We start from the raw sequence: 71,937 nt of genomic DNA on the forward strand, positions 1-71,937 counted from the left end.
AAGCCACTAAAAATAAAAATTCTGACAAGTTTTCCACTCTAAAGATTTTGGGAACATACAGAGTAACAGAGGAGAATGACAGGGAGGATTTTGCAGAATTCAGAAATAGGTCACTCTTTTTGTAAACCTGCAGAAAGTAAATGAGTTGCATGTGGATTGTCCTGACATAGAGAAAAAAAAAAAAAAAAATGGCATTGGCTCTTCAGCAAGCAGGAGAAGATAATGCACTGAGTCTGCTCCTGAGTAAATTTGGTTAAAAATTACCTCTACATTCCCCCAATATGCATTTTGCACCTTTGTCTTCTCCCCTAAACTGTTGTTATGGTTTGTTAACTGCTGTTACATTTGGTTGAAGTGCAATATGTCAAAGTAAGATCACTCTTTGACAAAGGCCTAACCAGCCCCCAGACTAGGCAGTGTTTGCATCGCTTTATTAATTTAACTTTTATTTTGCCACAAGTGCTGAACTCCCAGAGAGTTAATTAAAAATTTATGGTTTTTATGCTAATTTAAAACATGGCTACTATATGGAAAAGGTATTACCATAGTGACATATGTCAGAAAGGCTTAAATAAGGAATGAAATAGGTACATTTGCTCTCTTATCTCAACAGACCAACAGCAGTATTTTCTAAGGATCTGCATGGAAATTGAGAGAATAGGACATAATTTTAACTGGTAACTGCCTGTACTTATTTACTCTCACCTGCTGCTCCCTAACTTGTTCCTTCCTCTATCCTAGTATCTCTTTTTATTCAGAAGGGCAAATGCTGCTTCCTTCTTGCTTATTTTGAAATAATTAGACTATAGTGGTGGCTTCAATCAACTCTTTCAAGTCCATCTTTTGTCATTTTAAAATTTTGGTTTATACACTTTACCAACCTTTTGTCTGCTGAAACCCAAAGCAGCATGAAGAAACAAGTGATACCAGACTGAGATGCACTAATGCTTAAGTGCATCATTTGGGTTTGATAGATTTCAGATACTCAGGAAATTTCAAAGTCCAATATTTTGCATACTTACAGGGTTTAAGGATTGTTTTATTCAAATGTATCCATCATTTAAAAACATTACAGTTGTTTGGTGATAATTCTGTTCTGTAAGAGACCTACAGCTATCCGAAATGAGGTCATAATGAGGTGTGTGTCAGTCTTTTCTCCTGGGTAACAAGTGGCAGGATGAGAGGAAATGCCCTCAGGTTGCACCAGAGGAGGTTTAGATTAATTTTTTTATTTTCTTTTCCACAGAAAGGGCTGTAAAGCATGCTGGAGTGACTATCCCTGGAGGTGTTCAAAAAAACTGTGAATATGGTGCTTGAGGATGTGGTTTAATGGTGAACACGGCTGTGGTGCTGGGTTGACTGTTGGACTTAAAAAATCTTAAAGGTCTTTTCCAGCCTTAATTTTTCTGTGGGCTTATGATCTAGTGCTTTTGCAGGTCAAAGGTATTTGTGATCTGCCTGAGACTGAAAAGAATCTATTATGTGGGTTGTCTAAAATACACACACATGTGCACTCCTACACATACCTAATACAATATATTTCGTTTCAGATTATTTAAGTATGTAGAAATGTTTTGCTATATGTCCCTGTACTGGAAAAAATATCTGCGCTTGGGTATCACTGAAATGACCTTTTTTCCCAAGCTTCTGGCTGAGAATGTTGATCAGCAGTCTGTATTTCTTCTTTCTTTAGACAAATATATAAAAAAGTAAATAAATACTTTCTGTTACTGGACTAATATCTTTCTAGAAGATAAGCAGTGCTTGCCTTCAATTTAATTTCAGCAAAGTATTTGGCAAATGCAAGTATTCAGTTTGCATGTTTGTTGAAAAGAGGCAAAGTTTTATAATTACATGTGTTAGAATGATTGCGCTCCTGGGCTAACAAAGAAAGAAGTAGAGACACACCGTCAAAGCCAAGATGAAATTGTCTTATTTATATGCCTGAGGGCTTTCCTCTCTGCGGTTTAGTGACAAAGGCAAGTTAGGAACTGTCTCAACCCCTTTTGTGTCTATAAGGCATATCTCTGTCTTGAGTCAATTATTGCTGTAAATCTCAGGCCTGAAGCTCTAGCTATGCAGCGAAACTGCAGTCACAGACCCCTCCTGAGCTAGTGCCGCTGTTTGTTCCACCGTGCTCCCTGCCCACAGACAGCTGCTATTCAGTGGCTTTGCAGTGAAACCACTCGGCACCCTGCGGTCCTGGGGTGAAATATTGCAAGCGATGGATCCGGCTGTGATCTCCGAGATTTCAGATTAATGAGATAGACTGATTTGCAGTCTATTATTCAGGCGCTAGATGTCCCCATGAGCTATAAGCACACCACTCTGGCTGTGCTTACTATGCTTTAAACAAAGAGAAATCGCTGGAGGCAGAGTTAGTAGGTCAGTGTTCATAGACATACAAGTGAGTTATCACTTTGACTTCATCTGTTTGGAATATTCCCAAGAAAATAACTATATTGGGAAATGCTTGTATTTCCTGAAGCATTTCTTTCAAGTATCTTGAATCCGATCAGGGTGCGGTTTTGTGGTTCTTTTTTTGGTGATTTTTTTTTTTTTTCTGGCTCATTAGTAATGAGTGTGGCCCAACCTTGCTGCACGGAAATGGTGGGAGGTCCCAAACTTAAGAGAAGCCCGTTGTCAGATTTACATCAAAGCTGGCAGCCTGCGGCTAAGGTGCCCTGAGGCTTCACAGTCCTTCTTGGATATCAATATCAATATATCAATTGATGCTCTTTGCTGTGTAACATCTACTGGCAGGGGCTCCCTGACATTCAAAACGTTTTGGGGTTTAGTTTGATTTTACTTAAAAGACATTAGAACTCGAAACAAAATTAAAACAAAGAAAAACAAATCAGAAAGCGGAATCGGGTTCTCCAGTCAGCTCTTTCTCCTGGTGAGGCTGCCCGGACTACAGCTGCCGTAAGTAACTTTGTTCAGCCTGTGCGGGCAGGCACCGCGCGTCTCTTCTCTCCGCTACAGTCGCCTGCCGAGCGCTCCGGGTGTCCCCGCGTCCCTCCGGAGACAGCGCGCCGTGTCTCCGCGCTGCCGCCTGGCTCTCGTACCTCGCCCGCCTGCCACATCGCCCAGGCAGCACCTGCTCGGTTATACCGTGGAATTATTATTAGTAGTATTAACATAAATATTGACATTAATATCAACATTAATAGTAACATTATTGTTACTATTATTATTACCATTATTATTATTACTACAACTACTGTTGTTTTTATTACTTCAACAAGGACATCGGCATCTAACTCTCTGTCCAGTATCTGAGCTGCAAATCAGCTCTTCACGCTGCCCAGAAGAGAGCCGTAGGTTAGGGCACGGATACCAAGTACCCCCCTGCTTCCTCTTTGCCCCGAGGCCCGGGTGGTGCAGGAGGCGGCACCTGGTTCCCGGCAGCGGCGGGAGGGCCGCAGGAATGCAGTCCCGCGGGGGAGCGCCAGGGCCGGGCCGGGGCGGGCAGCGCGGCGCCCGGCGGAGCGCAGAGCGGAGGCGCGGCCGGGCGGGCGAGGGGCGGGCGGGCGGCCCCGCTCCTCCCCCGGCGCGGGGGCGGCGGGAGCGCGGGAGGCGGGGCCGCGGCGGCGGGGCGCAGCCGCCTCCGCTCGGGGCCCGCGATCTGGGTCGCCCCGCGGGGGTTGCGGCCGCTGCCAATTGCGTAAGGGCGGCAGCCGAGGCGGGGAGCGGCGGAGTTGGCGAGCAGCCGGCGGCCTCCCGCCGTGTCCGGGGCGGGGAGCGCTATGCCGCCGCCCTGAGCGCGCCGCCGCGCCGGGCCCAGGTGAGAGCGCGCCCGGCCCGGCCGGGGCCAGCGCGGGGTCGGGCCGCGCCGGGGCGGCTGGGGCGCGGGCCGGGCCGCCGGGCTCCGCCGCGCCGGTCCTTTTGTTCCCGGGGCCGGCGGGAGGCGAGGGAAGGAGGGAGCGGGGGCGGCAGCAGCCGGGGCGGCAGCAGCCGGCGGCGGGGCGGGAGGGCCGGCGGCGGGCGCGGCCGCCCTGAGGAGCCGCCCGGCGGCCGCGTGTCCCCGGCAGGTGTGGGCCTCGCGCCGCTCCCGCGGCCGCGGCAGGTGCGGCGGCGGGGCCGCGCTCACGGGGCCGCGCCTTTGTTGGCGCGCCCGGTCGGTGCTGCCGGGATCGCGGCGGGGAGCGACCCGCTCGGGTCCGCAGCGCGGCGCTGGGACTTGTCACAGGCATCCCCGAGTGCTCGGGCTGCGTGGAGTGGCATTGCAGCCCTAGTGATTGATAGCCAACAGCTGCTCTACTTGCCCAGAGGCGCGGAAGACACTGTGAGAGCTGTAGATCATCGCAGCCCCTCTAAGAAAGGAGCATGTGCTGCATTTGTGATACATCACAGCCTAGATGAAGGCTATATTCTGAAGATGCTAGCCTTGTTTGTAACTGACACAGTTTTCTCAAAAGGGAAGATATTTTATAATTCGGGATAGTTCTAAAAAACAAAACAGCAGCTGTGGCTCGACAAAGACAATGTAATAAGGGGGATAAAGTAGTACATCATATTTTTGTGTGGCATTTGTCTTGCTATCATGAATCTCAGGAAAAGATTTGCAGCAGCTTAGCTACTGATGTGAAATAGCCCAGGGGTAGCAGTGAGGAGGAGGGAGGTTCATCTTTGTTCTTAGGAGTGAACAGCTCTTCGAAGTGCTTTGTCTGCACGGATCCTGCGCACTGCCTGCACAATGTGAAGTCTTCTGCCAGATCAAGTTTGTTGGGCATGCTCCTCCTGCACACTGTCTACTACGACAGCATCCAGCAGACTGTATGCCAGGGAATTGAGCTAGGCAAAGGGGCCAGAGAAATAAGTTACATGTAAAGCACAAGAAATGCCCCCAGATACAAAGGGATTCAGGAAGAAGAAAATGAGTGTGAAGGGGGAGAGGACAAAGACAATGGGGTCTTGTGAGACCCTGTGGTAAAATGAGAGTGTGTTCTGAAGTTCAGCCTATGATCTCAACAGGAGCTGTGGTATGTGCTGTTTTGAGATGGGGATATATGTTTTCCAACGGCACACTGTGGGTTTTTTAATTACAAATATTAGCACGTTAACCTGCACAGTGTTTTGTGGGTAAAGTGGTGTTGAGAATTAGATGGGAGCTTACAGCCAGTTCATCTGACTTGTTGCTAGTTGTTAGAGACACTAACTAGTAGAAGGCAGTGGCCCCTGCGTGTCAAAACTACTGCTTTCAGAAATCCACTAAAGGTTTCCTAGCTGTAACAGGTCCTGTGACTGGACTTACCATTTGGTGGTACAGTTACTTTTCTTCCAAGTTGACAAACCAGGGGACCAGAAAAGGTTATTTTTCCTCTAAGGCATGAATGTAAAAATAGGAAGAACACAAGCTGTGGGAGTACCTTGGTTATTTTGCAGCTTTTTTTTTTTTTTTTTTTTTTTTTTTGTGTTTATACATATTTGAGTAGCTTGTACTTCAAGGGAAGTAAGGGGGTTTTATTTCCTTAAGTAGTGACAGGGTGCAGTAGGACAGGTGCTTTTCAGTCTTATTTAAATACTTCCAAACAGCATTCTTATCACCAAGGCTGTGGAGAAATTTCTGCATGGCTTGGACAGTTGAGACTAAAATGCTTTTTAATTATGGATAACTTTTAATGTGCTTCAATACAAAGCACAATCATTAACTGCCTTTATTGTATGTCCAGTGTGTTTCAGGAAAGTTTCATTAAACAGTTTTAGTGTACTGTTTTTGTGTTTTGAGGTAAGTCAGTTCAGCTTCTTGCTGTGGAAGTCTCATTTGCAGAAAATGAGCAGTGACTCAGTTTTGTTTATGTTATGTGTTGAATAGGAGGGAGCTGTTTGCTTCTTTACCTGTGGGAAGACTCTGACTGCTCTCTGTGCTAGGACTGGAGCTCCATCTGTGCAGAGCTGGGGGAAGGGCAGGGAGGAGAGGGAGCCTGGTTCCCACTGTCTGCTGGAGGCTGATGCCTCTCCTGCCTCTGCCCTGCAGCTGGAGGAGCTGCGAGTGTCTGATGGCTCACATCATGCATCACTTCAAGGAAACTTGTCCCACAGTGCTTTTGATGAACTGTTCTTCACCTTCTAGTGCCTACACCAGTGATTTAAAAGCTTCAGATGGAAATCAGTGGGAAAATTGTCACCTAGTAAATCTTTCTTTTTGTATATTAAAAAATTAAATCACAGGAGTGTAATCTGATGTGTATAGGTAAGGTTCATGCTTTGCATTAATTTGGCTGTTCTGTAGAATCACCTATGGTATGCATCAAAACATGATTAAAATCTGTGTTGTAAATTGCTGCTTCTTGTTTGGAGTCAAATTGTGATTAGACTTGATATATTCTCAGCTTATTTTTACCAAAAGGGATTTCACTATTGATTTAATGGAGGTATTATTGGCAATAGAAATGGGAAGGAGTTATTTGTAGATGTGGGTGTAGAAATCCACAGAAATATTTTCTTGGAATAGTAATATCGAGAAAGAAAGTGGAAAAAGAGTTGGAAAGTTGAGCAAAGATGTGAAGGGGAAAAGTGATGCATTTGCCAATATGGAAAGAAAATACTAAAGGCATTAAAGAATGCATACTTTAGAACTTGTAAGTGATTTTATTGCTTTGTTGTGAAGTAGGTCAACAGAAGGGCAAGTGCTAGTAGCTCTTCTATCTTTTTTGACACATGGGATTAAGAAAAACATGTCAAAAAGAGTAGTGCAGTCATGTAAGATGACTAGCTGTACCTGGCAGGATGTTGCAGTACTTGGAGTAGGGTGCAGAGTTCTTGGAGTTTCCTAGAATGGAATTCACTGTAGTAAGCCAAAATATGAGTGTAGCCACCAGCTCAGCAGAATGCATACTTAATGGTGGATTACATAGCTTTGTTTTGCTGTTTGGAGATTGAGAATTTGCCATTTTGAGATCCCAAATGTGGGCTTGTACTTCGATGCATCACTAAGCTGAGGCCAAAATATTCTCTAAACTAGCCCTCACAATGTTCCTGTGAGGCTAGTGACCACTTTTTTTCCTCATGTTACAGCCTTGGGGCTCAAATAATCTGTGACTCATGCAGCAAGCTAATGGCAAATGCTAATGGCAAATGGTGACTAAAATGCATGTTTCCACTCTTGATCTCTTATACAAATTATTAAACATTTAATTTCTGAAAGTGGGGCAGTAAAACAATTCCATTCATTTTGCCTCTATTTCCTAGTGTGTTCTTGGATGTGCTGTATTTAAGTTGTTGATAATTCACTTGTTTCTGCATGGCTTCCTCCAGCAGAATGTGCTGTTTTTTAAACAGTGAATGAAAAACAGAACAGACCTCGCCCATTTATAAGTAATTTATAAAGATAAACTGTAAAAAAGAAGCAAAGGACAGGAAAATAAAATTCACTGGAAATGTCAGATAGCATTTTTGATACATTGACTACAGTTTGCTGTGGCTACTGGCTTATGTTTCTTTGTGTAAATGGGCAAAATCTGAAGCTACTGCAGTTCTATTTGAGCAGACTGAAAATTGCAGTATCTTAATTTAGAATTATTGAAAGCTTACAGGATGTTTGGCATCTAGGAATTGAGAAAAAGCATGTCCCTGTGTTTTCTGCAGTCAGATGTATCTCTGCAGTGCTACAAAAATCCCTCCCTAAGTTTTATATGTAAATTTTCTGTAAGATCAGATACTTCGTCTGGTACATCAAATGTACTGTAGGTTAAATGAGGTGAGTGCTGCAGAACTTATTTACACAAACTGTATGTGAAGAACAGAAGCCCAGTTGTCATTGGGGCATGGAACCATTTTTCTTGTACAAATACCCTCTGGTTTTTGTCTCATCCTTAATGGTGATCTGCAGAAAACCTGCACAAGAGGGTAGAAATTAAATTCATGGCTCTCCTGTGTGCTGTCAGCTATGGACATGAGAGTTGGTTTTACTTGCCCATAATTTTGTACTTATTCCCACAGAAATTCTATTCCAGAGTGTGTATTTACCTCTTTACTGTGGATTGCAATCTTTTCACCATCCTCTCCCCCTCACCTCATCACACTTTCTAATCCACAGATAATAGCTTAATTGTTTTGCATATCACCTAAACATATGTAGTCCAACTTTCCCTACTTTTATATAAGTTTGAAATTTCTTCTGAACTGGAGAGAGGCTTGTGTTCTCCAAGATTTCATTAGACCAATTGATGAAGATTATTTTTATCTATAGGCCTTCTCTTATACTGTAAATATTATGCATGCTTTCACGTCTGCATCCTGATGTGTGATACTGGAATGGTTCTGTGATTCTATGCTTTGAGAGATTTGGTTTAAGAAATATGGACCTTGGCTCAGGGAGTTTCCAGTGGTTTTGTATCATGCAATTTTGCATGTTTTTTACGTGCCAAGAAATTCACTAAAAACTAGTTGCTACACAGGAAATTAAAAAAATCTACTGCAATAGAGCTTATCTTTTAAGTTTTGTAACTTCTACCATTCTTATACCTCTGTTTCTTGCCAATTTTTGCTCTAATTTTCTTCTGAAAGTGCTGAGCATGGTAAAAGCTTGGAGGCATGCAGTAAACAGTGTATGTGTCTACATGTCAGTTTTTTTTCACTCATCTGAGATTTTTTAAGCTGTTCTAAATATTGTCATTTCTAAGAGTTACATAACTGTAGCAATGCATTTTACTGTGCATATATTCTTCCCAACTTTTGTACATGACTGGAAAGGTAGGTTTCTTCCAACATGCTGTCTGTTGTCTTAGTGAATAGGTGTAATTTTGGAATGAGGCAGGAGGAAAATATGTGGAACCAGAAAGGAAAGCATGTCGGTACCCTGACTGGAATTGTTCTTACTGGTGAGGTTGAGATTTGTTGCCCTGGGGACTTCCAAGGCACTTGAAGTATTGAAATTTGTATTTCTGTTGTAGTTGACCAGCTCGGAGGTCTGTAAGGGCGTGCACATGATGCTTTAGGAGCTTGCCTGACATCACATTCTGCTAAGTAATTGTTTTTACTTAGGACCTTTTAATACTGAGCTCTTATCCTTTTTCCTTTTCATGGATTTCTCACTCTCTTTGGTTTTATACCAGACAAGTGCAGGAAAGCAGTAATAACTTTTGTGGCACAGAGTCACTAGGTTGCAAGAAACCTTCCAAGATCATTGAAGGGCCCTACCACCTCCCCTAAATCATGGTACCTAGTCCCACATCCAGTCTTTTTTTAAACACATCAAGGGATGGTGACTCCACCACCTTCCTGGGCAGACAATTACAATACTTACCACTCTTTCCTTAAAAAACTTTTTCCTAATATTCAACCTAATTTTCCCTTGATGCAGCTTGAGACTGTGTCCTCTGGTTCTGTCAGTGCTGCCTGGAGAAAGATACCAACCCCCACCTGACCACAACCATCTTTCAGGAAGTTGTAGAGAGTGATAAGGTCACCCTTGAGTCTCCTTTTCCCCAAGCTGAACAACCCCAGCTCCCTCAGCTGCTCCTCACAGGGTTTGTGTTCCAAGCCCCTCACCAGCCTCGTTGCCTCCTCTGAATGCACTCAAGTGTCTCAACATCCTCCCTGAACTGAGGTGCCAGAACTGTGTACAGCACTAAAGGTGTGGCCTCACCAGTGCCAAATACAGGGAAAGAATGACCTCCCTGCTCCTGCTGGCCACACTATTCCTGAGACAGGCCAGGGGCCATCAGCCTTCTTGGCCACCAGGGCACACTGCTGGCTCATGTTCAGTCGGCTGTCGACCAGCACCCCCATGTCCCTTTCTGCCTGGGCACTGTCCAGCCACACCATCCCCAGCCTCTAACATTGTAGGGGATCATTGCAGCCAAAATGCAGGACTCAGTGCTTGGATTTCTTCAACTTCATCTTTTTGGACTCTGCCCATCCATCCAAGTGTTCCAGGTCTCTCTGCAGAGCCCTCCTACCTTCCAACAGTTTGACACATGTTCCCAGCTTAGTGTCATCTGCAGTTTTACTCCTCTGTTGCATGGGGAAATCATTCTTTGTGTATGTGTTGTTTTCCTCCACCCTTTGCTCCATCTTTTCCTTAGCAGGAAATACATACTCTGAGACTAGACAGTGTAGTAATAGGTCAGCACTAGAGCTGGTGGTGTTTGATGGCCTAAATCAACAGAAGTATGTCATTTCTTCTGGTGATCCTTAAAATATGCCTGAAGAGAAGCATTAATTTCTTTGCACTGCATGAAGTCAGCAGACTTTCTTTACAATGTTTTCAGATGGTGCAGGTGTGGGAGTTTTTTAGCGTGTTTGACACTTAGCATTTGACAACACAGAAGTGTAAAACATCTTGTTATTTTTCTCACTTTTTGGGTGGCGTCTTGTGACGTTTAAAATATCTGGTAAAATAAGTCTATTTCTTTCCAGTAAATCAGCCCCCAAATGAGTAATGGATAAGCATGCTGCTTGCTCCTGAGCAGACAGTCATGTCTCAGGAGGTTCTTATGTTATCCCCTATTTGTACAGTGCATATGTTTCCAGTTTCTGACTGTGTGGAACAACGTGGGCTTGTGTGGGAGTGTGGTAGTGGCACAAGTTAAAAGTAGTGAAGAAGTACTTGAGGAGATGGGAGATGTTGCAGCCTGTTCAGCGTCTCACTGCTGTCTGCCTGCTGGGGTTTGCTGTCCACATCTGTTTGCACAGTTACTCTGTAGACATATCCAGGCTTGCAGGCATTCACTGTTTTCACTTGGAAGCTGAGCAAAATAAACCTTTTAATTTTTTTTTTTTTTTTTTTTTTTTTTTTTAATTTAAGGTGGTTTAAGCTGGGTTCGCTGATGTGACCAGTATAAGTACTTGTTTGCTTGCTCATCCTATGGGAAGGGGTGCCTGAGCAGAGACCGGGATTGCATGGAGCTGTGCTACTCTTGCAAAAGAGCAATATGCAAATAGTGCAGTCATCCAGCAGATGGATGGCAATGAATTATCTGAGATACTCCAGATACTTCGTAGGCTGAAGCATCTGAGATACTCCAGCTGAGTCTGTGCCATTGGAAGCTTCCCTCTTACTCATGGGCTGGAAGCACATGCTTGAGTGTGGCTCTGACTAAAAGCTGTGTTGAATAATGGATTTTAAATCTTGCATAATACTCTGTTGAAAGCTGATGTGCAAGAAGTTTGGGAATAGTGAGACAGCAGTATTCGTAAATGTCATGACAAATAACACATTTGTACACACAGATCTGTGTATAAATGTTAGGTAATTCGTTGTATATGGTGTGAAAACTTTTGAAAGCACTCCGAAGAGGCTGCAAAGTAAAATATGGCACCATTCTGCATACCACAATACAATTGCAAAAGTGGGAGGTGTTCCTTCTGGGGCTGACCATCAGGAAGAGATGACCAGATCATGAGTTCCTTTACCACAGCATAGGCACAGGTCAAAGGGAAACATGTGAAAAAATTCAGATGCATAGAAACTTTCAAGCAAATGTGGTATTTAAATAGTTCAACAGTTTGGGTATTTTGTTCTGTATTTTACTCTGTAAATGCATTTGCAGAGTAAAACTTGTGCTGTATTTGTGACACACAAACTGTATTTGTGCAGCCAGTATTCTCTGGGGCAAACTGATCATACAGATAATTACTATACATGCTTTTATGTGCTGCTTCCTGAAGGCTTCCACAGAGTGGAAATAAACAAGCCAATAATTTGAATCAGATTATCAGTCTGTCTTTCAAAAAAAGATAGTAGCTGCTCTACAGGATAGAAGAGATCCCTTTTCAGCTGGCGAATTTCAGATAACAGATGAAGAGGGAAGGAAGTATTGCAGTGGTTACTCCTGTTGTAATGGGAAACTATATGGTGAGTCTTTAAAATGTGCCGAGTATCTCCTTATTGACTTAGTTTAATTATTTTTATTTTGTAATGGGTAAGACAGCAGTTCTACTGTCTCTTTCCCACCCATCCTTGGGGTGACCTGTGTTTTTACTTAAATGGGATAGTTGGAAACTTTTTGCAGTTGCCAAAAGGAGGTTTGCAAACAAAGCAGAATGCTTTGTGTAACACAAAATATGCTTGAAATATGACACAAGTGTTTCCAATGGCTGCTGTAATGAGTGCTTTTAGTTTGGTTTTTTTATTATTTCTTTAGAGGTCTGGCAGTACTTTAGGAGGCCTTGGTGGAAAGAATAGTGGGAAAATTATTTTGTAACACTTTTTCAAGTCTTCCATAGCCAATCTGGATTCAGTTGATATAGCTGAGTAGTTAAAAGACTTCTTAACTGTTGCTATTACTCTATAATGAACACTGTAGTTATTTCCTCAGTGTCACAGAAAAATGTCCTAACTGAAAAATAAACCAAGTTTAAGAAATCAGGGTTTCAAACCATTGAAAAAAGTCATCTCAATCCTGGATCAGAATTCATCTTTTAATACCACATCTAAAACAGAGAAATTAATTTCACCACTGAGAGGTGATAAGCTGAGTGTAAAAGCACATGAGGTTAAAGCAAAGTGTTCCATAGTGCACGTAACAGGTTGGGCAGTTAAGTTTGAGAGGAGAGAACAAAAAGGATAATGCTGAAAATTAATTGGTTATAATGAACAGGTGCAAGAAGCGCTTCTGGAGGACTTGGAATAATTTTTACACTCTGAAATAGCTCCTCCACTTAATGTTTCAGTGCCTTCATTGTCATTGTGCGTACATCTGGAGATGTATTGTCTCCCATGAAAGGGTAATCCAGCCTCTTCAATAGTAACAGCTCTTTTTCCTTGAAACAGTGAAGTATCAGATTTTGCAGCATGTGGAACAAAAGGCTTCTTTACTTATTTTCAGAATAAGATTAGTTGACTCATTTGTCACATTTCTCCTTCGTCGGCATGCTTGACACTTCAGAGTATAGCTCAGACTTCCTTTGTTAATGGAAGAGAAAGAGAATCTTTATTCTCTTCCATTATTTGTACTTCTTATTTTTCCTACCCTTTGCTGTTCAATGCACATGACTTATGCCTAAATCCCTTTCAGGATTTAGTTTCAAAAGTTAGGTTTTGGTTAACTGAGACTTCAGCATCCTTCTCAAAAAATTTCATCTGTGTGAAATGTCAACCATGGTTAGGGAAAAAAATTATGACAGCCTTGTGAATACTCTGTACCACACTGCTGACTGGAAAACCAGAGAAAACAGTCAAATGCAGGTTTGTCTCTTAAGTTAGACTACTGTGATGAGTTAGAACTGCTGCTGAGGATGGGCCAGGAAGTGATGGCACTGATACACTTTCCTCTTGGTGTGCTTCAGAAGAAAGATGGAAACAATGCTTGTAAGTGAAATAAAAGCAGCACTCACTTCCAGACAGTAGGTACAGAGATCTGGAGCAGTCATGTTGCTTCCAGGCTTTTGTCCAAATCCAGGCATCTCAGCAGAGAAAATCAGAAAAAAGGTTTGCTAAACAAGAGGTATGGTTTCTTAAAGAACCATTTATGATGCACCTTTACTAGCATTTGAATCATGCTGTGAGTAAATTAAGAATTTACTGGCACTATGCACCTCAGCTTGTTAAAAGTGTTGACTGAGCTGCACCAGCGTAACTGGAAATAAAGTAGAATTTGGTGTTTTAATTGAAAGCTTTTAAGACTTTCAGTGTAGAAGACAGGCTTGTCTTTTTCAGCTTCTTTTCCGTAAGGGAAAGTGAGGAGTTTGTTCAGCTTCTGTGTACAGAAAAAATACGTTTATTCTTTGCATAACTGTGGGGAAGCAGGGGTTGCTAGCTTTCTCATTGTTCTTCTGATTTCTTAATGTCATAATTCAAATTAACTGTGAAAATACTCTGAAAAATACCCACTGGAACTGTGAAGAAATGGTCTGTGCTCTACTGGGTTCCCACACCACATGCTTTTGAGTTTAATTTTGTTGAAGACACATATGCTATTGTTCCATGCAGTTATAGCATGACAATTGACCAGTGAAACTGAGTAACAGATACTTTGTGCACAGTCGCAGCTTCAGTGGCTGCTCTTGACACACGTGGCTTAAAATTGCCTTTTGTTGTTTCTTTTTTTTGCCTTATGCATTTTGACCTGTATTCTGAAATCCCGTCTCTTACCTTTTCCCTCTGTGTGTGTGTGTGTTCCAGTGACTTTATAACATGCAAGGCACTGATACCAGGGGGAGCTCCCCTGCGTTCCTCCGTCCTCAGAACGGGAGCAGTCACAGGTCTTCGGGATACGTCCCGGGGAGGATTGCCCCTCTCCGTCCCCCGCCGCCGTCGCAGAGCCATGCTGCAGCAGAATTCACCTCGGCGAGGCAGGAAGCCCAGACCAGACTCCCCTCCTTGCCCGTGGAGCAGCACCGCCGGCAGGCAGAAGCCAACAGGCATAAAAATACTCTTATTTGCTCTGCCGTTTCTAGCCTTTCACTTTTTGTTGCACTGGGACTTTTTTTGGGAATAGCTTCAAAATATGCTCCAGATGGTAAGTTCGTTAAGGAAATGATCCTAGAAGTTATGCTACCTGTGAACATAACTCAGTAATTCAGCATCAGGATTAATGTTGAAAGCTAATAGGACACTCACTGTGATTTTAAGGTCAAAGGAGGCAGAGACTGGGGGCAAAGATCAGGTCGTTTTTTTCTATGAATGTTGTTTTTATTACGCATGGTTTGATTTACTTATATGAAACAGAAAAGAATAGCAGTAAGGTGTAACACTAAATAAAGATAATAATCTTTACTATTGATTTACTATTGCAAGGGGAGAAAGAGGCATGAATGTTTCTTAAGCATAATTATTTTTATCTGCAGAAGCTGTCTCATAGGTTCACAAATTGTAGACGAAACTAAATCCTATCTGTTTCTGCAGTAACTGAGGAAAATAGTAAAAAACTGTTAAATTAAAATAATTTAAAAATCTCTGTGAACCTGTGCTAATAGTATGTGTTTGTTTTATTTATGTCCAAATGGTGCAGGGGACTTTTTTGATCTATAAGCTTTGATATTTTTGTTTTCAGCTCATTTTAGAAAACTGGGCAACTTGTTTTGAATTTGGAGAATCTCTGAAGTTTGTCTTTGGTTTTAAAGCCTCAACAGGTGATGTGATCACAAAGTGTGCATCCCTCTAGCAAATTGCTCCTAGAAGATGCTATGAGGTGCAGTTGCTAAATATTGGTAGTGAAGTTTGGAATGTGGGTTGTTTTGGTGAGTTTGGAGGTTTTGACTGTTTTTAAGGCAGTAGTCAGGTTTCTAAAAGCTAAACAGGAATTTGAATTGAAACTGTTGGCTACTGTAATAACAGACTTTCAGTGGCTTTGGACATAGTAATTAAAAAGAAGCTGTTTCCAAAGTCAGTGCAACACAGGCTGAACATCAGATAACCAACTGAGGATTTCAGATAGCAGTACAAAATAAATGCAGACATCCAGCTGAAGTGCTCTTGATGATGGCTTGCTGAGATACCTCCTTGGGTGAAGTTACTGAGCTTTCCTAATGAAGGAAAATAACTAAACCTTAGGGACTAATAAATGGAAGATTATTCCTCTGTTGTACATTGCTTGTACACACATTGCTGGTAACAGGTACATAAGCAGTAAGCACTTCCGTTACAGACAAATTCCAGAAGAGACTGGAGGGTGACTTGCCCAGTTAACACTCTGAAATAATTTGAAGTGCAGCCAGGCTCTTCTTGGTGCTGTTGTGCAATAAGATGAGTTCATAAGAAGCTTCACCTTAATATGAGGAAGAATTTCTTTACTGCATGTGTGACTGTGCACTGGAGCAGATTGCCCAGAGAGGCTGTGGAGTATCCCTCCCTGGAGGGTCTCCACAACTGTCTGGACACAATTCTGTGCTGTGTACTCTGGGATGACCCTGCTTGAGTGGAGAGTCTGGACCAGATGACCACTGTGGTCCCTTCCAGCGTATTTATTCTGTGAAACCCTGACACAACAGAAACTCCTACTGGCACTAAGGAAAGCCTGGCTGATGGTTTAATCTTGCAGTATGGTTGTTGCAGAAACTCCCCAGAAGTTTCCCAGCAGGTTGAAATGTTAATGTGCACTAACATGTGCATAATAGCTCCGACCCAAGCATGTGTAGTACTGCAGCAGACAACACCAGCTCCAGTTAGGTGTGCTTTTTTTCAGGGCTGGTTGGAAATCCATATTGTCAGAACTCTTAATGGCTGTTTAAAAAGAAGTGGAAGGAGTGTGACACTTGGTAGTAAATGTGCGTGAATTCTGAACTGCCACCATAGTTTCCCTGAAGGGAAGGGGCTGCTTGTCAGCATTTCTGTTCCTGCTTGTCAGCTGGTTTCTTTTTCCTCCTTGCTTCTATATTCCTGACATCTACTCCTGACTCATCTAAGGAGTCCTGAGCATTGGAGATCAGGGAGAGCAGTGGAAATGCAATTTCCTTCCCCATTTCCCCATGTTTCTGATGTGGGGTCAGAGTGACAACTGGGGACATAGAGAAAAGTTCCTTGCTCTTGCTGGACCTTGCCCAGGGGATAAACAGGACGCTCAGAAAATTTAGCTGCTGAGCATAATATAACACTGATAACTTTCCTGGAGGCCTTAAAAATTCCAGACATGATGCCTGAACAAGTAGAAAATAACTATTTAGTTGTATCTTGAGAATTTTTCCCTGCCTGTCTTTTTCTCCTTTCAAATTTCATGTGCTTGCTCTGTGAGAGGTTCTAGCATTGGTTTTTTTTTGGTCAGGCTGCTTTCTTGTGGGTGGCCCACTACTTGCAGAAATTTTACTTCTCTCCCCGAGCTCTAATAGAGACCACTAAACCTGCAGAAATGCTGACCCATTTTTGAAGAAATATTTTGAGGCAGAGGCTTGACTTGAAAAATTTTCAACACGAGTGGCTAAATTTGGCAAGGTCAGCACGTAATGATTTCTGGTCTGTGCTTCTGTTTTTATTTAACTTTAAAGGCAGTAACTGTTATCTGTAAAATCTACTTGGTAATTTTGGAGATAACATATGGTGAAGTTAAGTATTTGGTGTTTTCAGGCAGCCCACTGCAATTGCTAAGGGAGAATTTCAAAATACTTTTGCTAAACACATCTGATTTGCTTGCCAAAAAAGTTGATCCATTATGCCCCAGAAGCATGTTTATGCTACGAGAGTGCCTGTTTCTGATTCTGATGGCTTTCTTGGTGGATTGTAATGTACAATAGACTTTAAAATGGTAATATTTTTTAGTTACTGCTTTATATGTCTTCTTTCTGATTCAATAGAAAAATATATGGTCACTGGATCTGCTCTTCTGTGAATCACACTAAGCAGAAGTCATCAGGTTGCTGACTCATGGTTTCCTCACACTGCCCTTTCCTACCAGCCAGGAAATAAGTGTTTCTTCACACTGCTTGTGTGTGTGGTGTCTGGGGAAAAGGGATTAGGAACTCTGCATGAGTCAGGCAGTAGACTTGCCTTTCTCTGCTGAGTGCTTAGCAGTCTTGCTGATAGCAGTTCTTGCTTTTCGGCTTTCTTTCGTGTTGAATTACATCTTCTAAAAGCTGATCTTTATAGGATCATCCCAAAAAATTTATTTTGTTTTTATTTGCATAATACTACTTGTATGCCCTCTGCTCTTTCTGCAGCTTGCTAATTTTTCCCCACTGGTAGTCAAATTTGGTTTATGTGGCTTTCCTGAGTTGGGAGAGATTTGAAATGTGGAGAGTTAGTACCAAAGGAAAAAAAACATTTCTGTCAGCAAAAATAAGGCTGACTTGTATTAAACTTGTGGATAGGTTTTGGTTTCTTTAGATGTTGCAAGAATGGACTATTTCTGATAGATTCTTGCCTCCGAAGTAGCAGTTCAGAAGTGTGGGTGTTTCATCAGAAGGCAGGATATTAAAAGACTACTTTGGCAGTTAACCTCAGCTGGCCCACTAACATGTTTATTTTGTCAATTTTTTGATTGTGTTTTGAATAGGAAAAATATTTTTAATATTTAAATTTTTTAATATTTAATTTTTGTAAGATAATCCAAGGAATACACTTTGCACTTTTTGTAGTGTGTCTGTGCTTCCACATTACCCAGATGCTCAATTTGCTTAAGAGATGTGTGGTATAAATACTACATTGCTTTAACTTTGTCTGAAGTCTGTCGCTTCTTGCTATTGTCTCTCTTCCTCTGGCCTTGCAGCTCAGTTTCTAGCTTGGGTAGTGCTGCAGCTTTCACCAAGGACTGTGTGTGTCTCTGCTCTCATGTAGTTTGTAGCCTGATATTTAAGCTGACTTCCCAAGGGATACAAATGTTTAAGTTAGACCCAAATGTCTCATCTCCTGGAAAACTACTCCAGCTGGTCAGGTTTCAGACCATGTTAAGGGTGTTCAGACTATGTTAAGGGTGTCTTGTGCCTCTTGCAGACTTTCACTGAAAGAAATTATTTGAGTGCTTACAAGTAGGAAGGGGCAGGGTTGAGACCTTGAGGATGTCAGATACTTGGATGATTTACAACTATATTAACCTAGTTAGCTGGCCTAAGGCCTCCAGTGCTCAGTGTGATTGCTTTCTATCTGACTGCTTTCCACTTATCTCTTCTCATCTACTCCTGGTAGCCTAATAAATAAAGAGAAAAATCAGATGGTGTTCCAAGGTATCTATGGTCAACAGTAGTTTAATTCAGTAAAAGAATGCCTTCCTCCCCTGAGACTTTAGCTATTTCCCAGTGTGTTTTTAGCTATTCAGGTACAATGACTGCAGTATTGAAAACACAGGAGGATGTGGGCATCCTTTTTGGGTGACTGACCCTTTCTTACTGTGTTCATCCTAATGCTGCCTTGATTGGTGTGGTGATATTAATTATTTTAAAGTTGGATTTCACATTGTATTGCAGAGAATTGTCCTGATCAGAACCCTCGCCTTAAAAACTGGAGCCCTGGAAAAGATCCTGAAAAACGAGTTATTATCAAAAAAGGGGATTTGTTTCGTTTGAACTCAGATGCTACAGTACACTCTATAGTTATACAGGATGGAGGTATGAAATAGCAAGATGAATACCTTGCTTCAATTTCCTGCACATTTTTTACTTCTGTGATTGCATAAAAATATGTTGAAACTTCATCTTGCAGCTGATTGACCAGTTCCCATGCTTTTCTACTTTTCACCCTGCTGCCAGGTCAGGTATATCATTCAAAAGGTGAATTCTCTGTGATGATACTCTAGTATCTTTTCAGTGCAGCATTGATGTAGTTTTCTGTGCAATATAGGAAAACAAGGTTGTTTAGTAGCATTTGTGATACTCAATCTGTTGGTCCTCCAATGGTAACTCTTGTATATTACTAATCCTACCAAACAGGCAGGAAAAGAATTGGAAGAAACCAGCAAATTCTTAGAAAGATAAGTCACAATTGGTAGCAGTTACTTTCCCATATGTGTAATACTTGTAAGAATTATGTATAAGAACACAACAGCTTAATTGATGGATGTGAAAAATAAATCTGTAATTTTTCTGTTGTTCTTACTGCAGAATTTAGTTATTTGAGTCTCTGAATTTTGCTTTGATGTACAGAAATACTTTTTTTTTTCCCTTTAGGTTTACTTGTTTTTGGTGATGATAAAGAAGGTTCTAAAAATATTACCTTGAGAACTCGATTTATCCTGATAAAGGATGGTGGAATGCTTCATGTTGGAGCAGAGAAATGCCGCTATAAATCCAAAGCAACTATTATTTTGTATGGGAAGTCAAATGAAGGTGCTGATGTGCCAGAATTTGGCAAAAAATTTATTGGTGTGGGCCCTGAAGGAGTGCTGGAGTTGCACGGGCGCCAGAAGGTATCATGGACTCTTCTGTCAAAGACTATATATTTCTCAGGGCTGGCCTATGGTCATTATACATTTAAAAAGAATTTTTACCGAGGACTAAATGTTAGAGTGATCGATCAGGATACAGCAGAGGTTTTGGAAGTGCTGAAGTTTGATACTCACGAATTTGCAGAGGAAAGCATAAAGCTCCAGAACTTACTGAAAAATGGGCATCCTGGTCGCATTATTGCTATTGCTGTAGGAGATTCAGCTGCTAAAAATCTTTTGGAGGAAACCAGAGTGACTATTCAAAATCTTCTGGGAAGTAAGTTTGTCAGAGGATTAAGCTACAGGTAAGTAATTTATTTTCCCTTTTGTGCTGAGTAAAGATAATATGCAGATTCTGCTGTGGGGAATTTGTTAAATTTTGACAGTTCATAGAGCTTTTAGAGAATTTTTGTACGTGGTGCTGCCATAATAGTATCCAGTTAGCAGTACAGTTAGCAGACTGGTATCTGTGTGACAAGCTTTTTTGCTTTCTCCTAATTGTTTGCTTTCACTGTTCTTTGTAGAAATTAAAACTGGGTGCAGCAAGGATATTTTCCTCATTCTAAGAGACAGATAACAGTTGCTAGGTGAAGCCTTTAATTTGTATGACTTTGGAAGGACAGGGAGTAGAGTTAAATGCTCTATAAGGTTTCTTCCAACCCAAAGCTTTGTTTATAAGGGATACTAAACCCAGGTATCAAACATCTTATTTATACTTCTGCACTGTTGAAATAAAAGTACAGTATCTCTCCATTGAGTTCTCAAAGGACACAACCTGTAAAGTTATTTTGTGATTGAAATGCAGTTACAAGATGTTTGTCTTTTGGCCATTCTTCTCAGTTGGTCAGGATTTGGTGAGACATTAGAAGAGGTATAACAGGAGTTACCAAAGCAGGAAACTTACACTGCTCTTCATGGCTCTTCATTTAATTGTTGTAAATGGCTTTTTGCAGTGCATGTTCTGAACTTGGCTTTGTGCTGCAGACAGTTGTCCACACTGCTCTGGGCAACGTAAATCAATGTGCCCAGGTGGCCAAGAAGGTCCTGGCTACTATCAGCACTGGGCACTGGTGAAACCACACCTGTGTCCAGTTCTGGCCCCTTAGACTGATGTGCTGGAGTGTGTCCAGAGAAGGGCAGCAGAGCTGATGAAGGATGTAAGCCAAGTCATATGGGGAGCTGCTGAAGGAGCTGGGAATGTTTAGCCTAAATTAAAGGAGGTTCAGAGGGACCTTATTATACTTCCTACAAGACAGGTGGGGGTCAGCCTCTTCCCCTAAGCAGCCAATGCCAGAACAAGAGGACGTAACCTCACGCTGCATCAGGGGAAGTTTACAGTGGAACATAGGAGGAATTTCTTAGTGGAAAGGGATATTAAGCATTGGAACTCTGTCCAGGGAGGTGATGGAGTCACCATCTGTGTAGGTGTTCAAGAAATGACTGGATATGGTACTTGGTACCATAGTCTAGTTGACAAGGTGGCCATTGGTCAAAGGGTAGATGTGATGATCTTAGAGGTATTTTCCAGCCTAAATGGTTCTGTGATTCTGTGCTGGCAGTACAATTGAAAAGTATACCCAGTCTCCTAACTGCCTGTCAGTCTGTTCTTCTTCTGTTGGGATGGTGTTGTATAACCTCTTTGTATTGTCCAGTGTTTTCCAGGAAATTGGTCATTTGGTTTTTCCATTCTATTCTTATCCCTCACTATCCCCTGACATCTGGATTCCAGTTAGTTTCCTCCCTCTGCTTTGGCAGAGGCGAGCTGGCGTGTCAGTCAGGATGGCATGTTCTGACCTCAGTTCCCGTCAGCAGTACATTTGTGTCACTGGCTATTTAAGCACAGGGGTGTGGGATGGAATGCTCTTGCTTCTGAAGCAGTTTGGCCAAAAGTGCCAAGACCTGGATGTCCTATAGCAGAAAACCACTTCCTGAAAGCAGCAAAGCCTGCGTGGCTTCAGATTGCTTGGGTTGTGGTGCAGCTAGCCCAGCCTGTCCTGAGAGGTGTAGGTTTGTGGGGTTTGTCTCTGCCCATGACATCCACACCAGTTTGTCTGAAATGAGGAACTTCTTTAGCCTGTAACTGGGGAGAAGCAGCCTTTTACTCCCTTTTTGCTGAACTGATTCTTGTAGGGTTGCCATAGTCAATAAAGGCTCAGTAAGCACATAACCATCTCTGTGGTGGAAGGTGGGCAAGAAGCTCTCCCTGATGGCTTGCTCAGGAAAAGCAGGGTCATTTTATTAAACCTCTTTGGAGTGAAAAATATGTCAGGATGGAGGTGAATACTCCATTACAGCCCTCACCCCTTCTACTTCTTCCTGCAACACCTGAAATGCAAAGCATGCATCAAAGTAACTGTTTTAGATGTTGATATGTGAAATGCTCAGCTTGTTTGCTGCTGCTACTAAAATGCAGTATATACTATTCCTGTGAACATGTTAATGCTAAAGTATTGTTTGACTTTTTGATCCCAATCAACAAAATCATCAAGAAGGGTTAAAATAAAGACAACTAGATTGAAGGTGGGTTTAATATCTGGCTTTGAATCAATCATTATCAACAGACTGCAGTCCAGCTAGCTGACACTGTTCTCACTTGGGGAGAATGATTCAACTTTAATGATGCAAAATTGTCTGGCTTTTTAATAGATGATCTCGACTGCTTCCTTTGCACACATGGTTATGTCATTACAGAGCAGTAAAGGACAGCAAAATAAACTTGTTATTTAACTTGGTGGCAGCTATCTGTGGCATGTTGTTTGCTTTTGGTTTCCAAACACTCACACATCAGTGGTATATTGCACAAAGGTTGTGTAACAGCATGCATTTCCTTTTTCTGGGTCTGAGCATCCTGAAAGATTCAACAGCTATTGCCTGTCCAGCACAGGGGCCAGCACCAGTGGCTGTTGCTGGCTGTGTCCATCCCTCCTGGCCTGAGGAATGTGCAGTCCCCTGGAGCCCCGAGTGTTCCTTTGGGGTGTTGCTGGCAAATGTCAGGAACGTTGGCAGTGACACTTGCTCCTCCTAGGCCCTGCTAAAGCTGTTTGGGAGTAGGATGCTGTGTGACTTTTGTCACACATCTCTAGCAATTCGCTTTTGGAAAAATGTGTATCTTGTTGGATGTTTACTAAAAATGTATATGGAAGTTTTCTGCAGTAAGAGCTCTCATATTTGCCAATTGTGTATAGGACACCCAGTTATGTTAAAATATTTTTCTCTGCTGTTACATCTGCCCATTTCCTTCTGCATTTTGAAGTTGCATTTTAAAATTAATTTGGAAGAGCAACCAAAAGGTTTTTTATTACTTCTATGTTCCTTGTATTTTCCTGGTTTTGTAAATAATTTTTGAAGGGCCATTATATTTAAACATTTACTTTTGATTTTCACAGGCAAGCCTGGGCTTTAGTTGGTGTTATAGGTGGTGGAAATTCTTCCTGTAATGAATCAGTGAGAAACTATGAAAACCACAGCACTGGTGGGAAAGCTCTTGCTCAAAAAGAGTTTTTCACAGTGGATGGTCAGAAGTTTGTTGTGAGAGCTTACAGCGAATGGAATGATGGTAGGAAAGTGTTTTGTGAAATCCTACAGTTGGGGGAAAAGAAAAAATACTTTATATGCTTTTTTTCACTAGAACTTCTGGTTGCAATTTAAATTTTTGAATGCTGCTATAAGTTATTTTTTCTTGCTATGGATGAAATAGGAACACACAGTTATTCAGTACGACCTATTTTCTCACTCTGTATACAGTATGTGAGCAGCATAGTATTGAGTCTTAAATTCTAGTATATTTAGATGAAATTCTAGTATATTTAGATAGGAGTCTTGTAAGTTCTGATACTTTTAAAATTTTTTTGTAATTTGGCAGTTCATATATATTTTATTTCTAAGCTTCTGAGATGTTGATTATGATAAAAAAAAATGAACTACAGAAGGTGAATGAAATGTTTTATTCTTGTTACAATTTTCTGTTGCTGTTAGGAGTGTTGAACTTTAGGCAGCTGTTCTGATACAAAGTTTAATCTGTGATATAAAAAGCTGGAAGACCTGCCACTTGCTTGCTTTTCCCCATTATTAATTTTTTAAATTTAAGATATCTTTGATCTGAGTTTTTGTGGTAATTACCTCTTTCTGTTTTTAGAATTATTGAATGATATTGTGTTTTTCTCAAAAATTGTTTATAGTAGTCATAAGTTTATTTGTTAGGCAGTTGAAATATTTGGTACTACCCCTTTACTGTTCATTACAGCCCCATGAAAACACATAGATTTATATTAAAAAAAAAAATCCACCAAAATACATCTTTTACCTGCTGGTGCTGTAGAGTTAGGTTCAAGGGTTTGCAAAAGCTAACTTATGCAAATTCATAAGCCAATAAAATTCTGTGTGTGTGCCATTTAGTCTGCCAAACTGTTCTGTTAGTTGTTCTTAAAAAAGAAAGTCCTCTGCTTTGTTTTCCACATCCTTGATTGCATCTGTACAGTTTAAAATGGCAAAACAATGTCACTTGGAGGTAGCTGGACCTACAAATTACTGCCATATAAAACTAGGTTTTTATGAAGAAAAAAAAATCATAGATTGTTTCAGTCACCATTTGTTCTGTGTTTTCCCTTTGTTTTGTGATCCCATAAGCAAACAGGCTGTAAAGGCATCTCACACTGGCATGTGTGAGGTCAGAGTTGTACTTCAGAGGGCTTTGGGGCCTGCGAAATCTCGTATGTATTTTATTAGCATCTTCTTGGGAATTGTTTCACATAAAGATGATTATAATCTTTATTTCCCCTTCTTTTTCTTTTTTTTTTTTTTTTTCAATTAGGTGTCCCAATATCAGGCTTCCAGGTGGAAGCAGTGGGTGGAGTAATACTGAATCTTCTGGATGATGTTAGTAGTTGGGAACCAGGAGACAGGATTGTGGTTGCAAGCACAGACTATTCCATGTATCAGACAGAGGAATTCACCCTCCTTCCCTGCCCGGAGTGTACCAAGCATCAGGTTAAAGTCAAAGGTATGAGAGCAGAGTCACCATGTGAAGATCTGTGTGGAATATGTATTTGCAGTGCAAACAGTAAAGAGCAGCCTTTTCTTGAATCACTGTATGGCTTTGTTGCCACACACACAGATGTGTAATTCTCCTTGCTATAAAATGACTTGGTGTGTCAGGTCTCCCTTACAGCTCACCATGCTAACTTTTCTTCCTTATTTCTTCCCAGGCTCTTTGAATGCCTTATTTTTTTTTTTTTTCCCAGTAGGGTTAGGCTTGTTTTCCTTCCTTGGCTCCTTTCTGTCTTTTCACAAGTTTTCTTTACAGATGCTTGAATAGCTGCTGTGGTCATTACTTGTTTCCCTTGCCTTTAGTGTCATTCTCATATCATGAAAATTTTTTTGTTTCTTTTATTATTAAAAAAGTAGAAATGCAAACAGGAAGGGAAAAAGAAAGTTGTGGTCTTTGAACCTGTACCTTTTTTCTTTTTTTCTCCTTTCCCTCAGTCTCCTTTTTGCCACCTCCCCAGCAAAATGGTTATACAATAAGTAGCCCTTCCAAGATTCTGCTCTCACAGGATATCCCTGAGTCGTTGCAATCTGTTTTTCCTTTGGGTGGGATGCACAAGTAAATGGTCATGCATGTTGTTGACCATTTCCTTTTTATTATCTGAATCATTCAGCTTGACATCACAAGAGCCTCCCAGGGGACTGGCTTGCCAGCTATGCTGGCGTCTCTATTTCCTTCTGCTCCACACCTGCTCCATGGTGCTGCTGCCCTCCCCTGTGGTGTCCTCTAGCTCCTGGTGTGGAGCTTCCCCTCACTCCTGGTGTGCTGCAGCATCAGTCCATAGCACAAACTAACGACCTGCAGTGTTAGTTTGCAGCAGCTTGTGGGTGTTCTTCTCAGTCTGGTTTTGTCCCGTTAATTTCTGCACAGTGCAACTTCCTTTTCTTCAAACTGCTTTTCTCCTTCTTCATTCTTGGAAGTTTTCTGCCAACAGCCTCAGATTTCCCTGTCCACCTGTTCATTAGGAGACAGGTCTGTCTGTCCCTCTGGTGGTGAAATTTGCTTCTCACACATTTGTTAGCATGGGTCACGTGTGTTCTCCTGCATTGAGAAATCTCAAGTATGAAGAAAGCATAATCCATTTACCTTATTATACTGTCAGAGAATACCTGTTTGAGTGAAGCTGTAGAGCTAACTTAGAGCTATTGAACGTGACTTTTTTTTTTTTTTTTTTTTTGTTCTTGAGTGTCATGTGTTTCACTGGGCACGGTGTTTTAAAGAGCAAACTTAACTGGAAGGCTGCAGTATGAAGTTTAAGAAGTTAATTGTCTTCACTGAATGGTGTGTGTATAGACTCTATTTCATTTTGGAAATCAGGTGCTATGAAAAAGCAGCTGCTTCTAAAGGTTAAAAAACCCTGTATTTTCACAAGATGTACAATGTGGCATAAAATACAAAATCTTGGCTTTTTTTTTTTTTGTTTAAAGTAAATCCCAGCTAAACTATTAAAAACCTGTTAAAGGAGGTGAACTTAGTCAGCTTTCCCAATTGGGGTGCTTTGCCACCTTCAATATAGTTTTCCTTGTCATAGTAATGTATGCAGTTTTAAAAAGTCCCCATGTCACACTGCATATTTGTTTCACAAAGAAGGAATTTTCTGTATAATAGTAAACTTGACATGCTGAAGAACATACCATCTTTTGAAATTATTTCTTGCATTGTTTTGCTAGGTTTTTTGCTGGTTTCACCTTTTTGTAGTAGGAAAACTAAAAAGTATTGTTTTGTAGGAGCCTTGGTTGATCTTTCTGCACTTGATTTCTTGAGCTGCTAGTCAAATACAGGGGAAAACAATAGGCAAGCCTTTAGAGAGAGGAGTGCAGTCCCATTTACAGACACCTCTTGTCTTTTTAAATCCTCAGAAGCAGATACAGTGTTGGGATCGCTCTTAGTTCTGCTTCATGGTCTGGTAGTTTAGGCTTATATATTTTTTTTAAGGCTTGGAAGGGATAATAATAGTCTGTATTCAGGATATCAATAAATGCATGAATGTATTTTTTAAGGTTTACAGAACCAGATAATTTTCTCAGTTTCAATGAGAAATTGGTTGCGTTTTTGAAGAAGGATGTAAAACCAGACTATCTTCTTTTCCCTAATTTTGAGTTATATACATCTTCAGAATAACTGCCTAAGAAAGAGGAAATTTAGTTAGGAAAGCAAGTTGTTTTTTTCTTTTAGGAGGAGGTCAATATAGTTTCAAACAGTATTTAGACTTCATTTTCAGTTCTTAATTTGTCTTTGAAACAGATTAAGCAGCCAGAATCTTTTTTCTTTTATAACCAGTCTGCATCTGTGTTTCACTAAAAGCTTCATACATTGGGTTAATTTAAGCTCTTCTTTGTTTTTTTCCCCCCCCTTGTGTTCATAAACTATTGGATCAAAACTATAAGGTGCACTTGCAAATAAAATGTTGATATTTTTGGGGGATTGGTTTCTTATTAAAATGATAAATGCATCTACCATAAGAAAAGCTAAGAAAGACCAGCAGGTTAAGGAGGAGGAGTGCACAGGTTTTGTTGCTGCAGTTGTCTTGCTTATTTATACAAGCTGATTCTGGTTTTAATCAGTGGTGACCTTTTTTCTTTTTTTTTTTTTCTGCTTCAAAACTTGCTGTTGGACAGAAAACCCTCAGTTTCCTCATGTAGGAGAAGTAATTGATGGAGTGGACATGAGAGCAGAAGTTGGAGTTCTTACAAGAAACATCCTAATAAGGGGGGAGACAGAAAATACCTGCTATCTTGAAAAGGACTGTCAGTTCTTCAATTATGATACATTTGGTGGACATATCAAGGTTTGTAAAACATCTCCAATTAACTTTCTGTCATGTAAAGGCATATGTTAAGGGAAAAAGATCAATGTGTGGAAATGGCTTCTTTCTCAGCTTTACCCAGATTAGATTTAACTCCTCAAGACTTAGTCTGTAGAATTGAAAGAAGGGATATAATGCACAGACTGTTCTAGAAACATCCAGCAGGTATTGTAATGTTGTGTGGTAGGGATTAAATGAGTGATATCCATGCATGTGCATCCTATAACATTACAGAATAAAGCTAGATCTCCCTTGTGTTTCTCTTCCTTCCTTTCACTGCCTTTGTATCTCCCCAGATGATGAGCATTGAATCCCAATTCAGACTGCCCATCTGAACCTGATCACTACAGAGGCATGGAGGGGGGAGAAACTGACTTGTACTATGGGGTTTTGTATTTAGTTTCTTAAAAATCTGAAAGTACTAATGTTATATAAAGGAAGCTGCTTCAAATTTCTTGTATTATGAACATAAAGCTGAGAGGAAGGAGTGTTCTAGAAACTAGTATTTAAACTTGTGTTCATTTACATCTTTAGATGAAAGATTTGAGCAGCAGTGCTCCAGTGATGCTAGAGAAGTTTGAGGCCTCAAATTTTAATTTCAAATATAATTGTGCTCATTAGGTGGTTATCACAGTTTAAATCCCTTTCTAATTTATTTGGATGCAGATTTTAATTTCATAGTGGTGGCCATAATAGCGGGAAAGAAAATTAGCCCCTTCCTAATATGTGGCAGCTTTTGTTTTGTGGAAGAAGGTAGATGTACTCAAGATATCAAGGGTTCAAGATAATGTAATGAAAGAAGATAATGACAAGCTGTGTGTCTTGATGAATCCTGTTAAGTGTGACCTTGATTGCCACAAAAGTGTAAATAAGCAGACCTTCAGTTGTCTGGAAGGTAGAAGAGAAAACAAACATTTTGACTCATCAGAGTTAAATTGTTCCCAGGAGACTGAGTAGTGAGTATCTGTTGCCAAACCTAGACTTCAGCACTGAAAGTATTTTTGTTTTATGCTAGTCTTACATTCTCAAGCAGAGGGATCCTAAACATTAAGAAATGTAATAGCTTTTGAACATCCTGAACTCCTACTGGACAGTAGTTCTGTAGCCTAAAGTGGACTCAGTGGCAGTGAGGAGAGGCATTAGTTTGCAGTTTTGGTGCTTTTCAGTAGTAAAAGCTAGAGATTAGGGATGCCTAAAAGATTGGATTTGGATCATCCCTTTCTAAATGTTAGGCATGCAAACCCTAAGAGTTCAATTAAAGGAGGAGGAAAAAAATATATTACTGATTTCCCTATGAAAATTGGTAATTTTGATAAATACTCAGTGCAGGTAAGTTAATGAAATGGAGTTACCCAAAAAAAAAAAAAAAAAAAAAAAAAAAAAGTAGGGCTTGTTTTGGTTGTTGTAATTCAGTTTTTAACTCAGGTCATTGCAGTTTAGCTGTTGCACTTGGTTTATGCTTTCCTAGCAGTTTAGGTGGGAGAAAACATTTTCTCCTGCATTACTGGTACAACCTCATTATGACTTTAATTCATACACAGTAACTTTACTGTGAAGTCCTGTGATTGTGAGGGTAATTTCACATATTTCTTAGTAACATTTCTCTGGAATGCAGTGTCCAGTTTTGGGCTCTCCTTGCAATGAGAGTGTAGATGCACTGGGGTGTGCAGGATAGGTTGTGTGGCAGTGTGTGGTGATGAGTGACAGGGAGCTGAGAGGAGGGATCTTGTTGCTGTCTTCAGGTGCTGGTGAGGGTTCAGAGTGGCCACAGCAGTTCTTGGAGGTGCATAGCAGTAGGACAAGAGGCAGTGGGACCGGGCTTAAAGAAGGCAAATAATGCTACTGTACTGGGAAACTGAAAGGGTAGAACCAATTAACACCACGAGTGTCTCTGTGACTGGAGGTATTCTCTGAGCAATGTGCTGAGCAGTTGTTTTATGAAGCTGACCCAGCACCAAGCTCTCAACTGGACTAGGTTTTTCAATGGGTTCCTTTGAGACTCCATTATTCTGGGGTTTTTTTTTATTCAGCTAAGGCTGCACTCATGCTGGTGCAGCTTCATTAAAGACAGCCAGATTCGGGTGACTTCTGTTTGGTTGGACAGTATGTGTGAAACTATTTAATGTGCCACCTGGTAAAGACCTGACAATAAAGAGTGGCAGTATGTGTGGTAAAAATTCCTCTCTTGTAGCCACACGGAGATTCAAATTTGAAACTTATTTATGAAGGATACAGTTTTGTAAGGCATTTTGTAAAGTTTGTTCTAACTTTTATTGTGTTGGCTGGCGTGTGCCAACTGTGCACAGATTCTAGCTTCTGGACATCTGGGGTAGATGATGTATTAACTTAAAATTTCCATTGGTTAAAAAGCAAATAATTGGTCATTCACTCTGGACTTCTTTTTTTTTTTTTTTTTTTTTTTTTTTTAGGTTTTAAAGAATTTTACATCTGTTCACCTTTCCTATGTGGAACTGAAGCAAATGGGCCAGCAGCAGATTGGAAGTTACCCTGTTCACTTTCACCTTTGTGGGGATGTGGATGAAAAAGGAGGATATACTTTTAAAACTTATCTGGAAGGTCTTTCCATTCATCACTGTTTTTCCAGATGTGTGACTGTTCATGCAACTAATGGTTTGCTGGTAGGTGCATGGAGAGTAAAACATATTATGTTAGAATAAATATTATAAAGAACATTTAGATGATAAAAGGATCCTATCTCTTCTGCAAATTTGATTCTTAGCAATGATTTTCTTATTTCAGTGGATAAATAAATTACTGCAAAGAGTAATTTAACAGTTCTCAGCATTCTGTTTTTTCAGATTCTAACAGCAGCTCGCTGTAACACAGCTGTAAGGCAGCTAAGCTTTCCAGACATAGCAGTGTGTTTGTAAGGGGTGAATAAATCTATGTGCTTGAATCATCTGAGCTGCTGATACTGACACTTCACTCTGCAGCTGTGCCAAGATAGTAAAACTAGATGGTATTTGTCAAATAAATCTCAGTAAATGCTACTACTGCTGACATAATGAACTTGTATTCCAACAGATAAAGGACACCATTGGCTACGACACACTAGGTCACTGTTTCTTTATAGAAGATGGCATTGAGCAGAGGAATACTTTGTTCCACAACCTTGGGCTAGTCACAAAACCAGGCACTCTTCTGCCTACAGACAGAAACAGCAGCATGTGTACTGGGATTAGGGATAAAGTGTATGGAAGTTATGTGCCAGTGCCAGCCACAGACTGCATGTGAGTATATCATGATGGAAAAGTAAAACCCAAACAGCTGTAACAGTTAAACTGCTGATAATCTCTTGATTATCATACAACACAGATGGAAAACACTTTTATCTATAATTTAATGAATGTAATTCACAGAGTACTGGTATTTTTAAAATAGCAATAAAAATAAACATTTAGTCTTCTATTAAAGATAAAAATGGTTTCTAGGAATATTGTTGTTTCTTGTGATACTTGGAACCTTAAAATCTGTTGGACATCTTCACTACTGCATAAATGTATGCATATTCTCAAGTTGTCACCACTATTTTTATGGATACTATTTCTTTCTTGTGAAAGCTTCTTAGAACATTTTATCATTGCATGGAATATCTGCACAACATTAAATACAATACTATGCATACAAATAATAAAAATTAAAAGAAGGTATTTTTGACTTCTAGGTATGGAAGGTTTTGTGATGTGTATTTTGAATGTGAAGCAGTTTCTTCATCAGTTTAGCTTTTTCTGATGTGTATGTTAAAAAGGAAAGATACTTCTGTTTGAGCTAGAGGTATTGTGTAGTAACTTGTTTCTGAATAATATTGCAGGGCCGTTTCAACATTCTGGATTTCTCATCCCAATAATCATCTTATAAATAATGCAGCAGCAGGCTCACAGGTAAGGCTTAAGATAATTCATAACAATCTGCTTATGTCACTGGCATTTGTAAAATCTGTAACATTTACAGTGCCAGATACACATATATTTTTCTTTTTTATATATAAATATTTTTATGTTTGGCAGCATATTGGCATTGAAAGTGCAGGGTATGTCTAGGTGTGCATTTAAATGATGCCAAAAGTCTTTGTTGTGGCTGCAACAGAGGAGATATCTTCTTTGTATTTAATAGACCTGACAGTATTGTCAATGTAGAAATGTAGTAGTGTCTATGTAGAAATCCTTTTATTTTCACAGAATTGATGTATTTCACAATGAATCTTCTATATTTCCTGTAGATTGTCATGAGTTTAGTGACAGCTCTGCAAGAGCTGTAGTCACTGGAATGAAAAATGACTGCAAAAAAGCATTCATTGTGTAAGAAACAGTTAAAACACTTCTGTTGCTGGTTAGTCAATTGTTTCCAGCCAGTGACTGCTGGTGTGGTTTTGCTTGTTCTGAACCTTGTATTAGTGCAAATATCTTGTCATAGCTTCCTGTGATACAAAGATGTGTACATACTATGTAGGAGGCAGCTGGAGTCTGTTCTGTATTGGATGAGAGGCTGAGATATGTAAGGTTTTTTAAGTTGGATTATTCTGAAGAAATCAGTGGGAATGCAAAACAGGAAGGGTTGTTGATTGTTGTTGCAAAGGCTCCAGTGTTGGAAGAATATGGGCCCATATACTTTTACAGATAACATTTATCTGTAACTGATAGCACATGTTATTAATAAATAGAATAGGATTCAGAATACTTACCTGAGTTGAAATATCTGGAGTATTAAAAAAATAAGAAAATTTCTTTCTGTTTTTTGTGTGGTCTCATTCTCGTTGCTTTCATTGTAGTGGATTTGCTTCTATTTGTTTGTTTTCTACTTGACTGTCTACAGCTAGGAGGGATCTGGACTCGCTTCCCAAATTAAAATGGGTCTTTTCTGTCCAACACAATGTCTTTCCATTTTGCTTGCTTTATGTAATGTAACTAGTTTAGGTATTAAGTTAAGTTAAACAACTTCTTTGCTTCTGTGATCTGGTGCTTAAGTCCTGCCAGGTCTTTTTCTGCCTGTGTAGCTCATCCCAGTAGATGTTACTTCCTTTTATTAGCAGGATCTGCCTGACTGGAGCAAGCATGTGTCTCTGGCACAAAGTTTCGCCACTTTGATGTGTCCTTGCATGGATGTAAACACGTCAGTATAAAGGGACCACAGCTTAATGTTTTGGAAATAGAATAATTCAACTGTTCTCATACAGACTCTGCACTATAGAGTTTTTGCTGGTATGAGCTAGTGCAATTCACAGCCAAATAATTCCATTCTTCTTGAGGTCCTTGGTTGCGCAGTGGGGCCTGTGATAAGGCTGTATAGGCAGTACATGTTTCTTTTGTTTTGGTGTGTATGAGAGAAAAGAGGAAAAAGCCCCCAACCTTTTTCATATTTCTCAATGCTTGCAGATGCTTAACAAGCTTTTAAGTTTATCTAAGTCTATTTTCCAAGCATCAGGGGGTGTTTTGGATGAAATTTGAGTCTGCCAAGCACAAAGCTGTACTTAATTATATGTGAGGCAAGATTTTGGTATTTTTATTAATGGAACATCCATATTTGCTTTGTAATGGTTAATCACCAGAAATGTCAGTGTGTCATCATTACACACTGGGATGGGAGCGTTACTGGAAAGTAGAATTTCCAGCACTCATTGGAAAATTAGTATATTCTTGGAGTGAAATGCATTAAATCTTTTAAGCCAGGATGAATTCACTTTATCCATGTTTCTTAAAAAGGTTGATGATCATTTTTCATGAGATGGAGCACTCAGTGTATCTTTAGCTATCATTTAATCCTTTAATGTGGCTTATGGGGTGATTATTTTTTAAGGGCACACAGCCTATGGTCAGGTAAAGGTTTTGATGTCTATAGGTGCCTGCAGTGCAAATGTCATGATGCCACGAGTTGCGAACCCAAATGTAGTTGAAAGGGAATTTTGTGGGTTTCATTTAGCAGAAAAATCCAACTTCAAGAGCAGAGATCTTAAAGAAGTACAGAAAATGAACAGATACTAAAATTATTTCTGCATATCGTTGGCACAGTGCCTTGAACCAACCAGATTGTTTGATGTGCTTTTTTTCCTTGTCTTCTGAAAACTATTGAGGGCGTTTTTGGCTGTGCCATTTAAATTTTGATGGGAACAGAGATGTCCCAACCTTAACAGACTGGAACAGTAAGGACAGGAGGAATGATTTTGAGTATCTTACTGTGAATACTATTATCTATTAGTGAATAAAAATCTAGTTTGTGGGATGTCACAACTGAATGCAGAAGGTACATTAACTTGGACATGGTCCTATTTGAAATATTAGAACATCTTAAATATATGGTGTTGAATGGCTTCACTGAGAAGCAAAATACATTTTAGTTTATATTATCCACTAGGATATAGCCTTATTTGCAAAATCCCACTTTTCCCTGATTAAATTGTTGTTTGGAGACTTTTTATTTTAAAATATATATCAGCACCAATAATAGTATCAGAATCACTTACAAGTAATATTATTCTCCCATTATTTGCAGGACGCTGGAATATGGTATTTGTTCCACAGGGTTGCTACAGGAGATTCTCACAGTTTAGGCATCGAAACCAAATCAGAGCTTACACCCCTAGGAATCTTCTATAACAACAGGGTTCATTCTAATTTTAAGGTAAGTGTGTTATTTTAAAAAAAGCAAAGTTATTTCTCAGTGTTCCATATTAGAACTTGACTGTTCACATTTTAAACTGGATAGGAGGTATATTTTGTGCTGTGTTTGAACTGTGCTGTAGAACAATGTGTAATCAGCATGGGTGTATTTTCTTGTTGCATTTTGAGTATTCACTATTTCAGATCCTAGTAAGGCACAAACAACTAAAATCAATTAATACTTCTAATAAAATATTTTTTTCAGAAGTAGCATATCAGATGCTACTCTTTACAACTTTGTTTCCAACTCCAAAGAATGATGACCCTTGAAAAATCAAAGTTTATTGCAGCACTGATTCATCTGATAGCTTGCTGCAGTAGCTGCAACTTATTTTTCTGGGTCTCATGGTGATGCTGTCTCTGGCTAGAAATTAAGTTTTAATGTTGCCTTCAGGAGCTCACTTATTTAGAAGTTTTGTTTTGGACTTTTGTGCCTACAGTCATTGAGGAGTGTTTTGTTAGTATCACTTTAAAACCATTTCCACATTTCTGCTAAAGTTTCACTTCACCTGAAGTCCTTTAAGTATTTCATTTGGAATCTAGTTGCTGTATCTATGTAGAAATATAATGAAATTTACAAAGCCACCAAACTCTAAATAAGTACTTATTTCTATTTGGTTGCTGCAGGAGATTCTCACAGTTTAACCAGTGAGACCTCATAGAATTGTTACTGAATCTTTTTTTGAAAAGTGAAACCCATGCCTGACAGTTGGTTGCCTGGGGTACCAAGAAATGGTGCAGTGTTTGATGGAAGTTGTGTTTGGGACTGTAGGGCATTTTGTTCAGATTTGAATTAGAATATACTGAATAAAGTGCCTTGTGAAGAAAACAGTTTCACCTGTATAGCTGTTACCATCTTTAAACAAGGGTAACAATTTGTGTGCAAATTTCCATGTTGAAGGAGAACTCCACTAGCAGGTCTGACAATCTGCTTGTGTGTAAGACTCAGTTGTAATCATAATTTGGATCAGAGGTGAAAGTAGTCACGGGTATTTGTATGCAGGTAAAAGAGCACAAATACTTCCATATTCTTTTATTTTCTCAAGTAATTTGTTTCATACTGGATTATTGAGTTTCAAGTTTATTGCTGCTTGGACCAAAATAATCTTTATTGGTAAAGGTAGTTTAGTTTTAAAGTGCAATACACAAAGGATTTTTCATAGAGAGTTTTGGATTTCCTTCCTGTTCCCTTCCGTTTTTCCTTTTTCCTTTTTTTTCCTTTCTCCCTATTCCCTTTTCCCCTTTCCCTTCTCTTGAATAATTTGAACTCACCACAAGATTGGCTTCCAGATTTTCCAGAACAGCATCTGGTAATAAATGGAAAACCTCAAATAAATGTTGTGAAAGAAATCTGAAATGAGCCTTTGATCATTTTCCATTACTTTTTTTTAATCACAGATAATTCATTTCATTTTAGCACAGACTGGTTTATTATATTAATTAGCTAGTTTTCCCCTAGAAAATAGGCCAATTGAAGCCAAACTGAAACTTTCTAATATGTGTATGGAATGCAATGCTTAAATTTTTAAGATTTAATTTTTAGTCTGTCTTTAATTTTGGATAGGATGAATTTTCTTTCCTTGCTTATTTCAGGCTGGTTTGTTCATTGATAAGGGTGTTAAAACAACTAATGCTAGTGCTGATGATCCCAGAGAATATCTTTGTTTGGACAACAATGCAAGGTAAAGGATATTTGCTTTCAAGTGAATGAAAAACGGCAAAGTTTTGAGACTGCTCTTATATTTACATGGGGAAAAACCCTTTTAATACAATAAAAAAATTATAAATTATAACCAAATTGTAAATTTGTATGTATGTCTTTTTCCCTAATTTATTTGTCTGTTTTGGGAACAAGAGAGATGGCGTCTCTTACAGGATTTGGACTTCTTGTGAGTTTTTGCTCAGGATAGTTTCCATCCTCTTAGAAGACATTGTTCTAAATATGATCTACTGTCATGCTTATAATGTTTTCTGGAATTGCCGCTAATAGGAAAATATTCCTTTAAAATCTGATCTTCGGATTTATAACTGAGCTTTAACTAATTATTAGAAAAAGGCTTCAATAGTGCATCCATTTACCTTTCCTACTGCTGAATGTTTCTGCTGTTCCTTCTAGACTTGGAAGTCATAGCTCAGTAGTACAGTTCTACTGAAGGCTCTTTGCAGAGGTGGTACAATCAACCACATTTTCTTCAGTTTACAAAGTGAGAGAAAGTAAGAAAAGTCTAAGAAAGTTCCAGGTTATAGTGTGTCTGGTTAGTCTTGTTCAGAGCTTCAAATAAAATAGTCTGGGATAGTGGTTAAATGAATATTCAATATTGTCCAATATTGTCAGTATTTTTGTGTTAACTAAGCATTAACTGAAAATGCAGTTCATAGATTATTGTCAATTGGCCTGTCCTTAAGACAAGGACAGTTAAGTGACTGCTGCTCCTATATAACCCTTGTGGTTTACCTCAGTCTTAACAGGTAATCAGGAGGAATTTGAGAGGAGCAAGATGGCCTCTCAGAGCCTCTAAGTGTTGAGGATGCAAGAAACTCAGTGCATGAAATGGGGTCATGTTTCACAGCAGGAAAAAAAAAAAAAGAAATGACGCACTGCATAACTATGTGAGGTCCCTAATCATTGTACATGGGACTGAACTGGAGGGATTTAAATGTTAATTGAGAAGACTGAGAGTATCAAACATTTACCTGTCTTCCCCTTTCCTCCTTGGATGGGGAGGGCGCAGTGCAGGTCCAAATCTGAACAAAAGAGTCTTATGTGATTGAGGTAACAGACATGGGTATCTTCACACACTCAAAATATATGTTGGCAGTTTTTTAAAATGTATTACTTTTTGTCTGGATAATCAAGTGAAAATGTCAACAGTTCTTAACCAGACTGTTTTTTCCTACTCTTTAAACTAGATTCCAGTCATAATTTACTGTACAAGACCATCCTGGTAGCAATGCAATAAAAAAATCTCAGGCATGCCCAAAGGAGCAGCACTGCTGTATGTCAGAAGAGTTTGAAACATCTGAAGGACCAGTTAGACAAATCTCTACACTGTTCTTGCATAACTAATGTCAGCCCTTTGTGTCCTTCCAAGGAACTTATAATTCCCTTCATCAAACTTTCACATTAGTGCTTCACTCCAAGTGGAGAGGGCAGAAAGGAAAATGGGATAAAGGGACGCTAAAGGCAGCTAAAGAGACTTAGAGAGACTCAGCAAGAGCCTGTGAGACTTACTGGAAAAAAGACATTTCACATTCCTGCTTCATTATACCCCCAGGATGCTTTGCTAGTACTAGAAAGCCAGAGACGTACCTGCTTTTAGCTTCTTTCATTTCAAACATGAAACAGAGTGGAATTTGCCATCAGATGAGTGTTTATCTTTCAGGTTTACTCAGTGCAGCATGGCACATGTAAAATAAAAAGTTTTCTTGTACTGTACTTTTTATCTCTCCCAGGTTCCGACCTCATCAAGATGCAGACCCTGAAAAGCCCCGAGTTGCTGCCTTGATTGACAGATTAATCTCTTTCAAAAACAATGATCATGGAGCCTGGGTCAGGGGAGGGGATATCCTCATTCAGAACTCTGGGTAGGTGTTTGGAGGCAAACAGGTGCATGCTGTTAAGAAGTTTTCCCTGGAGCTTTGTTTATGAAAGTGCATTACAACACAGTTATAGGAGAGGAGTGATGGTTAACTTTAGGAACTTCTGAGTATGACCAGTTTTCATACCATCCCACAACTTCAAATATGCAAGTTTATATGTCATCAGATGAGAACCTGCATTAAAGAGCAAAAAGAAGCTGTAGTAAGAAGAAGCCTACGAGTTGTTAGAGACGGAGTCAACAATGCTTTTAGAAAAGTTAACTGTATGGTAGTTCTCAGTTCCATTAATAGCAAAATTCAAGATTTTTTTCAGTGCATAGTAGGATATGCTCTTACATTAGCCAATTGTAATTCAGGAAAAAAACAACTGATATTTTGGACTTTCTTGTAGGTTTGCAGACAATGGAATAGGTTTGACATTTGCTAGGTGAGTACTTTGTTAATAATTCCCATGTTACCTTGCATAGAAGCTTAGAAAATCTGTATGCATCTATTAAAAATTAATAGGTAAGGCTACAGTTTTGGTTAGGGGCCTGGCTGTATTTCCAGTCATGCAGATGATGTTATAGAGGCTGTTTCCAAGGTTTCCACTTTAGTTCAGCCTGTGCTTGGTTTACACCACAGTTTTCTGCCTCTTTACCAGTAAGGTTATATTTATTCAAGTATTCTTGGTAGTGTATGATTCCATAGGCAGTATTTGATTTTCCTCCTGAACAGCTGAAAGTGAGTAATAGAAAACAAAGAGGGTGGGCATTTAGCAGGGTTAGAGTCTTTTTCTAATGAAAAATATCAAGTAACTTAGGTTGTAAGCTGAAATTACTGCTATTTAGATTATGACAAGCTGGTTCTAGGGTTGGAAAAGTGGTCTGTAAATAGAGGTGCTGCACTACCAAGGGAGTTAGAAATTTTAGTGTTTAGCTCTGCTGAACATTTCAGTGAGTTAGCCTCTGTTAAAGTTAATGATTAAATCTATTGTTTTCTATATGGTACATGAAGTCTATACTTGAGGAGGACTGTGAAAGAAGTAAAAGTAGTGTTATGCCTTGGTATAATCATATGCTGGAGAATCTTGGCTAAAGACTTATCTCTGATATGCTTTAATAGTGATGGGAGCTTCCCAAATGATGAAGGTGCCAGCCAGGAGGTATCAGAGTCCTTGTTCATAGGTGAGAGCAAGAATTATGGGTTTCAAGGTGGACAAAACAAGTATGTGGGAACTGGAGGAATAGACAACAAGACACGCACTCTGCCTAGAAATCGGTAAGTTTGTCATTAACAAAGTAGAAATACAAGAAAAATTCTCTATATCAGATGTAAAGACCCTTCTTAGTTGAGCTGTTAGAGATTAAGACTCCACTGAAAGTGATGCTCTCTTTCTTTTTAATCCTATGTATGCAGCTGTGTCACTCTCACCTTTTTGCTAAAGCAGGTTCATCTGATGCTTCTACACTACCCCACTTAAATAAAATCTTAGACTTAAAAAATATTTGGGTCTAGAAGAGAGCTTTTAGGTGAAAGAATTTCAAAGGTCAGTTTGGGACTAGAGACTGCAGTCTATCTGTGACAATTTGTGATAAATCGCAATATGTGACCATGATCCTTTTCTCTTTGACTTGCACTGATGCTTGTTTAACATAGTACCAAGTCTACCTTTACCACTGAGTAAGAAAGAAGACTGTTTTGGTTTAAGCTCAGCTGGAAATCGAGCCCCATATAGCCACTCCCCTTTCCCCACCTCCTCAGGTGAGAAAGCAAAAGACAGAGATCTTGAGCTGAGACAGTGAACTGGAAAAAATGAGATTAAAAATATGGAGAGTAATAGCAACAAGATTAAGAATAAAAGTATGCAAAAAATGGTGATTTATATATAAAAAAAATGCTTACCACTCAACCTGGCACAGGTTGGCCCACAGGACGAAGAACAAGATGGTCAAGAGACCCAAAGTGCTCTCCTGGTGGACAGATCCTCTGGTCAGGACTGGTGTTTACCCAGTGTTACTTCCCCAGGAAAAGGAATGCTGTCCCTTCAGGGAGCAAGAGAGAGTCCCTTTCCCCCACCTCCTAGCCATGATGCAAGATGTCCCCACACATCCTTGGCCAAGCGGGACAAAGGGTAAAGTGGGCCCAGCCACCCTAGATTTTTGCTGTTAAGCCATTTAAAGGGGAGAAGTAAATGTGGTGGTGATAATGAGGTATTCAGTCTCGTTGAGTGCAGACACATAGCAACTGAGGCTGGAAGGGGCCTCTGGAGGTCATCTTGTCCAACTCCTCTGCTCAAGAACTGTAACCTAGGGCTCATGTTCCAGGATAGCATTCAGGTCTTTTCACTGTATCTCCAAGGGGGGATTGTCTACAACTTTTCCTGGACAACCTGTGCCAGTGCTAAGTCATTCTCAGTGAAAAAGTTTCTCCTGTTGTTTAGCAGGTACCTCCTATTTTTTATTTTGTGTGCATTGCTCCTGGTCTTGTCTCTGGAACAGCCTGGCTTCATGTTCTCTTCACCCTCCCTTCAGATATACATTAAGATTTCTGCCTGAGGCTTTTCTGTTCCAGGCTAAACATACCTCACAGTGTTTCTTCCCATGAGAGATGCTTCAGGGGCTTAATCATCTTTGTGGCCTTTTGCTGCACTTCCAGTATCTCCATATCTGCCTTGTGCTGGGGACAAGTGCTCTGTGTTGCTTCACCAGTGCTGAAAAATAGGAAAGTGATGCTGGTAACACTTTCCACAGTGCAGCCATGGATACCTTTTGCTTCTTTGTGTCAAGGACTTAGGTTTGACTTACGGTTAATGTGGCTTCCTCTAGCACCTCTTACGTCCTTTCCACTGGCACAAAGGGTTGTTGCTCCCAATCTGCAAGACCTTGCAGTTCCCCATGTTAAACTTCCTGAGGTTCCTATCCACCCATTTCTCCAGCCTGTCAGGGTCCGTCTGGGTGGTGGTACAACCCTCTGCTGCATCAGCTGCTTCCTTCTGTGTTGTGCTCTCTGCAAACGTGGTCCATAGACTATACTTGGACTAATCATCCAGATCACTAATGAAGATAATGAAGAAAACTGGACTCAGTATTGAGCCTTGGGGTACATCACCAGTTGTTGGTCTCCAAGTAGACTTTGTGCCATCACTTTCTGGGCCCACCTATCTGTCCTCTCATCCTGTCCATACTTCATGAGGATCTTATGGGACACAGTGTTGAAAATCTTCCCATAGTTTTGGTAGATTGTGTCCACTGCTCTACCACTGCTCTACCAGGCCAGTCATTTCATTACAGAATTTTACCAGCTTCTCCTTTGTGAATCCATGCTGATTATTCCTGATGACTTTCCAGTCCTTCAAGCACCTGGAAATGGTTTCTAGCATAAGCTGCTCCATCATCTTCCTGGGGGTCAAGCTAAGCCTTATCAGCCTGCCATTCTCTTGGTGTTCCTTCCTCAAGTTATAAGTAACATTTGCTTTCCTTAATCTGCAGTCACTTCCAATTGCCACGATCAGTCAAAGCGCAGGTGATATTAGTTTTCTGCTGTATTCCTCATATTGAAAAAGGAGCACATTTGCAAATGGACAGTGATAACTCTGCTAACAGGAAAATTTTGGAGTAGGGGATTTTTTTACTTATTAGAAAAAGCACAGAAATCATATTTCCTTTACTAAAATCTGTCTTGTAAGTCATTCTCTAATTACTGCTTTATTGATTCCTCTGGGAGGAAATGTATTTGACACAGATTCAAGTGTATCATGAGTTTTGTTACAGCATAGTATAAATATTTGCTTGCATCTACAGGACATTTCCCATTAGAGGCTTTCAGATTTATGATGGACCTATTCACCTTACCAAGTGCACATTTAAAAACTTTGTGCCAACTCCAGACAGATTTACCAGTGCAGTTGGATTTTTGATGAAAAACCCGTGGCAGATGACTCCAAAAAATAACATTTCTCTTGTGAAGTTTGGTCCAAATGTAAGTTTATTACAAGTTTTACTTAAGTCTTGTAAATGGTTTTATTTTCTTGTATTTAACATATGCTGACAAGAGCTGTAGGTCATCGACTTCAGAATTTATCTCCTGGCTGGAGGTCGCACAGAGCATATCCTTTGTCTCCTGAGCAAAAACAACCAATGCCAACACAGATGTAGAATATGTTACACTAAATGATCCATGGCTTGTGGTAAAGCTGGAAAGAAATTTTAGTAAGATTTTGTAAGGTTTGGTATATCCTTAGTAACAAATTTTCTACAGGTAATATTAGTGCTCAGAAGGAAATGCTGGCCTGGGCCTATTGTTAAAACCCAGCATGTCTGCTTTGCAAGATTCTGCTATCCTTGCTGTAAAGTTTTTAATCAACTTTGTCAAATTCCAGTGTTTCTGCATGTGTGCACTGTGTTTCACCTCAGGAAAAGCAAAAACTTTTATTCTCATTGTCAGGTTTCTTTGAAAGCCTTCTTTGGAAAGCCTGGTCCCTGGTTTGAAGAAGGAGATCTGGATGGTGACAAGAACTCAATATTTCATGATCTGGATGGTTCAGTGACTGACTACAAGGATACCTATGTGGGCCGAATGGATAATTACTTGATTCAACACCCCAAGTGCATTAACATCACAGAATGGAGTGGGGTGGTTTGCAGTGGGAGCTATGCACAGGCTAGTACTTCTGGCTTTCTGTTTGGGGCAAATCTATAAAATGAACTACTTGTGGAGTCAGGTAGCACATGAAATACAAATCCACCTGACTAAGGATTTCAAAACTTTCTGATTTTAAAAAATAATTTTATTCATATCACACTCTTCAGTCAGTTGTGTATATAACATGCTTTCTCTCAGCAGACTGAGGGTACAGTATCAGATGCTGCAAAATAAAACTTAATGTGTTTGCCAAGAGTTCTGTGTTGTAGCTGTATCTGCTAAAACATTTTTGTATTGAAGGTGTCTTCTTCCACACAAGTTCTATCTGCTCTTTTTCACAGAATAGATTTAAGAGGTTGTTTTGTTGGTTTGTTTTCTGGAGATGTTAAATACCACCTTCTGAATACAGCTCTTACAACTCTGCTCTCTATGGCCAGGTGTTAAAGCTACACTTTTTTTAGGTGTAAAACAGAAAAAATCTGTAATAGTTTTTAAAATGGGACTTTTATTCAGGACAGATTTGTGTATTGCATAGCTAAAAACATCACATTGCAGCATTTTGGTTAATAATGTACTGATTGTGCTTCATTATTTCATTTTCTTTTGCAAAGATACCAAATCTTCTTATTTCCACCTTCTTAAATATCATATAGGTTTATGTCCAAACCTGGAATGGACAGAATCTTTCCATGACTATTGTCCGAGATGAGTATCCAGCCTATCCCATGGTTCTTCGGGGTATTAATCAGAGAGCAGCTGCCTTTCAGCAGTACCAGCCAGTGGTGATGCTCCAAAAGGGCTATACAATACATTGGAATGGAAAAGCTCCAAATGTCACTTACCTGTATCTCATTAACTTCAACAAGTACGTTTACTTTTTCGTGGCTTTGATCCATAAGGCGATACTGAAGTTATATCCTGAAAAATTACTGTGCATGGGTTTGCAGCCATCTGGAAGACCAGAGCTTGAGTTTGGTTTGGCTTTTTTTTTTTTTTCCATAATTGTAAATGCTAAAGTATGAAAAGTAAGGGATTAAAGAACAGACTTGCAGCTTAAGTTAAACGCTTATCCAGTACAGTGTCTTTAAGGAAAATCTGTTGGAGAAGGATATGTACCAATAGAGAAATCGAGGAGAATTGCAGGTGATACTGCAAATTGAATCATGTTTGATTTTGTTTGCAGATAAACTTACTGAGTATTTCTGAAGTATATAGTAAAATACATCCTGACACAATCAGAGTTATTAAAATGTTTAATGAAAGACTGTGAAGATTTGATCATCTGTTTTAGGGCTTAGGAGCTTTTTTGTGTTCCTGGTTTTTTGTTGGTTTTTTTTTCTGAGTGGTCTGTTTGCTCTGTATTGTCACCTAAACCATTCCTACAAGGACTCATCCATTTTATTTTGGTTTTAGGAATGACTGGATTCGTGTTGGTCTTTGTTACCAACCAAAGACAGATTTTCTTATAGTACTGGAAGCCTTTCAGAGGCGGTCATCTGCTCTGTCCAGCAAGGTGGAGCGCTACCTGCCCGTATCGTCAATGATGGAGCTTGAAAGGAACCCATCAGACAAGAGGTTTTACTTTGACAACAGTACTGGGTAACTCTTGTCATTTGACTCTACTAGCAGATGTTGCTTGACCCTGAAATGTCCAGTTTGGTAGTGTTAAAAGCAATTGATGAGACACCTGCATAAGAAGAAAGCTGTTGAGAGGGACCCCAAAACCCTTTGGAGGAATGCTTATATGTCTTGAAATCTCCAAACTACCATAGTTACTACCCATGTCTGGGGAAAATACAGTATCTGGTGTGCTGCAGAGCAGTGTCTTTTAGGACTTAATTTCTTAGTCTTCAACAAATATATCTTTTTTCTTGTTAAACTGAAAATTCTGGAAATTTCCAAGCAACTTTCTCTTCCAACATTTAAGAATTATATTTTTGAAAATCTTAATCTGTTTTTACCTGTCACAAAAGAACCTAAAGGTCTTAGTCTCTCTTTGAAAGGTACTTCTCAGAGAGAAATAAGATCCTTCTGAGAGGTTTTGGATGTGGTCAGCTTTCAATAAAGTCCTATGTACTTCAGTTGTGAGTTTCGCAAACGTTGATTCTGAATTTATAATTTGTTCTCTTATTTATTTTGTTATATTACCTGCAACTGTATGTGTCTGTAATAAATACACAAATGAATGTAGTTTTTGAGCAGACATATATGGTGCTTTTTGTAAGAGCTGCTCTGGTAACAGCTTAAAATGTAATAGAAGAACTACCAGTCTTATGTGAACATGATTGACCACTATACCCTAAATTGCATTTCCAGGCATTTGAAGTAGCACTGTATTGTTTAGTGCTGGTGGGTGTAACAAAATATTTTGGCAAAGATCTCTGACCAAGGAAGAAATTCATGCCCTGCAATTCGGTTTTTGTTTTCTGCAAGCCACTGATTTGAGGACTGGTTCTTCTCTGCAAAGCATCTGCATTTATATTGATGTCTCCTTTAATTATGGGAAGTTTTAGATAAGTTGCTAGAGATTTCCTAACTCTAGTGAACTGTAAATACTTTGTAAGCTTTGGATAGTGGTGCAGAAGTGAATACTGTGGTTTGTCTACTTCTGAAAATCATGAAATATAGCTGTTAAGATTGAATATAAATACCTATATTTCACCAGTTAATCTAGATTATTTTTCCCCTTTTTGTGTAGATTACTGTTTTTATTTCTTCAAGCCAAATATAATAGGGATGGTCACAGTTATTGCTCATCTCAGGGATGTGAAAGGATCAAGATTGTGACCAAAGATTCATCAAAAGGGATAAGTAATTGCATGGCAAAAGCTTACCCCAAGTACTACCAAGTACCAACCGTCATAAAGCAGATGCCAGAAAAAACTACTGTACCATGTACAAAATGTGGCGCAACTCAGGTAAAATAAAATAAGCAAAATTTTTCATGCACTGTAGAATTGGTGATGTTGTCCACTCAATTTAACTCCAAATTTCAGTCTTTCAGCACAGAATATCGCGTGTGTCAAATTTCAGTGGTCAGCCTGTTAATCTTCTTAGACTCCTTTAAGGTTTGGAGTCCATTCTGTAGCACATTATTTCAGGGGTTTTTTTCTTCTTTTGTGCAACTCTTGCTCCAAGTGCCACAGAAGAGGGACATAGATGGATTGATGTCTTGCACTGCAGTATTGTGTGTGCTACATGGAGAGCTTTGCTGCAGATATCTATATGACAAACCTTCTCTCTGTTTGGATCTTTGCTTATTAGCGTGAACTTGAAATTGTATCGGCTATACAAGCTGAGAAAAATATTAAGAGATAAAATAGATTACACTATGTATCATTATATATATTAGGATTACTAGTACCCTAAATAGTGCCAAGTGGGTACGTTTGCTTTGGAGCGTGGACTGTCTATTGTAAACTGGCATGATAAACTGTTGAAGAAATATTAATATGTGTACTTAAATGTTTTGTTTGATATCCAGATGGTATTCACCAGTGACCCTCACAAAAACTACCTCCTTGTGCAGATTAATTCATCTGATGAAAGAGAGTCAAGCAGAAGTCAGCAAGCTTTTATATATGTAAGTATTCTGCATGATTTTCTTAAATACCATTACAGTTTTTATTATAACAGTTGTACACCTCTGCATAATGCAGACCTCAATTTTCTTCACTTGGATGAAAAGATTGGTTCATTGTTTAAAAAAAAAGTCCAAAAGCTTATGTTTAAAAATTAGGAAATGAGGCTTCAAAGCTCTGTTTTATAGTTGAATCCTACTTGATGAAGAGAAACACATTCCCATTTGAGTTTGAAATGTTCAGCTTCATGTTTAAATCTGCGTGGGTATTAATTCATGGCTGGTTTTGGAAATAAACAGAGCACATAACCTAACAATTAATTAGTTAAATCCATTTTGTTGAAATTGTCCTAGTGCAAGCAGATTAGTGGGATGGGTCACTTAAAGCCATTAAGCTTTTCTAAAGTCCTCTAAATGGCAGTTGCTGAAGAATTGGTAGATTTTTGTATTTGTTCTGATGTGGCTCAAATAAGCCAAGTGATATGATACTGTATAAAAAGTAGTTTAGTTTGACTTTTACATTCAGGTGCTAAAGTAGACTTGTATGTGATGGTGAAATACCATTTGCAGACACCCTCCCACTGCAGAGCTTAGTCTGCATGTCCCTTACATTCTGCACTGTCACTGTTTTCCTGGCTGAGCCTTCAGTTATCTGGCTAGGCAAATGGCACATGAGCAGCTTAACCTTTGCAGCTTGAACTTCTCTGGGAATGTGTGTGCCATGTCCAAAGCAGTAAAAGCACTCAGCAGGGAGAAACTGGGCTGGAACTAGCCTGCTGCAGGGATCAGTTAACTGTATTACTGTTGAGAAGTTCAGGGGGGTCAGTGTCTGAACTTCAGCTTCCCAAAGCAGGAGCAATGACTGAGGCAGGTAGTAAGTCACCTGGAATGTGCAATATTCCTATAGAATCTACAGGCTGAAGACTCCTATGCAATTTCAGAAGTCTCATTAGCAGTGTCCTTTCAAAGAGAAAACTGAAGAGATAAGCAAGTGTTTGTAAGGAAGTTACTGTGTTTAAGCTAGAATAAGATTGATTAGCACTAAGTGCAGTAGAATTGTTGTTTGATTCAGATTAATTTCCTTTTCTCTTTCTTTTTCTTCCCATTTAGGTCAACGGCACCATGTTTTCCTTCAAGAATAATGGAATACTTACTGTTGTAGTAGATGCCTGTACTGGCACAGTGTTGGGAAACAAATTATTTTCTGGAGTAGACATTAGGCATATAGATGGATATTTAAAATCTGAAATTCCACAAAGGTATGTGCAATGACCACTCATTTCCAATATGTCCTGAAAGATATAGCTCTGCTCTCTGGCAAGGATTTAAATAATAATGAATAGGTAATGACACACAAGCACTGCAAGTGAGCAAAACGTATGTCTAAATTCAGGGAAAAGGAGAAACAGGAGCAATTTATTGGACAGTGTAGCCTTATTTAAGGAAACTAAGCGGATTTTGAACCCTTAAAATTTTTCTGATGGTGCCTTTTTTGTCAAAAATAATTTTTTTTAACAAAACATGTAGTAACACTGCTTAAAACAAGAATATCTTTTTGTTTAATAAGGGCAGTAGCAAAGACTGTGTGAAAGATATCGTACTGTTCTCTCCATGTAGGGAGAAAATTCTTTATCAATAAAGAGTTAATGTCAGAAAATAATCATCATTTTAATTTTCCAATTTTGGATCAATATCTAAACTTGATTTTTTGATACAACATACTAAACTGTGTTTAAATAGCACTTTCCAATGATTTTGAAGTTAAATTTAAAGTCAGTTTAAAACCAAGAAATTCTAAGTACTGCTTTTGGAAAGGTTTGACTATTTCCATGTCATAAATACTCATAAGGAACTGGACTCTGAGGGCAGCTAGCTGTAAAGGCACGTAGCAAAATATTAAAAAACGTGTTTATAACAGCAACTGTGCCTATGCTGTTCCTGTTGCAGGTCTATCATTCTGCTGAGCACAAGAGGTGATGTAGCAATTCCTAATAATTTATCTGAAGCCTTTATGTCCCTGGGGACAGCGAAACCACCTTATCTTCAGAGCAATGGTTGGTGGAAATGTTGCACATTTCTTTGGCACTGCCTTGGTCTTTGTGTTTATGTTGGCATGGTGGGTTTCTCATGGGGCGTGTGAGAAGGATGCAGCTGGTGAAGGGTGGTTGCCAGTTTGCACTGGTGTGGCTGCTGTGTGTTGGCTCTTGTTGAGAGGGGAGGTGAGCAGCTCTTCAGCAGATGGGGCAGAAAAACCCCTTTATCCCATTGTGTGAAGCTTGTTGCAAACAGAAAAGTAACTAGTAGTTCTTTATGTGGATCTTTTTGTGGATCACAGAAAAGGGTTTTTTTCCTAAAGCATGTATTTGGTGTCTCACCCAGCAAATCTATCTTTAAGCAAATTTCTGCGCATAGTATTTCCTGTTCTAAAAAATCTTGAAGCTGGAAATGAGAAGCTATTGGTATTTTGAGGGATAATGAGTTTATAGGCTACATGGGTTAGCTGTCTGTTCAGAGTGATGGTACAAGTTGGGCCTGAGAAAGCAGGTTTTATAACTGTCAAATTAGCTGTATTATTCAAGTTAAGATTTCAGGGTATTTACTACTAAGTATTGAGAAAGGAAGTTGCAAATCATTATTTCCTTGTGAGGTGCATGTAAAGCTGAGAGTGGATTAATTTCCTGACTAATGTGCAGGAAGAAATTTTGGGGGAGCATGCCTTTTCCTGCCTAACCGTCCTGCATTGTGCTGCAGTGAGCTTGACTGGTTTGAGTTTGGTAATGTTGAGTTTTTCTGTCACAGGAAGCTTGGCCTTTCTGGGCTTCAGAGGAAACATTAAGCCATCCTGGATTAAGCTCTCTACCAGTCCTGCTGGGCATGGGCTCGTTCAGATAGAAAAGTATATCCCTCTGCAACTGGAAGAGTATGGCTGTGCCAGAGCGATTAAAAGCCGTCGGAAAGACCTTGAGCTTCTGAAGAAGGCTGCACGATCTCATTAAAGACTAAGATGTACATAAAATCTGAGGAAAAAATGTGAACTAACTTATTTTTTAATTTATGGCATTGTAAACTATATTGTTATCCAAGTAAATCATGTTATTGTCTGACAGATGTTTGCCAGCATTGACTGCTTGAATGCCAATCGGTGCACCTTCTAGTTGTACAAAATAATAAAGAATTTATTAGTATTTGTATAAACAGGTTTCAGAGATTTTTCAGATGTTTGTATTTACTGTAAACAAGTTCCTTCTGTTTAATACTCCTTTTGTATGTAAGAGGGTATTCATAAAAGCCTTAAGTTTGTAATAACAGGTGTTGGAGTCCATTTTGAGTTACTTGAAAGATTAACATCAATGCCTTCATAAACAGCTTGAGTTGGTCATTATAATTTAAGCATTTTTCCCTCAGCTGTTTAGGTATTTCCTTGGGAGTTTATCAGTCAGCTCTGTTACATTCTCAGTCTGTTTTCCAATGTGTTAAAACCCAATTTCCCCTAAGCATGCAGTTGACTGAAGGGATTTTAACTGCAGTAAAAATTTTTGCTTTTCTGTTGAAAGATGGAGGGAGGAATTCAAAGATCCAGCCTGGGGCTGGTGAGGATTGTGTGCTGTTCAGCAAAGTTTTACAAGGCTGTGTGTGCAAGCATGGCATGCAGAGCAGGAAATTACTCCTGTTCTTTAGGAACACTGTGTATTATTCCCTCTAAATACACAGGTGTGTCTGTAAGAGTTACTTCAATAAACAGTCTAGAAGTTAAGGCTGCAGTCTTGAATGCAGCTTGACTTCAGCTTAGTCTTCTAAAGCTTTTAGCCAGAAGGGCAAAGCTGAGATACTGTTATTCTCAATTTGTTAGGAAATTAGGCTTCTAGAACTCTTGCAGTGGTGGGATTTGGGTTTGTTTTTTTTGTTGTTGCTGTTTTTTGTAAGTTTTTTTTTGTTGTTGTTTGGGGTGTTTGTTTTGGTTGCTTGGTTGGTTTTGGGTTGTTTTTGTTTGTTTGTCTTTTGGTGGTGTTTTTTCTTTAATTTTTAGGGCTATCTCAGCTTTAACTTCTAAGTGCATGGAAAGTGCTCTCAGTTCATTAATTCATACCTTCTGCCTTAACTTTGATTCGTTTAGTATACTCATGTTGTTAATTCCTGATGACTTTATATTAGGTCCGTTGATTTCATCTGGTTTTGTTGCAATTATTAGGCTCAGCCAGTAGTGGGAAAATCATGTTTGACCAGTGGCACAGCTGCCCTTTTTCAGGATCCTCGTCTTTGAAATTAAATTTCAGGGACTGTAAAGATGCATTTCATAATAGGGAACAGTAGGTGCCATAGGGCTAAAATGTAACCCTGGTTCTAATAAAACTGACATATTTCCTTCTGCTTGTATATATTCTCATTCATTCAAGCTGGTATAATGTATCTATCATTCAGAGATACTTTGTCTTTGAATTCAAAATAGAGTGCTGTTGGAAATTAACTATATGCCTGCCTTCTCCAAAGATGTTGAAAAACTGTGGGGATTTTTTTTTTTTGTGCTTTAAAGGAGAGGAGGCGCAATATCAGATGTATTACTCTGTTAAATTAAAATATGCTACCTCAGTGCTACAATTAAACTGCCTGGTCTAGTGTAGTTTCCTAAGTGAGAAGTAAGGGGGTAAGGAGTATGACACAAGAGTTGGCGTTAACAAATAGATGACCAATATTATTTTTATTGTAAAATCAAGCCAAATGGATGATTGTGTATTTTGGAGTTGTTCTGATGCACAGTTCTCTTATAATGTTTAAAAGAAAAGTCATTTTGTTAGGGGAAGCTGTGATAAATCTTTAAGACTAGCTGTAATGTTTGATGTTAATAATGCAGGGCAGTGTGATTTAAATGCTCTGAGTGCAGTAGTGACAGTGTTTGGGGATTTAAATGGCTTTAAGGCTTCTTCTATTCTGTGGGTTATGCTCAACAGAGAAATAGTGATGAGGTAGTGACCCTCAAGCTTGTGAAGTTGGCCATTATTTATGATATTCTGCTGTTCTAAGCGTCTTGTAAAAATTGTCCTTGAGGTGTCAAGGGTATTCTGATGTAGGGCTTACTGATGAACAATTGGACCTGAAGTTAAAGTGTCTTTTGTGTAAATTTAAATACTTGATAAATAGCATAAATAAATTTTTACATCTGACACAAGAATAAAATTTTGAGTGTCTTCTGTTCTGTTATCAAGTAATTTTGCATTGTGTGCTGTGTGAATAATACAAACTGTCTTATTTTAACACCAGTTTACTTGTGATGTTTCTGGAGTGTACCCTGCTCTTCATTCAAAGACAAGTTAGCAGCACTGGAAAGGAGACAGTGATGCTGTCTGAAGCTATGGGCTTATCTTGAAACCCAGATATCTCAAAGTTTCTCTGTTACTGACTCAGGGGCATCCTATCCATGTCTTTTAACTACCTTTTGGTGGGAGTAAAGAAGGTGAAGCCAGCCATTCTCAGTGGTGCCCAGAGAAACCTTTTTTCTCCGTGGGCTGTGGGCACACATTGAAATTCAGGCAGTTCCACAAAAACAGAATCCAAGTTTTTAAGGAGTAGGTGGCCAAGCACTGGAATGGATTGCCAGAGCAACTGTGGAGTGTTTTTCTGTGGTGGAGTGGATTTAACTGACCCTGCTTTGGGACAGCAGATGTCCTGGGCCCTCTCCAGTGGTGATTGCCATTACAGCCTCTATAGTGGTGCTGTAGTTGTGGACAGTTAAAGCCACTGATGTTCCAAAGTCCCTCTCCAAGTGCACCAGCTGCTGCAGACTGCAAGGGCTGAGCCATTCACTTCCCGTGTCTGAAACTCAGTGAGTCCCCAAACCCTTTCCAAAAGGCATTGTAATTGTTTCTTCTTTTCTATACAAATAGGTTGATTTCCATTCCTTGCTCAAATTATGTTGTTCTAGCAGTAAAGAAAGAAAAAAACAAACAAAGCAAAACCAAAAAACCAAACAGAAATAAACCAAAAAGATACAAATTCCTTGCAGCCCGTAGCAGATTAAGTGTACTATCAATAAGGCCCTCTCTCTGGCCAAAGACACCACTGGAAATTCAGTGTATTAGGGACAAGGATTCTCCTCAAAGAGCCAGGATGATGGCAAGGACATCTTGCATTCCTGGCTTAGGAAAATACAGACTTAATTTCGTATATTGTGGGACAGCAGTGGCAGCTGAGGCCCCAGATAACTTCTGACCCAGGCCATGAGTTTCCTGTTCAGGGCAAGTCCCATAACTTCCTCTGCTTCCACTCAACTCCTTTTCACCTTATGTAGGAAGGATGTAGATCTAAGGATAGTCATCCAGCTCTGACTGAAAAGCTCAGTCAGCTGGGCTTGATGCTATCTGGATCTGTAGCTACACTGGTCAGTGAAGGTCTTAGTGTTTATCATGGTTGTATTTGTTTAAGGTAATCCTGATGTGCTGGAATATCTGTGAAAAGCAGTAACTTTTCTACTTCAAAATGTGAGCTTTACCCAGTCATTATTTTTCAATATCTTTTGATTATACTTGTTCTAGCGCTTTATGGGAAGGTTTTGACCCTTCCTAGGGTTCACAAACATACTTTTCTTTCCTAATGCCTTCTCTTTGCCCTGTGTCTTGGGCTAGTTAAAATTCTAAAATAATATTCGGTATTGAAGTACGTAAGGTCACCTCTGGCTTGGTAAAATTTATAGCTTTTTAATTGTATAGCTGGTGTCTACTGCAATTTTGCAGATTAAATTTTTATTACTAATTGTAACTTAATAAATAAAAAAAATTGTCTGGCCACTGACTTGCATGGCTGGGAGTGATGGGACTGGCAAGTCATATAATTCCCCTTCTATTTTTTAACATGATGAAATTCTGGGAAAAAAAGAAAAAAAAAAAAAAAAAGTGGGGGGGGGGTTAGTTTTTTGGATGTAACAGGGAAAATTTTAAACAGAGAAGACACTACCACTACTTCCTGGTACCTGAAGGTACAGGATTGCTGGAGAGGGACTTTTTTTAAGGGCATGTGGTGATAGGACAAGAGGGAATGGCTTCAAAGTGAAAGAGTGTAGCTTTAGGTAAGATATATGCAAGAAACTCTTTGCTGTGAAGGTGGTGAGGCACAGGGACAGGTTGCAAGAGAAGCAGTGGATGCCCCATCCCTGGCAGTGCTCAGGGCCAGGCTGGATGGGGCTGTGAGCAACCTGTTCTAGAGGGAGGTGACCTGCCCATGGCAGGGGGGCTGGAACTGGGCAATCCTTAAGTCCCCTCCAACCCAAGCCATGATGTGAATCTATGAACTCTGGGACAGGGCAGCCTCAGGATCTCGAGATGAGCCTTGCCTTTTTGGTACATCATCTTGTGCTCTTAGCCTATAATGAAAAAATCAGAGAAACTTCAGCTTTATCTTGAAAGGTTTGTAGCTGTCACATTTGATATTTCTCACATTAGTGAGAAATTGTCTTGGTCAGATCACAGAGAAATTTCAAAGTAATCAGTCTGTACAAACTTTCTTATTAAAGGTGACCTTTGAAACTTTTTCTGTTGTATTTACAAGTATAAAGCAGGCTTAACTGCCTTGCCTGCCTTTGTTTCATCTTTTTCCAAGTTGAATAGGTTGAGAGGTGAATATCCTAATTTATATTTTTTTTGAGGAATTGTTTGTAGAACATACGAAGGCCTGAAATTATATATGCTTTATTCTAAATGGAGAAAACAAAAGTGGTATTTCAGGATTATTTTGGGGTGTGCAATTCTACTAAATAGAAAAGTTCTTTACTAGAACTGTTATAAGCAGCTGGAAACATAACTGTCTCTTTCCATGCAGCGTTTCCAGTGACATTTTCAACAGATACCCTAAAGTCAATTTCAGGGTGTGTTTTGTGTAACTGGTAGTTTTTGGGGATGGATCTCAGATGATATCATCTTTTTAATATCTGTGAAGTTCATGACCAGAAGATGGTTTATTCCATCTGTAGGGTGTGAACCATGATCTAATAATTTTCCTTCAGCTCTGGTGCAAATGACTGGTGTATGTTCGTAGTAACAGCAAACAACACTATAGTTATCTGTGGTCTCATTTCTACTTCTGAAAAATTACTCTTTGATGACCACCACTCAATAGTATATATATTGCAGTTTTCTGCTTTTTAACTGTTTTTAATAGTGTAATATAAATTTCCATTTGCAGCACGTTTTGGTTACATTCTTCTTTTTAACATTCTTCTATTGATACCAGGTTTTTGCGTCCTTCACTACAGCGAAATACAAAGTGTTAGAAGATATGAGTGTCTATAATCATGTGAATCATAGCAGCATGCACAATTGCCACTGGGTTGATTCTGCTAGCCAGCAGACAAACATGCAGTAAGAGCTCATTGTCAGGCTTTAATAGGTGAACAAGGAAGAAAATGAAGATACAAGGAAAAATTTTTTGCAGTAAGCTGTTCACATCTTTCTCTTTTTGCTTTGTAGGGACACTCACCACTTTCCTCTCAGTCCTTAAGGGCTGGGATGCTGCTCTGATTAAATACCTTATTCCCATATAATTTTCCAGTTCTGATATTTCCAACATTTTGCCTCCTTCAAATTTGTATGAGTAATTGTCAATCCTTCTTTTCCATTAAATCTATTTACAAGGTTTTTTAGAGTGTGGGTTGGTCCCCTCCTGTTTCCCCATCCTTTTTGAGTTTCAGAATGTAATCTGTCTCTTTTCAGTGGTCCATCCCTCCTCAAGCTGCACTGATTTCAGAAATGCTCATTAGGCTTGGCCTAGATGTGGGAAAGCACTGTGGCTCCTGCAGTGGTGAGTGGTGCCAAGTGAGACCCTTTGAACTCCCCTGGCTCACTGTGGGCTGTGACTAGAAATCTCCCTTGGAGTGGGCACCGTTTGGAGCCAGTGAAGGATACTTGGGGATCAGAGTGAACCTGTCCCCATCCTTGGGGCTCAGCCCTTCACCCACTGAGAAGGCACAAAGGCATCCCATGTGAGTCCTTCACTGGACTTGGGGCAGCTTTTCACAGGTATACACCTTGTGCATACTGCTCTGGGTCTGTGTGCATACAGGTGTGAATATGCTGTAGCAAATTTGCTGTGAATGTGTCTCTTTTAGGTATTTCAGATTTGTAAGTTAGACCTATAAGTGAGTTATTGCTGTGCTTGCAGTAAATTCTGTAGAATCTTGTGACAAATTATTTAAGTCAGGCTATTGACTGAGTGCTGTTGAGTGCTGTTGAGTTTAAGTGATGTTAAACCCTTTAGACCTAAACCCTTAGGTGAAGTCCAAGACTCATTTTGGCAAGCATATCCACTCTGATGCCTGTGTTTCAACAGTCTCCCTTACTCCTTTTAATCCTTGCCCTTTCCCATCCTTACCTTTTTCACATCCCCAGCTTCTATGTAGATAATTTAAATAGATTTTATTTTTAGATTGATTGATTCAGATTTTAGACTGATATTTCTGTGTGCTCTAACTATCCAGTAAATAATAGAGTGAAGTTTGCCAACAAAATTTTTTACACTTTTCCTTATATATTAAACCTGTTTTTCCAGTGATTCCTTGAGCAACCTAGTACATTCATTCATGTCTCTCTAAAGTCATCGCTCAAAATACCTCTTTCATAAAATTCTCTGCTCCTTGTCACTCACATTGTAGCAATACGTTCATTGAAATATTTTTGGTGAATAGGCATCAGGTGTGGGGACACTGCTCATGTCTCAGAACCAGAACCAGTCACCTTGGAAGGGACCACAGCAGGTCATGTGGTCCAACCTCCCTGCTCAGGGAGGGCTGTTCTGGAGCAAAAGGCATTGCATCCAGATAGTTCTTGAATGAAGGAGACTCCACAACCTCTCAGCGCCAAACTGAAGGATTTAACAACACAGAACTTGTGTAAAAATGTTGATTTCCACTCCCTGTTTTTGTGGACAGTGTTACTTGCTGAGCATCAAACAGGCCCTTGGTGATCTGTGAGTCAGGGTGGGTTTGAATTCTTCCACAGGCATCACATTGGATGAATCGGATTAAACACTTTGCAGTGCATATTATGGAATTAGAATGAGTATCAATATGAAGCCTAGAAGTGTTGATATCTCTTCTTTGGGGAAATAATTGGTTGGGTTTTTCTCTTGTTCTTCAAATTCCTTACTTTCACACTTCAGTCACTGTGCTTTCTTTACCCCGCACTGCTCCCACCCTGGGCAGTCCTACACAAATAACATTGTGACTAATAGTAGCATACAAGATCAGTTTCCAAAATGAAGCTAATAGATATAGTTCACACAAATACACATATGTTTACAATTATTGATTGTACAAGTAGAAAACAAGGGTCCTAAGTGAATTAAAAATTCTAAATGTATGTGTCTTTGATGCACAAGTGAGTAAACAACTGTATTACTCTATTTTCCAAGGAAGATCCTAAAAATCACAAAAATCAGCTCCCCTGTTTGCCTGTGAAAGCCTGATCTGTGAAAGAGTAAATTATATCACAAATTGCCTAGAACTGAAATTGTTTTGGAAGGTCTGAATCACCCCAGAGCATGAAGTCTCAATACAGAGCTTGATAAGGGAGCAAATGTTGTATTAGGAGCACAGTGTATGGTAAATTTGAGTAAAAACCAAAACCAGAAAGTTTTCCCTCTCACAGGGGACTATACATACACTATAACCAATATGTGAACCCACACCTACAGTTAACCAAATTCTGGTCATGGCTTATAAAAGACTCCAACACTGTATCTTGACTGTAGACATTAAGAATTCTCAGAAATGTTATGCAAAAGTAATGAAGCTGTACAGTGACATGCAATTTGCTAGAATATACCTGCAAAATGAAAGTGCAAAGTGGGATGAACTTTCTCACTAGGCAGAGATGCAACAATAACGGTACAGGCATATCCTTGTTCTCTAAAAACAGGAATTACACTGGACAACCTTATAGTATTTTTTTTAAGCTGTCATCCAACAAATGCTTAACTTGTGAACAATCAGCTACGTGAGGTTGTGGCCATAGGAACAAGTGTCTGAATGCAGGTGTGGGGTTTTGTTCATAATTGTTGCAGAAGTAATTGGGCCAATTGTACTTAAAGTGAGTGCTTAATTCTGCTTTTCTTTTTGTATCCATTAATTCTTGCTTTAAATTCTACTCCTGGTAAACCAAGTTCTTTTACTGGACCTGTGAACCTTTTCCATAAAAAGTGAATGAACCCAACTACATCCAGAGGACCCATGGGTGAGATTTAGAGAAATAAAAAAGTAAAAAAATCCACCTTTCTCTATGTAACAGTGGGTAGCAAGGTATGGAGGTTTGAGTGTGTGAATTTTCACTGATTTTTCACAGTTTTCTCTGCCTTTCCTTGGCATTGATACGTTTGCTGTAATATGGTTTATTTTTCATGTGACAGGTAAGTAACAGGAATAGGATTGTCCATAATTTAAAAAAAAATTATACAGATCTGAAGAATATGCAGTCCACATAACAGTCCACTAGGAATGGGATGTCCAGGTCTTCGGGTCTGGTTTTGAAATCCAGTGCAGTAGTTATATCTAGAAAATTATTTTATGTCCAGCAAAGTCATCAAAGCTCATCCCCAAAACTTCCTTTACTTCCTAGAGGCTGCCCCAAAGAAAATGTGGGGGGATCACAGGATAGAGAAAGAGAACCTCCATGACTCATCATGGAAGACAATTTAGGAAAGAAATGTCTGTAAATGTTGGCATGCTTTTTCTTTTTTGGATAAAGTATGTCACAAACAGGAACAGGTTCCTGTGCAGGAAACAGCTCTTCCATTAAAGGGGCCAGGGAACAGAGTGTTAGGTCACGACAGTGGCAGAGCAAGAAAACAAGTACAGTGGCTACTGATTTCCTTCCTCTGTCATGCATAATTCACTGCAGAACTGCAGAGAAGATAATTCTCCAGCTGTCAATGCAGTTATCACTGATCCAGACAGAGTAATATATGCTGTCATCCTAGAGATACTTAGATCAAAAGATAACAGACATGGAAAAGCAAATGCAGGCAGATGAATACATTTACCAGCAAAATAATTTTCCCAGGAATATTACCGGAAAAAGGAATGTTCTTTTCTGTAGAAAGTTTTTCAAGGAAAGTTTGGCAGGCAGACTACAGGCTGCTTTGACCAGTAAAATTTGCATTTTTGTGCCTCCAGCAAGCTAATGCTTGTAAAGCAAGAAGTGCTGTGATCTGCAAAACTAAAATTTACTCCTATTGATTGTACAAACACTGCCATCAGATGCAGAGAAAGTCCTTCATGTGCTGTGATCTCATACCCAGAGAAACCATAGCCAAACTCAACAAGTAGAGGTGTCACACCTGCCTGGCTGGAGCCAGTAGACAGACAGAGAAAGGATATGGCTGAACAGCTCATAAATCCAGTTAGAAAGAACCTGTAACCAAGTATTTCTGGAATGAAGTGTTTCGGAGTGATGCTTCTTTGAAACACAATTTTTCTTGAGCCTTTCAGGAGTATTAGCTAGTGCATGGTGTCTCAGACCCTGGAGGCTCGTGATTGTTTGCAAAAGGTGTTTTGGTGTGACCCAGATACAGCCTGTAATGGTGACAGATCCCTTGCTGGGGTGTTGGCAGCTCCAGTGTGCTGGGAGCCAGGAAAGGCACTGCCAAATGGCAGGATTGTGGATTGCTTTACCACTTGGCTCCTGTCCAGCAGATAGAGCAATTTCAAGAGATCTCCCTGCCAGGCAAAACAACAAAGGAAGACTTGCCACCACATTAACTGGTTAAGATGAATTTGATGTAATAAAGAAAAGGTCACTTTAATTAATGGTTTAGTGTAAGCCTCTAAATTGAAATCTTGATGGAGGGAATTAGAATAACCTTTGAGTGAACTTAGCTGGAGCTATCATTTGAGCACCACAATAAGAAACATAAAGCGTGCATTGCCATGAGCTCAGATTAAAAAGTATCACGGATGGGAGCACTGGGCAAATCAAGGAAGAATTTAAAGAGACAACACAAGTCTCTGAAGAGGAGATTTTTCTTCCTCTTAGCTCCCACTCCAACCCGAGCATTAAACTGCAGATTTTACTTACAGAAAATCTGCAACACGGTCCATCTTCAAACAAAAACCTGAAAGCTGTTGAGTAAAATCTGAGGCTGACTCTCAGCATGGCTGAGGATCATGGTTTAGTCAACCAACAGAGATGTTCTCAGGTAGCTCACAGCTCTCGTGCCATTTTACACTGTAATTAAAAGCACAACAAAAAAGCCTCAGAATCAGTTGCTTCTCATATAAAACATGGCAACAATGCACTGGAGACAGGAGAAATTGAACTTGGTTGGAAGGTAACAGTCTTTTTTTTTCATCTTTTTTTTTTTTTTTTTTTCTTTTAAAGCTGTGCTTTCACCAAACATTAGTGTGTGGGCTCTGAAGAGCAGATATGCATGGCAATAAAGATAGCTTCTGCCTCTTGGTAGCATATTGAAAGGTACAGATGGAGATAGAGGACAGTAACTGCATTAGGATATTTGTTAATAATTACAGCAGCCTTCTCCAAACAGGCTTGTCGCTGAGCCTGTGGAGCTGTTTGTTCCTAAACCATTGCCTACACATCTTCTCTAAATACTGTGCAGAGGGTCAGGTCCCATGCATTGCCCAGCACACCCAGCGCATCACAGGAGGGGCATCTGAGTCCCTTTTTCCTTGCCTGTTGCAAAGTTCTTCCTTCCAGATCAATTTTTTTTAAGACATGTCAGATATGTAAAGCTCATTAGTTGACATTAGTACAGATTTAAACATCTATTAGATATTTTTCTCTCTCCTAGGCTTAGCCATCACTGATTTTTTTTTTTCTTTTTTTTTGTCAGCCACTAAGAAAGAAGGCTCAAGAAACCACCAGGAAACCTGGGCTGGCCTCTGAGAATGCAGGAATCAGGTGGGGACCCGTCAGGTCACTGGAGTGGCCACCATGAAGGGGCTTCAGTCCCAGCAGTGACAGTCCCTGGTGGTGGGAATGGGACTGTCAGCACCAGCCCTTTACAATCAATCTGTGGCTTTTGTTGTGAGTCATGCTGCACAGTTTCAATAGCAGAGCAGCAAAGTTGGGAACAAAATGTTTCCCAACAACATTGTTGTGAAGGGAAAGCCTGAGGTCCCACATAGCTTTTCAAAACTATTTTTATCTTTACTATTTGAATAGGAACTATGTTATTCTTATGGGTGTTTGAGTTTTTTAACATTGTTTATTTTTTCATGTAGGCCTTTATATTTCAGCAGAGGGCACTGTGACCATTCTTAGAATTCAATCCATTGATTGGGTCACATGAAAATGGAAAAATATTATTCTGTTTTCCTCAGTCCTTAAACCACTGGGCTATATGTGTAGGATTTACTTATTCTCTCGTTTAATCACTGTCTCTTCATCATAGCTAAGAGGTGGGAAGCAAGTGAGAAAAACTGCTTATTGATTAATATATTTAAAAATAAAATTATGTCCTTGCTTTTCTGTAGGGAAAATTTAGCTAAGTAAAGTCTTGGACATTTTTCCTCTAGGGTACCATAGCTTCCCACAGTACAATGATGTACTGAGTAGGCATTTTAACAAAAAATTTACAGCAGCTACTGCACCAGAGGATATGAACACAAGGGGCAAAACCACCAAAACTAGCATTTTGTCCTTGCTGTAGCCCAAGGAAAACTGGCCACTGACTGATAAGTCAGTCAAATCTTTCAGGACCGTATGAGTATATTTGTATGAAAACATGAGGTCAGAATAGCAAAACGAAACTAATATAAGCTAGTAAAACCTTCCTTGAAATTTTCTGCATAGAGTCACTACTGTCCAAAACTTACATTTATTTAATGCTATTTTATCCAAAGTGATATTTGTGCTTCTCACAGATCATACATGACTTGGCAGGACTACTTTGAGCTCTCCAAACAGTAACTCTTATTCAAGGTATTTCCATTTGGTTTTGATGGTAGCATATGTTTGAGGAAAAACAACTTGTTTTTAAGAATGACACTCTTCTTTCCCTTCCTCTCTGGATTAAACATGATACTTTTGCAAAACAGAAACACGAGCATCCTTGTGTTTTAGACATCAGGATTTTCATCCTGGGTTCTGCAGGGTGCTGTGTTGCTAGACACCTATTATTTTCTGTTGCACATGATCCTGCTGGTGTTTGTTCTGATCCTTATTCAGGGCTTGTACAATGGGACCTTGGGAAGGCTGGGAGAGACCTTGGGGGGCTCTTTGTGGTTTACGGGTCTTAATGCCAGTACTGGAAACAGGTAACACAAAAATGGAGCTTCCCTGGGGGCTGTAGCATCCTGCCCTGCTGGAGTCAGATGTCCTGAGAAATTTTTCTAGCCTCATGGATATGCAATACACCTGACAAACACAATAGTTATGCACTGTTTTTAGGCAAAAGCTTATGGCATATTTGCCCACCATCTTGTTGACAGGTTGCCTTAACAAGAAGCTGTCAGCAGGATCCTTCTAATGAGGCAAGTTTTTCTTCAAAATGCACTAAAAAACAAATCTACCTGTTTGTACAAGTCAAACAACAGTGACCTCTATCTAATTATTGTTCCTGTTCCACCCACAGGAAGAGTTGCAGTAGTACAATTTGTCTGAAATTTTTTGTGTCTTTGATTTGGGGGTAACATGACATCTGAGGCTAACTGGATCCTCAGTGACAATGTGAGAACAGTGCCTGTTTTTTCTACTTGTGCTTTTCATTTGACACGTTGCCAATCTTGCTTTCAGTAGATTGATGTGTTTTACTGTGTGACTCCATTTGTCCCTCACTGACCCACAGAAATAACCTCTGTGGCCATTCTGCCCTGCATGGCCAAACCAAGCAATTTAAAATGTATGCTTATCCCTATTTGTGATGCTAAATGATGCCATTCCCAGTGTGTTTAAAAGCCTCTCTCTGGTATCTTTTTGTGAGCCTGTAGGTAGTGTAGGTCTCTAAGAAAGCAGAGCTGCATTTGTGCACTGACATTTACAATACAGCTGCCACTTACTATTCATTCTTTTTGTCTTTTAAAATACACAAAGAGATCCTACACTGCCTTTTACTTGTCACCCCCAGCTTGTATAAAACTGGAAGCATGGAAAATAAGGTTAAATGTTTAACTTTTTCAGATTAAAATGATTTAACATTATGTGAGAAAGAGGAGGAAAAGAGATACACTGTGCATTTGTACTGGCTTGAAAAGAAACAGGTGATGACCAGAGTGATGAGAATAAACTATGGCACGACTGGCAGAAACTCCCTTCATGTGAAGATAGACTTTATATAGCCATGCTGTCATTTATACCTATAGATTTGAAAAAAAAAAAACAAAACTGAACAAAAAATTTCAATATAATTCTAGTCATTTGTAGCACATTATTTGCAACAAAAATGAGTTAGAACTTCAGTCTGTCTGTGTAAAGAGGAGTTCAGTAACGTAAGATCACCCCCTTTTATTTCTTGTGGATAAAAATGCAAATGTGTCCCCGTGAAAGCTCAGCTATGCCCTCAGCTATGCTCAGGCTGCAGCAGACTGCAGAAAAAAAATTTTTTTCCTATAGTTGCATTTCATGGAGGTGTGTGCTAGATGAAGAGCTGGTCTGAGAAGGGGCAGTATTGAAGATGAGAAGCTGTGATGCAGAGCAGGTTCTGGAGACATGGGAAACACAGGTTTGAGTGTCCCCATGTGGGGGAAGCAGCACTCCTCACAGTGGCCATGGGCAGCTGTGACTGGCAGTGGAAGTGGCTGTCCCAGAGCCAGGGCAGGATGTCCAGGTCTCCCCAGGGCAGGAGTACCCTGTGGCTGAGCAGATTTCTGAGAGCCAGCCTCACTCACACGCTTGTGGCACACTTCTGCCACAGAGAGGAGACTCTGCAGGGTGGAAGAGGGGGAAGGGAGATTAACATGGGGATGCCAGGAGAGAGGAATATGGTCTGGTTCATCATTTGTTGCCCATCAGGCCCTTTCCTCTGCCCATTTCCTTAGTTCCCTTACATGCTCCTTGTGGGGGCAGTCTCTCTCCCAGTGTACATATTAATTATGCTGGTTAGACTAAAGGCTCTGGATAAACTATTTAACGTAAACCATCAAGTCTATTTCATTCTTGCCTTGCAAACAGTTTAAATGGCTCCATTCTGAGCTTAATGCTCTTCCCTTCAGAAATTTTGAAGATTCTCTGAGCATGGTTTTGATTAGGTTTTGATTTAAAAGTGATACAAGCATGTTACTAGATTGTAATTATTCAGTTAATAGTAAATTTTACCTAATTTAGATCTGATACCTGTGAAGATAATTTATCACCTCACATTTAACACTGGCTGTGGTATCGCTTTTTAATTTGTGCAGCAATTTTTTCTGATTTCATTCTGGGCTTCTCCATCTTCCCATCTTTGATGCAGATTTTTTTGTTAGCCAGCTCAGCAGTGCTTTCTTGTTACAAATTTTTGTTAGAACCTCTGGGATGACCACACATACATTTCACTGTGTCATAAAAAGGGAGGTAGCTGAAAATGGCATACCTGTTTTCTTTATGCTGAGGTGCTAGTAAATGTTGTCAGGCCCTGGATGTTGTGATTGAATATAACTTGGTTCTCCAAAATGATTTCTGCTTCTCTCAGTCTAAGCTGGTTACAGGGCCATCAGATCTTTATGAAAGCTTGTTGAGATGGATATTGCTTGAAGCGAATAATTGTCTTTGTGCTTAAGCTTGGAAAAGAAGCTTTGACCTGAAAAGAGTGCTGTGGTAAGGAGAGTAAAATCTTGAGTCAGGCCAAGAGCAGCTGCCTATAAACGTATGTCATTCAAACCCACAAGTTTACAATCCAAGCACATGTTTAGCCCAGCAGGCAGCACTGTATTATAAATGCTCTCAAACACAGTTGAGAGCCAAGAGCAGCAGACTATGTTTACCTCAAGACCCAGCTTTGCTACCCTGCAATGCTGATTCCAGGCATGTTCACAGAGAGTCATAGAATCACAGAACATCTTAGAAGGGACCCACAATTCTTATTGAATCCCACTGCCTGCTCCTCAGAGAATTACCTAGAACTAAACCAAATGACTCAGAGCATCCAGGGGCTCCTTGAGCTCTGTCAGGCTTAGTGCTGGCACCACTTCCCTGGGCAGCTGTTCCAGTGGCCCTGTTTAGTGCTATCAGGATCTGATGAAGTTATTACATTTTGAAAAAACCTTTTGGTGGAAAAGGCATCAATTTTGGCATGTGCTGCTCTATTCTCAGCTAGTTGTTCTTGCTTTGCAAGTGGAGTTTTTATGTTCCAGCAGACAGTTGGTGGCTACTTTTTTTGCCAGAAGAAAATTGCAGTACTTTCTCTGTATTGTGGCCACACTGCTGCTCTGTGCTGTGGGTCTCATGGCCTTGCCCATGGCCAGCTCTGTGATGTAATAGCAGGTTTTCCTGGGAAGAGGTTGCTGGTGGGATGAGATTCATTCCTCTATTTCCCTACCCTGCAGCTGGTACTCTGGCTTTAATTTGGAGAGCCAGGACACCCAGTAACACACCAGCACAAAGCTCAACAGAGCTCTGCCAAATGTCCTTGTGGCCTGTAAATTCCGCATTCTTTGTGTCTGGTATGATTGATACATCCTTCTTCCTGAGCTTTGTTAACTCCCACCTAGGTCTGAGATCACTGAAGCGTGTCAAGCCCTGAACTTTAGCAAAGTGATTCTACCAAAAAGTAATTTATCTTTTGAACACTTGAACATCAAAAGCACCACCAGCCAGCAGAGACTTCAAACAGGCCCTGATGAAAACCCAAAGTGTTAGTATGTAGTTACAGTTAGTTTTGAGGTAAATCACCTGCTGTATGAGGGAGGAAGGTCACCCACAGTTGGGAGGATGCTCCTCTGAGGACACCACAGCCCTTTTGCTCCCTGTGTCCCCCATGCTCCTTTATTTGCCTAATTTTCCTCTGAATGTAGCCTTGACCATTAGAGTCATTAAATGTCACCAGCTACAAACCCTGCCAACATGTTTTTGAGCATGGAAATCTGTTTGAAGGCATTTTGTACAGCAACTTTCTCCCACTGTAGTGAGGAGGTTTTTCTTGACCACTTTATGAGAGGTTTTACTTAAATTTTATAAGAATTATAAATATACTATATTTGTAAGGCATATTTTTGCTGTGCCTACAAAAGAAATACTGATTTTTGAAGCAAAATACAGTGCATCCATTGGAAATCTGTCACATTCAAACTTGTTATCTAGTTAAATTACATGCTGGGCTGATGCCCTCACTAGCTAGATTTATCAGGTTTTTCTTTGTAGCAATGCTCTGCTCTTTGTCCTTTCAGGTGCTATTACCTTATCCATTTCTATGTGTTCCTTCATATCTGTTAGAGTGCTTTAAAAATTAGTACTTTAATCTTTTGCTATTCAGTAGTAGAAAGAATATTTTTGTAAGAATAATTTTGTTTACATTTTGGTAGGTTAATCTTAATTGGTTGGTGTAACAACCTGTTTTTATATAAATCAAAAATTGCACACAGAAACACGTCTGATGTGTCTGACTCTTTAGATTTTTTCCTTGAGTACAAGTATATGTCTTAAAAGTTTTGCAGTGCAGCTAGAGAAACCCTCTGAAAATTTGGCACCTTTGCAGAAATTATTGAACTATCATTTTAGATAACCTGAACATATTTATCTTGCAGGATGCTTAAACTGTACAGCTCATTGCAGTCCTCTGGCTCAGTCTTAGACATATTTTAGAAACTAATAATATGATTTGAGGGTTTTGGTGAAGACAGAATTGTGACATACACATGACAGTCTCCATTTGGTCTGACTGCAGGGTAGACTTACAGCTTTACCTCAGGAAGAAGATCAGGCAGCAGGAACATAGATGGTTTCAAAGATGAAGCATAAATCAAAAGTTCCCAATTGTTTTTTTCCTAGTAGTTTTAAATATCAGGAATTGCTACCTTGCCCATGGGTTTTAGAACTTTTCACTCTAATTAAAGTAATGAGGTTTTTAGGTAATACTAATTTTTATGTGGACTTGAATATGTGGTGAAAGATTCATGCAGAAATGTTTCATGTGTAAGCATTAAATCTGTTATATTGGCAGTCCAGTTCCTCCATGGATAAACTTCTTTGTTTTGGATTATTTTTCTCTCTCCTTTAAAGTAATTTAATAACATCTGAAAAGCTGTGTCTACTGTTTCACAATCAGCATCCACTGCCTTGTTCTAATTCACAGTATGCTGATAATCACAGCTGCATCTTATGCATAAGAAAGTTTTGGTTTCCTGAAGATATGAACCACTAGAAAGAAAATTGTGGGCATCAGCCAAGGGGCACCAGTTGTGGCATAAGATGTGGCAACAGATGTGGGGCTCTTTCTGGCTCCCAGGTGCTCTACAGGCACCTAACTCCCAGAGCTCTGTGGCTCCTGCTCTGAGCTCTTAGGCTCTCTTACTTGTTGGGTAACTTAAGTAAGCAAAGCAGCTAATAGTTAAAAAGGTTATTTATTACAAAGTACATCTTATTGCAGAGCACATCAGTCTCAACAGGCAATAGCAAAAGCAATGGCAAGCAATGGCAAAAGCAGAAGCAATAAGTGAATGGCTAGAAGCCCTGGCAAAAGCCAATAGCTAAAAGCATGTGGCTAAAAGCCTATGGCTAAAAGCCAGAATGGCTCAAAGCTCAATGGATAAAAGCAACAACTCTCCCAATACATATTCTTATATAGCATTTTTCCAACAAGCTAAGATGCAAGCTCACACCACTATTCTTTAGCCTATTAGAATTCTAGTTTCTTAGCTCACCACATTATGTATAATACTACACATAGAATCTATCTTGTTCCATCTAAAAAATGTGAGCAATATTCCAACTATTACTCTATTATGTCGAAGTCCTGTCTACAACTGTGGTTCTGGAGCCTCTACTGAAGATATCAGAATGTTTCAACCTTCAGTAGAACACAAGCTACTACTGTGGAATCCAGACCTTTTGCTTTCTAAAAACATCAAAACTCTCTCTCAGACTTATTCAATCCCTGCACTCCAATTTCTTTCTGAAGAATTCAGAGAGACCCCTGACTCACTGACTCCAACAAAAATAGTGGAAATGAAGCAGTCATAGTCTAGGTACAGAAATGAGGCAAAGTTTGTGGAGAATGGTGAATAACTGTGGGAGAAGGAAAGCATTAACTATGCGGAGCACAGCCCACTTGTGAGTCAAGGTGAGAGCAAAACATGTTTGCTGTCTTTCAAGAAATCTTTGGAGATGGAAGTTTCTCTTCCTGTAGAGGTACTCTTTGAATAGTACCTCTGTACATCTTCACTCTTCCATCACTTTGCTCACACCCTCTAAGGATGGCTTGTTTTCTGAGGAGCTCCCAAGGTCTCATCTGACTTCCTGGCTTTTCCACGTGGTATGCTTATTTAAATTCTTTGTCTCTGACTGGATGTTTCATTAGCCATTTTAAGCAGTTTTATGGATAGCAGAAAGGATCTACAGTCATTGGGGAACAAAAAAGGTGGCATTTTGAAAATAAATGAAGTATAAAATGGAAACATCTAAACACAAATGTCTGATATATTTCTCTATGCACTAAAACATTTCCGTATTGATGAGAATTTCATATAGAATTCTCTGTTAGGGGATCCTTATTGTGGATCCAACTCTTTGTCCTCCTCTGTCAGCTGATATTTGGCACAAATTAACTGTATTCTCAATGGCATGATCTAGGTCTCTTTTGGGGTTTTATTCTACATTATCTGCAGTGCCAGAAGCACCCTCTATCCTGTGGCTAGTTGCTGGAGAAGGCCAAACCATTTCCAATCTACAATTAATCTTCACTTTTCTTTGATCATTTAATCAGCAGAACCCACAAATGCAAAAGAAACTATGTAAACACTTAAAAGGATAGCATGGTTTTGACATAGTGGATCTCTTATCACACTATTAAAGTACAAGCAGAGGGGAAAAATGAGAGAGATGCATCATGGAACTCACAGAAGCCACACATTCTAGCATAGTGTTAAATAAAAGAGTGATCTTCGTGACCTTTATTGCATATGCAGGGTGATTCTGAGACCCCAGAAACCTTCTGCTTGATGACTGACTTTTCCAAGTCCTCCATAAAGTAGTGTCAGGGAAGGTTCTTAAAATAAAAAAATAAAACAAACAAAACCAAAAACAAAACAAAAAATTGATTTACTATCTACAGAACTAGGCAAGTATCTGTAATTAGTGTGCAGAATGATATTTTTTAAAAGCCATTCTGATACTGCTAAATGACAAACTGAGCAGTAGCCTAATTTTTTAATGAATCCACTATAAAGTAAGTTGTTCCTTCAATCTCCAACTAATAATTTGAAGCTTAAATGAAAAACTCTACTAACATTTTGTCCTCTCAGTTATGATACTGAGAAACATTGTTCTGAGAGCAGATGAGCAGTAAGACATGCACAGTCTGGGATTCCTTGAGGGATGCATCCCAAATAGTGCCAGCCCACTGGCAGTGGGTTAGGACAGATGCTTTTCTTGTCTCAGCTAAGGGCAGTATTCCCTTTTGCCACCCAATGGCAAACCATGGGGTTTGAAAATGTAGTATCTTTCTGGAGGTCTGGATTCTAGGGTCTGTGTGTGTCTTCCATTAAAAACCAACATGACATTTAGCTGGCTCATTAAATCTTGGTCCAGACTCATCTCTATTTAAAGCATAAATTCTATACATGCTAAAACAAAATAAGATAAGTTTTGCAAATGAATTTCTGATTTTAAAAGAATGAAAAAAATGTGAAAGATCATGAGTGACTCATATTGTCTATTCTAGGGACTGTATTTTCTACTCAATATGTAGATGGAAAAATGAAGTATTTGATCAACACAAAGCTCTGGCTCTGTTCAGAAGTGAAAACAGAATTTAATTTTCCAGGAGATTTAATTTTCAAAGGAGAGAGCAGCCCAGATAGGATTTTTTGGGTAACACAAGCTATTTTGTTTTTGTTCTTTTAATGTACACGTTTTATTTGAAGAATTTAAAATTACTTTATAAAGCAACACTACTTCCATGCTAGTGCTGGGAAAAAAAATATTTTATGCAGTCACAAAATACATCAGAACTAGAGTCTGTAGAATAAGTAGTCCTTGTGCATCTCGTCTTCTCCACCTGAAAGCACTGAGAATCTACAGAGCTACTATAATTAGGAAAAATATTTGCATGATGAAATTCAAACCTGCATTGAGCAATTTCTACTTTTTGATAATTACAAAGGTAATTTTTTCCTTAATAAATAAAATAAAAATAAATCAAAGGTAAAATCCCAGTAAAAAGGGAAACACATTGCTTTCCTCACTATTCAAACAATTCAAGACACCTAACACCTTCAATCTAACTTTCAAAGTGTTTAGTGTTATGGACCGTCCACAGGACTATTATTTTGATTATTGCAATAACAAATTCATTACTTTGATTATTTTGATTGCTTACTCTGATCTTATTAGAATCAAGCACTCTCTAGACAAGGAAGTGGAACATGTATATGGTGTTGAGATACAGAGGAAGGCATGTAGTATGAATAATTGGTTCAGATCTTTTATTTCTATGTGGAAGAGTTTGTGCAATAAGTGCCCTGTAATGCTTCAACACCTTCCAATACAAAATGCATTGAAGTGTGTTGGGTGGCTCAGTTCCCTCAGTACGTGTGCTTTGTCCTGCCTGATTACAAATAGAACAAACATAGCAATCTTTAGTGCACATCTTATACAAACTACTAAATCTTAATCCTCCCTTTGCAAGTTTGATTTTTTTGCCCTTCACTTTATTGATGGGGAGCTGTAAGCAGAGAAGCGTGCAATGATTTTCTCCATAAAACACAGGAGATGTGTCTTACAAGACCTAGACCCTGGGCTCTTCAGAACCTGCCCTGAGCCTCCAGACCAGTTATGCTGCAACCACAGAGACTCCCAGACTACAGTAATGTTCTGATAAGAGGTTTCTGAAATGTCACCACAACCTCTGTGGGACACAGTGTGCACGGGTGGCATTCTGCTCCCATATGGCAGCTGGGGAAATGGTTCAGCTGCCTTTAGCTGAGGGAGCCAGACCCTCTGTCTGAGCAGGGTGGCTGGTGCCTTGCTGCAGTGAGCCCCAGCTCTGCTCTGATCTTTCACACTCACCCGTGGCTCTGAGCACAACCAGCCTTGGGCAAGGCTCCCAGGAAAACAGAGGGAACGCCTGTCGGCTGGTCTGCACGCAGATTTTGGGATATGTTTATGTTGATTTAGAAAGGTTTGTAGCTCTTTGGTTTGCATCAGTGAATTTATATTATCATCATGTGGCTTTCTAACACAATGGGTGATTGTTAAGTTTCTCTGTTGGAAAATAAAATATGGAACATTGGCTAGCTAAAGAATTCCTCTTGCCTGCTGTTCTTCTGTTTGCCTAAGATTGCTGCATTTTTTTGTGAAAAAGGACACACCTTTAAAATAAATCCCAGCTGGAATATTTTCACTAACCTTAAGGAAAGAAGGGGACAGGGTAGTAACCTGGAGTTTTCACTGAAACTAATATAAGTGCAAGCTCACATTGAGGGACAGGCAGTTTAAGGCCATGTGAGGAAGAAGTACTTACCATTTAATGGATCTATCAGCTTCTCCCACAGAGGTCAAAAAAAGACTCAAAAATGCATTTCTCTTTGCCATACTTACATTTTTTTGAACAACAAGAGCTTGCAAGCTAGAACAAATGTCAAGGGTGTTTTGTTTAGACATTAAGAAAATTGGTGTGGCTTCCTGATGATACAAAAAGCATTCCCCAGATTTCAGGGCAGGTTAAACAGCTGAACAGCAAGTATGCAGTGCTGGGGTTTTTTTTTTAGAACCATAACAAAGCCCTGATCTTTCAGTACACCTGTTTGCATTTTCTTCATGTCATCTAAAACTCTTCAGAGTAAGTTAGAGAGCTCTTTCCCTCCTGGAGCAGAGTGAGCACTTGGCAGGGGCTGTGCAATGACATGATGAGATGGCTTGTCAGCCTCAAGCCAAAGATAAAGGGATGGGGAAAGGCATATGTCAATATTGATATGATTTTCTTTGAACTTGAGAAATCAAACTGTCAAGCTGAGACAATCTAAGTGTAAAAAACCTTCAAAAATCCTTCTCATTTTTCTGTCAACAACATCACCACCACCTTTGCAATCCCCAGGAAGACTGGTGTGTTATAGCTTTTGTAAAACTATATTACTGTACAACAACCCCTCTGCAATGGGTTTTGTATTTTTTGTTGTTGTTGGTGGTGGTTTTTTATTTTAATTCGCTCAAGATTGAACAAAAGGATTTTCCTGGTTAACTTTGCACCTCTCCAAAACTAATGGCAGATTTAGTCTCAGGTCTCTACTCAGCCTCTTCTCCATAAAAGCTTGCCTAGCTAGCACTTTCTTTTCAAAACAGCAAGGATACAAGTCTTGCCTCATCTTCAGGGTGCAACCACAGTACCTTATCTAAACACTCAGCCCTGCTTTTCTTTGCATAGATATATTGAGCAGGCAGCTGGAAATACTGTAATATGTTTAACTTGGGAAATAAAATTAATTTCAGTTTAATTACTTCATATTTACTTTTCTTGTCAAGTTTAAAATGTTCAAAACATAGAATCTTTTGGCCCAGATCCTGACCAGGCTTTGCCTTCAAGACCTACCTGGCTCTAGAACATCAAAGATAAAAGAAGAGAGAAGGATATTCATCACATCTAAATTAATTTCTGCTTCACTGGCATGTAATTTAAATGTGCTGTCCTGTTGCAGGGATTTTGCTTTTTGATTTTCATTATAGATAAGAGCTATATGCTAGTAGCAGAGTTTTAGCTCTGTGTGACTATTGGAAACTGGGATTTCATATGAAAAGAGATGTTGCTGGACA

At 39.6% G+C, this 71,937-nt stretch overlaps 1 protein-coding gene across 1 annotated transcript; it reads left to right on the plus strand.

Annotated features, from left to right (window-relative positions):
• The first annotated feature begins 3,579 nt into the window (after positions 1-3,579).
• On the plus strand, positions 3,580-50,262 carry CEMIP2 (cell migration inducing hyaluronidase 2). The gene is made up of 24 exons (XM_079331470.1): positions 3,580-3,787; positions 14,072-14,408; positions 18,781-18,921; positions 19,480-20,041; positions 23,123-23,292; positions 24,547-24,735; positions 27,399-27,568; positions 30,016-30,225; positions 30,632-30,837; positions 31,419-31,488; positions 34,094-34,222; positions 35,854-35,942; positions 37,714-37,845; positions 38,252-38,287; positions 38,965-39,120; positions 41,643-41,820; positions 42,286-42,501; positions 43,137-43,348; positions 43,897-44,082; positions 45,182-45,401; positions 45,968-46,066; positions 47,174-47,322; positions 48,011-48,117; positions 48,863-50,262. The coding sequence occupies exons 2-24, from the start codon at positions 14,084-14,086 to the stop codon at positions 49,057-49,059; spliced, it is 4,149 nt and encodes a 1,382-aa protein (XP_079187596.1). The 5' UTR covers positions 3,580-3,787; positions 14,072-14,083; the 3' UTR covers positions 49,060-50,262.
• Positions 50,263-71,937: the final 21,675 nt, after the last annotated feature.

Source organism: Erithacus rubecula (assembly GCF_903797595.1).
Source record: "Erithacus rubecula genome assembly, contig: SUPER_Z_unloc_4, whole genome shotgun sequence".
NCBI lineage: Eukaryota > Metazoa > Chordata > Aves > Passeriformes > Muscicapidae > Erithacus > Erithacus rubecula.

Excerpts from the sequence above, each read along its gene's own strand:
- CEMIP2 (XM_079331470.1), top strand. The coding sequence starts at position 14,084 with ATGCAAGGCACTGATACCAGGGGGAGCTCCCCTGCGTTCCTCCGTCCT. Across the intron at positions 37,846-38,251 it reads ATCCTCATTCAGAACTCTGG|GTTTGCAGACAATGGAATAG; the intron begins GTAGGTGTTTGG and ends ACTTTCTTGTAG. Across the intron at positions 46,067-47,173 it reads GTCAGCAAGCTTTTATATAT|GTCAACGGCACCATGTTTTC; the intron begins GTAAGTATTCTG and ends CTTCCCATTTAG.